This window comes from Chiloscyllium punctatum, chromosome 21, assembly GCF_047496795.1.
Source record: "Chiloscyllium punctatum isolate Juve2018m chromosome 21, sChiPun1.3, whole genome shotgun sequence".
Classification (NCBI taxonomy): Eukaryota; Metazoa; Chordata; class Chondrichthyes; order Orectolobiformes; family Hemiscylliidae; genus Chiloscyllium; species Chiloscyllium punctatum.
The window spans coordinates 11,217,136-11,289,224 of NC_092759.1; the positions used below are offsets into that span (position 1 = coordinate 11,217,136).

Consider the following 72,089-nt stretch of genomic DNA (forward strand, 5'->3'; position numbering starts at 1 on the left):
TCTCTACACTGTCCCCCCCCATCAAACACTCCCAGGACAGGGACAGCACAGGGTTAGCTACAGAGTAAAGCTCCCTCTACACTGTCCCCATCAGGAAGTGCCCCCCAGCGTTTCGGCCCCCTGACAGCAAATAACAACCGAACCCCTGTACCTCACCTCTTCACAGAGAGGATTACACTGGGCTGCGAAGCCCCTCCAGGTCGAATATCTCGCTGGCAGCTCCAGCAGCAAGTGCGGGAAACTGTCCCGCTGACTTGCCAGTTAGGTTGGATTAGATTCCCTACAGTGTGGAAACAGGCCCTTCGGCCCAACAAGTCCACACCGACCCTGCAAAGAGTGACCGACCCAGACCCATTCCCCTCCTGTTGATGTACATTTTATTCCTCAAATCTGGACGACGCATGTTTCAGTCCAATGGCAGATGTTTTATTATCGGATAGCACGTGAGAGATTCTCAATGTCCCCAAAGTAGCCGTCTGACTCTTGTGTCATAGAGTTATAGACTCATAGAGATGTACAGCACAGAAACAGACCCTTCGGTCCAACCCGTCCATACCGACCCGATATCCCAACCCAATCTAGTCCCACCTGCCAGCACCCGGCCCATATCCCTCCAAACCCTTCCTATTCATATACCCATCCAGATGCCTCTTAAATGTTGTAATTGTACCAGCCTCCATCACTTCCTCTGGCAGCTCATTCCATACACGTACCACCCTCTGTGTGAAAAAGTTGACCCTTAGGTCTCTTTCATATCTTTCCCCTCTCACCCTAAACCTATGCCCTCTAGTTCTGGACTCCCTGACCCCAGGGAAAAGATCTTGTCTATTTACCCTATCCATGCCCCTCATGATTTTATAAACCTCTATAAGGTCACCCCTCAGCCTCCGACGCTCCAGGGAAAACAGCCCCAGCCTGTTCAGCCTCTCCCTCTAGCTCAGATCCTCCAACCCTGGCAACATCCTTGTAAATCTTTTCTGAACCCTTTCACGTTTCACATCTTTCCGATAGGAAGGAGACCAGAATTGCACGCAATATTCCAACAGTGGCCTAACCAATGTCCTGTACCGACGCAACATGACCTCCCAACTCCTATACTCAATACTCTGACCAATAAAGAAACGCCAGCAGGTTATATGAGAACCAGCCTCCAGTTGTAAATCAGCAGAAAACAGAAATACGGGATTCGGCAGAGGATCAGGGTCGAGATGAGAGCGAATTGGGATTCAACCCGACAGCTGGCAGTTAGCACTGAGCACCTGCGATCTATCCTGGGAATTTCTGTCTAGAATTGGTGCCCTATTGCTTACGGGTTTTGAAGAGAAAGGTGAGGTTCAGGTCACAAAGCAGAGGAGATAAAGACTGGAGAGTATCGGTGAATGAACCTTCACACAGGTTGGTGAGGAGAATGTAATTTTGATGCAGGTAGTTGTGATCGGGAAACAGGGGAATGATAGAAACATTTGAAGGGACTAATTAGTAAGGCACTGAGCAATGATAGCAATTCAATGTGATGGCAGCTACACAGGCACCATCTGGGCAGAATCATTCCTTGACAGAGGACGAAGGTTTAAATTTATAATGTTTAGCTACTGAAGACAGAGACAGCACAATCTAGACTCTCTGCATCCCATTTCCAAACACATTCTCATCTTAAAAATATTCATCCCCGTCCTCATGGTGACCCAGAACAGAGCAGTTCATTAAAGTGCAGTTTGACATTATCTCATCTTGGTCTGTCACTCGCTGTCCCCATCAGACACTCCCAGGACAGGGACAGCACGGGGTTAGATACAGAGTAAAGCTCCTTCTACACTGTCCCCATCAAACACTCCCAGGACAGGGACAGCACGGGGTTAGATACAGAGTAAAGCTCCCTCTACACTGTCCCCATCAAACACTCCCAGGACAGGGACAGCACAAGGTTAGATACAGAGTAAAGCTCCCTCTACACTGTCCCCATCAAACACTCCCAGGACAGGGACAGCACGGGGTTAGATACAGAGTAGAGCTCCCTCTACACAGTCCCCACCAAACACTCCCAGGACAGGGACAGCACGGGGTTAGATACAGAGTAAAGCTCCCTCTACACTGTCCCCATCAAACACTCCCAGGACAGGGACAGCACGGGGTTAGATACAGAGTAGAGCTCCCTCTACACTGTCCCCACCAAACACTCCCAGGACAGGGACAGCACGGGGTTAGATTCAGAGTAAAGCTCCCTCTACACTGTCCCCCATCAAACACTCCCAGGACAGGGACAGCACGGGGTTAGATACAGAGTAAAGCTCCCTCTACACTGTCCCCATCAAACACTCCCAGGACAGGGACAGCACAGGGTTAGATACAGAGTAGAGCTCCCTCTACACAGTCCCCACCAAACACTCCCAGGACAGGGACAGCACGGGGTTAGATATAGAGTAAAGCTCCCTGTACACTGACTTTCTCTCGCATGGCCTTGGGCTGGACTGTATTTCGTGGCTACATGTGCAGTTGGAGCACGGCCTTCATCCCACACCCCCGTTTTATGGGAAGCCTTCAGGATATCTGCCATGTTCCAACTCTGGCCATGCCAGGACATCCCCGATTGCAATTCCACCATCAGCAGTCGTCAGGCCTGGAGTGGGCCACTCGGGCAATCTCTCCTTCACTACGACATTCCTGAAACCAAGCCTCACTGGGACATCCCCTCAGCCATTTCTTGCCCGTCTGTCCTGAAGGCGATCAGTTTTCCATTCCGGCGTCCCGGTCATTTCTCCTGGGAAGTGTTCCTGCTATTTTACAAATGAACGTCATTGCATCAGTTAATATGAACAGCCAGGGGTGAAGGTAAAAAGGAGAGCCCAAAGGCTAATCAGTTCCAGATCACGACATGAGCCAGGAGCTAATTTAGAAAGAGTCACCCAGATTGAAAAGGTGGATTAAAGACTACTGGGGGAGAAACAGGCCGGAATTCAGAGGACATAGGCAGCATGGTGGATCAGTGGGTAGCACTGCTGCCTCACACCAGGGAACACCATCCCAATGGACCGAAACCCCTTCCCAATCACTCCCATTGTACACCATCCCAATGGACCCAAACCAATTCCTATTCACTCCCATTGTCCACCATCCCAATGGACCCAAACCCCTTCCCATTCACTCCCATTGTACACCATCCCAATGGACCGAAACCCCTTCCCAATCACTCCCATTGTACACCATCCCAATAGACCCAAACCAATTCCTATTCACTCCCATTGTCCACCATCCCAATGGACCCAAACCCCTTCCCATTCACTCCCATTGTACACCATCCCAATGGACCCAAACCCCTTCCCGTTCACTCCCATTGTACACCATCCCAATGGACCCAAACCCCTTCCCATTCACTCCCATTGTACACCATCCCAATGGACCCAACCCCTTCCCAATCACTCCCATTGTACACCATCCCAATGGACCCAAAATCCCTTCCCAATCACTCCCATTGTCCACCATCCCATTGGACCCAACCCCTTCCCATTCACTCCCATTGTACACCATCCCAATGCACCCAAACCCCTTCCCATTCACTCCCATTGTACACCATCCCAATGGATGAAAACCCCTTCCCATTCACTCCCATTGTACACCTTCCCAATGGACCCCAACCCCTTCCCATTCACTCCCATTGTACCCCATCCCAATGGACCCAACCCCTTCCCATTCACTCCCATTGTACACCATCCCAATGCACCCAAACCAATTCCTATTCACTCCCATTGTACACCATCCCAATGGACCCAACCCCTTCCCATTCACTCCCATTGTACACCATCCCAATGCACCCAAGACTCTTCCCATTCACTCCCATTGTACACCATCCCAATGGATGAAAACCCCTTCCCATTCACTCCCATTGTACACCTTCCCAATGGACCCCAACCCCTTCCCATTCACTCCCATTGTACACCATCGCAATGGACCCAAAACTCTTCCCATTCACTCCCATTGTACACCATCCCAATGGACAAAAACCCCTTCCCATTCACTCCCATTGTACACCATCCCAATGAACGAAAACTCCTTCCCATTCACTCCCATTGTACAGCATTCCAATGAACGAAAACTCCTTCCCATTCACTCCCATTGTACATCTTCCCAATGGACCCAATCCCCTTCCCATTCACCCCCATTGTATACCATCCCAATGGATGAAAACCCCTTCCCATTCACTCCCATTGTACACCATCCCAATGGACCCAAACTCCTTCCCATTCACTCCCATTGTACATCTTCCCAATGGACCCAATCCCCTTCCCATTCACCCCCATTGTATACCATCCCAATGGATGAAAACCCCTTCCCATTCACTCCCATTGTACACCATCCCAATGGACCCAAACCCCTTCCCATTCACCCCCATTGTACACCATCCCAATGCACCCAAAACTCTTCCCATTCACTCCCATTGTACACCATCCCAATGGACCCAAACCCCTTCCCATTCACTCCCATTGTACACCATCCCAATGGACCCAAACCCCTTCCCATTCACCCCCATTGTACACCATCCCAATGCACCCAAAACTCTTCCCATTCACTCCCATTGTACACCATCCCAATGGACCCAAACCCCTTCCCATTCACTCCCATTGTACACCATCCAAATGGTTGAAAACCCCTTCCCATTCACTCCCATTGTACACCATCCCAATGGACCCAAACCCCTTCCCATTCACTCCCATTGTACACCATCCCAATGGACCCAAACCCATTCCCATTCACTCCCATTGTACACCATCCCAATGGACCCAAACCCCTTCCAATTCATTCCCATTGTACACCATCCCAATGGACCAAAACCCCTTCCCATTCACTCCCATTGTACACCATCCCAATGGACCCGAAACCCTTCCCATTCACTCCCATTGTACACCATCCCAATGCACCCAAAACTCTTCCCATTCACTCCCATTGTACACCATCCCAATGGATGAAAATCCCTTCCCATTCACTCCCATTGTACACCATCCCAATGGACCCAAACCCCTTCCCATTCACCCCCATTGTACACCATCCCAATGCACCCAAAACTCTTCCCATTCACTCCCATTGTACACCATCCCAATGGATGAAAATCCCTTCCCATTCACTCCCATTGTACACCATCCCAATGGACCCAAACCCCTTCCCATTCACCCCCATTGTACACCATCCCAATGCACCCAAAACTCTTCCCATTCACTCCCATTGTACACCATCCCAATGGATGAAAATCCCTTCCCATTCACTCCCGTTGTACACCATCCTAATGGACCCAAACCCCTTCCCATTCAATCCCATTGTATACCATCCCAATGGACCCAAACCCCTTCCCATTCACTCCCATTGCACACTACCCCAATGGACCTGAACCCCTTCCCATTCACTCCCATTGTACACCATCCCAATGGACCCAAACCCCTTCCCAATCACTCCCATTGTACACCATCCCAATGGACCCAAACCCCTTCCCATTCACTCCCATTGTACACCATCCCAATGGACCCAAACCCCTTCTCATTCACTCCCATTGTATACCATCCCAATGGACCCAAACCCCTTCCCATTCACTCCCATCATACACAATCCCAATGGACCCCAACCCCTTCCCATTCACTCCCATTGTACACCATCCCAATGGACCCAAACCCCTTCTCATTCACTCCCATTGTATACCATCCCAATGGACCCAAACCCCTTCCCATTCACTCCCATTGTACACCATCCCAATGGACCCAAACCCCTTCCCATTCATTCCCATTGCACTCCACCCCAATGGACCTGAACCCTTTCCCGTTCACTCCCCTTGTACACCATCCCAATGGACCCCAACCCCTTCCCATTCACTCCCATTGTACACCATCCCAATGGACCCAAACCCCTTCCCATTCATTCCCATTGCACTCCACCCCAATGGACCTGAACCCCTTCCCAATCACTCCCATTGTACACCATCCCAATGGACCCAAACCCCTTCCCATTCACTCCCATTGTACACCTTCCCAATGGACCCAAACCCAATCCCCATTCACTCCCATTGTACACCATCCCAATGGACCCAAACCCCTTCCCATTCATTCCCATTGTACACAATCCCAGTGGACCCAAACCCCTTCCCATTCACTCCCATTGTACATCATCCCAATGGACCCAAACCCCTTCCCATTCATTCCCATTGTACACAATCCCAGTGGACCCAAACCCCTTCCCATTCACTCTCATTGTACATCATCCCAATGGACCCAAACCCCTTCCCATTCACTCCCATTGTACATCATCCCAATGGACCCAAACCCCTTCCCATTCATTCCCATTGTACACAATCCCAGTGGACCCAAACCCCTTCCCATTCACTCCCATTGTACATCATCCCAATGGACCCAAACCCCTTCCCATTCACTCCCATTGTACATCATCTCAATGGATGAAAACCCCTTCCCATTCGCTCCCATTGTACCCCATCCCAATGGACCCGAACCCCTTCCCATTCACTCCATTGTACACCACGGGGTGGCACGGTGGATCAGTGGTTAGCACTGCTGTCTGACAGCCCCAGCAACCCGGATTCGATTCCCATCTCAGGTGACTGTATGGAGTTTGCACATTCTCCCATCTCTGTGTGGGTTCCCTTCGGGTGCTCCAGTTTCTTCCCATAATCCAAAGATGTGCAGGTTAGGGTGGATTGGCTGTGCTAACTTACCCATAGTGTTAGGTGCATCAGTCAGGGGAATGGGTTTGGGTGGGTTACTCTTCGGAGGGTCGGTGTGGACTGGCTGGGCCGAAGGACCTGTTTCCACACTGTAGAGAATCTAATCTAATCTAACCATGACATTGGCACCAGTCAATGGGGAAGGTGGGAGCTGTTCTGATGGACAGTGTAACTAGAGGTGAGAACTGGGTTTTGAACTAAGGAGTGGAGGTGTGGGTTCGGCTGCAGGGAAAAATATGGGAAAACTTGAAGGGGGTAGCCGTTTCTTTGGGGAAGGGTGCTCACCGCAGCTTATTAAAGTTTCCAGAACGAGGACAGAGAACGTGGAAAGGCTCAGGAATCTAACTTCCGGCACAGCAGATAGAACATACAACAATACAGCGCAGAACAGGCCCTTTGGCTCTCGATGGTGCGCCGACCTGTGAACTATTCTCAGCTCGTCCCCCTACACTATCCCAAAATCATCCATGTGCTTATCTAAGGATTGTTTAAATCTCCCTCATGTGGCTGAGTTGACTCCATTAGCAGGTAGGGCATTCCACACCCTTACCACTCTCTGAGTAAAGAACCTGCCTCTGACGTCTGTCTTAAATCTATCACCCCTCAATTTGTAGCTATGCCCCCTCGTACACGCTGGCATCATCATCCTTGGAAAAAGAGTCTCACTATCTACCCTATCAAATCCTCTGATCATCTTGTATGTCTCTATCAAATCCCCCCTTAGCCTCTTCTTTCCAATGAGAACAGACCCAAGTCTCTTAGCCTTTCCTCAAAACACCTTCCCTCCAGACCAGGCAACATCCTGGTCAATCTCCTCTGCACCTTTTCCAATGCTTCCACATCCTTCCCGAAATATGGGGACCAGAACTGTACACAACATTCCAAGTGCAGCCGCACCAGCGTTTTGTATAGTTGCAGCATGATATTGCCCAGCATTTCAACTCCCCCTCCCACTCTGCCGAGGACATGGAGGTCCTGGGCCTCCTTCACCACCGCTCCCTCACCACCAGACGCCTGGAGGAAGAACGCCTCATCTTCCGCCTCGGAACACTTCAACCCCAGGGCATCAATGTGGACTTCACCAGTTTCCTCATTTCCCCTTCCCCCACCTCATCCCAGTTCCAACATTCCAGCTCGGCCCTGACCTCATGACCTGTCCTACCTGTCAGTCTTCCTTCCCACCTATCCACTCCACTCTCCTCTCTGACCTATCACCTTCATCCCCTCCCTCACTCACCTATTGTACTCTATGCGACATTGTCCCCATCCCCACCCTCCTATCATTTATCTCTCCAGCCTTCAGGCTCTCTGCCTGTATTCCTGATGAAGGACTTTTGCCCGAAACGTGGTAAAAGATTTTGCTGCTCCTCGGATGCTGCCTGAACTGCTGTGCTCTTCCAGCACCACTAATCCAGAATCTAGTTTCCAGCATCTGCAGTCATTGTTTTAACCATGCTAAATTTCCCCATAGTGTTCAGGGATGTGTACGTTCGGGTGGATTAGCCATGCTAAATTACCCCATAGTGTTCAGGGATGTGTAGGTTAGGGGGGATTGGCCGTGCTAAATTACCCCATAGTGTTCAGGGATGTATAGGTTAGGGTGGATTGGCCGTGCTAAATTACCCCATAGTGTTCAGGGATGTGTAGGTTAGGGGGGATTGGCCATGCTAAATTACCCCATAGTGTTCAGGGATGTGTAGATTAGGGTGGATTGGCCATGCTAAATTGCCCCATAGTGTTCAGGGATGTGCAGGTTAGGGTGGATTGGCCATGCTAAATTACCCCATAGTGTTCAGGGATGTGTAGGTCAGGGTGGATTGGCCGTTCTAAATTACCCCATAGTGTTCAGGGATGTGTAGGTTAGGGTGGATTGGCCGTGCTAAATTACCCCATAGTGTTCAGGGATGTGTAGATTAGGGTGGATTGGCCATGCTAAATTACCCATAGTGCTCAGGGATGTGCAGGTTAGGGTGGATTGTCCGTGCTAAATTACCCCATAGTGTTCAGGGATGTGTAGGTTAGGGTGGATTGGCCGTGCTAAATTACCCATAGTGTTCAGGGATGTGCAGGTTAGGGTGGATTGGCCATGCTAAATTACCCCATAGTGTTTAGGGATGTGTACGTTCGGGTGGATTGGCCGTGCTAAATTACCCCATAGTGTTCAGGGATGTGTACGTTAGGGTGGATTGGCCATGCTAAATTGCCCCATAGTGTTCAGGGATGTGTAGATTAGGGTGGATTGGCCATGGGAAATTACCCCATAGTGTTCAGGGATGTGCAGGTTAGGGTGGATTGGCCATGCTAAATTACCCCATAGTGTTCAGGGATGTGTACGTTCGGGTGGATTGGCCGTGCTAAATTACCCCATAGTGTTCAGGAATGTGTAGGTTAGGGTGGATTGGCCATGCTAAATTACCCCATAGTGTTCAGGAATGTGTAGGTTAGGGTGGATTGGCCATGCTAAATTACCCCATAGTGTTCAGGGATGTGTAGGTTAGGGTGGATTGGCCGTACTAAATTACCCCATAGTGTTCAGGGATGTGTAGGTTAGGGTGGATTGGCCATGCTAAATGGCCCCATAGTGTTCAGGGATGTGTAGATTAGGGTGGATTGGCCATGGGAAATTACCCCATAGTGTTCAGGGATGTGCAGGTTCGGGTGGATTGGCCATGCTAAATTACCCCATAGTGTTCAGGGATGTGTACGTTCGGGTGGATTGGCCGTGCTAAATTACCCCATAGTGTTCAGGAATGTGTAGGTTAGGGTGGATTGGCCATGCTAAATTACCCCATAGTGTTCAGGAATGTGTAGGTTAGGGTGGATTGGCCATGCTAAATTACCCCATAGTGTTCAGGGATGTGTAGGTTAGGGTGGATTGGCCGTGCTAAATTACCCCATAGTGTTCAGGGATGTGTACGTTCGGGTGGATTGGCCGTGCTAAATTACCCCATAGTGTTCAGGAATGTGTAGGTTAGTGTGGATTGGCCATGCTAAATTACCCCATAGTGTTCAGGAATGTGTAGGTTAGGGTGGATTGGCCATGCTAAATTACCCCATAGTGTTCAGGGATGTGTAGGTTAGGGTGGATTGGCCGTACTAAATTACCCCATAGTGTTCAGGGATGTGTAGGTTAGGGTGGATTGGCCATGCTAAATTGCCCCATAGTGTTCAGGGATGTGTAGATTAGGGTGGATTGGCCATGGGAAATTACCCCATAGTGTTCAGGGATGTGCAGGTTAGGGTGGATTGGCCATGCTAAATTACCCCATAGTGTTCAGGGATGTGTACGTTCGGGTGGATGGCCGTGCTAAATTACCCCATAGTGTTCAGGAATGTGTAGGTTAGGGTGGATTGGCCATGCTAAATTACCCCATAGTGTTCAGGGATGTGTAGGTTAGGGTGGATTGGCCGTGCTAAATTACCCCATAGTGTTCAGGGATGTGTAGGTTAGGGTGGATTGGCCATGCTAAATTACCCCATAGTGTTCAGGGATGTGTACGTTCGGGTGGATTGGCCGTGCTAAATTACCCCATAGTGTTCAGAGATCTGTGGGTTAGGGTGGATTGGCCATGCTAAATTACCCATAGTGTTCAGGGATGTGCAGGTTAGGGTGGATTGGCCATGCTAAATTACCCCATAGTGTTCAGGGATGTGTACGTTCGGGTGGATTGGCCGTGCTAAATTGTCCCATAGTGTTCAGGGATGTGTACGTTCAGGTGGATTGGCCGTGCTAAATTACCCCATAGTGTTCAGAGATCTGTGGGTTAGGGTGGATTGGCCATGCTAAATTACCCATAGTGTTCAGGGATGTGTACGTTCGGGTGGATTGGCCGTGCTAAATTACCCCATAGTGTTCAGAGATGTGTGGATTAGGGTGGATTGGCCGTGCTAAATTACCCCATAGTGTTCAGCGATGTGTAGGTTAGGGTGGATTGGCCATGGGAAATTGCGCCATAGTGTTCAAGGATGTGTAGGTTAGTATGGATTGGCCATGTTAAATTGCCCCATAGTGTTCAGGGATGTATAGGTTAGGGTGGATTGGCCGTGCTAAATTTTCCATAGTGTTCAGGGATGTTTAGGTTAGTGTGGATTGGCCATGCTAAATTACCCCATAGTGTTCAGGGATGTGTAGGTTAGGGTGGATTGGCCGTGCTAAATTACCCCATAGTGTTCAGGGATGTGTAGGTTGGGGTGGATTGGCCGTGCTAAATTGTCCCATAGTGTTCAGGGATGTGTACATTCGGGTGGATTGGCCGTGCTAAATTGTCCCATAGTGTTCAGGGATGTGTACGTTCGGGTGGATTGGCCATGCTAAATTACCCCATAGTGTTCAGGGATGTGTACGTTCGGGTGGATTGGCCGTGCTAAATTACCCCATAGTGTTCAGGGATGTGTAGGTTAGGGTGGATTGGCCGTGCTAAATTACCCCATAGTGTTCAGGGATGTGTAGGTTAGGGTGGATTGGCCATGCTAAATTACCCCATAGTGTTCAGGGATGTGCAGGTTAGGGTGGATTGGCCATGCTAAATTACCAATAGTGTTCAGGGATGTGTACTTTCGGGTGGATTGGCCATGCTAAATTACCCCATAGTGTTCAGGGATGTGTAGGTTAGGGTGGATTGGCCGTGCTAAATTACCCCTTAGTGTTCAGGGATGTGTAGGTTAGGGTGGATTGGCCGTGCTAAATTACCCCATAGTGTTCAGGGGTGTGTAGGTTGGGGTGGATTGGCCATGCTAAATTACCCCATAGTGTTCAGGGATGTGTAGGTTAGTGTGGATTGGCCATGCTAAATTACCCCATAGTGTTCAGGGATGTGTAGGTTAGGGTGGATTGGCCATGATAAATTACCCCATAGTGTTCAGGAATGTGTACGTTCGGGTGGATTGGCCATGCTAAATTACCCCATAGTGTTCAGGGATGTGTAAATTAGTGTGGATTGGCCATGCTAAATTACCCCATAGTGTTCAGGGATGTGTAGGTTAGGGTGCATTGGCCGTGCTAAATTACCCCATAGTGTTCAGGGATGTGTACGTTCGGGTGGATTGGCCATGCTAAATTACCCCATAGTGTTCAGGGATGTGTAGGTTAGGGTGGATTGGCCATGCTAAATTACCCATAGTGTTCAGGGATGTGCAGGTTAGGGTGGATTGGCCATGCTAAATTACCCCATAGTGTTCAGGGATGTGTACGTTCGGGTGGATTGGCCGTGCTAAATTGTCCCATAGTGTTCAGGGATGTGAAGGTTAGCGTGGATTGGCCTACGCTAAAATACCCCATAGTGTTCAGGGATGTGTACGTTCAGGTGGATTGGCCGTGCTAAATTACCCCATAGTGTTCAGAGATCTGTGGGTTAGGGTGGATTGGCCATGCTAAATTACCCCATAGTGTTCAGGGATGTGTACGTTCGGGTGGATTGGCCGTGCTAAATTACCCCATAGTGTTCAGAGATGTGTGGATTAGGGTGGATTGGCCGTGCTAAATTACCCCATAGTGTTCAGCGATGTGTAGGTTAGGGTGGATTGGCCATGGGAAATTGCGCCATAGTGTTCAAGGATGTGTAGGTTAGTATGGATTGGCCATGTTAAATTGCCCCATAGTGTTCAGGGATGTATAGGTTAGGGTGGATTGGCCGTGCTAAATTTTCCATAGTGTTCAGGGATGTTTAGGTTAGTGTGGATTGGCCATGCTAAATTACCCCATAGTGTTCAGGGATGTGTAGGTTAGGGTGGATTGGCCGTGCTAAATTACCCCATAGTGTTCAGGGATGTGTAGGTTGGGGTGGATTGGCCGTGCTAAATTGTCCCATAGTGTTCAGGGATGTGTACATTCGGGTGGATTGGCCGTGCTAAATTGTCCCATAGTGTTCAGGGATGTGTACGTTCGGGTGGATTGGCCATGCTAAATTACCCCATAGTGTTCAGGGATGTGTACGTTCGGGTGGATTGGCCGTGCTAAATTACCCCATAGTGTTCAGGGATGTGTAGGTTAGGGTGGATTGGCCGTGCTAAATTACCCCATAGTGTTCAGGGATGTGTAGGTTAGGGTGGATTGGCCATGCTAAATTACCCCATAGTGTTCAGGGATGTGCAGGTTAGGGTGGATTGGCCATGCTAAATTACCAATAGTGTTCAGGGATGTGTACTTTCGGGTGGATTGGCCATGCTAAATTACCCCATAGTGTTCAGGGATGTGTAGGTTAGGGTGGATTGGCCGTGCTAAATTACCCCTTAGTGTTCAGGGATGTGTAGGTTAGGGTGGATTGGCCGTGCTAAATTACCCCATAGTGTTCAGGGGTGTGTAGGTTGGGGTGGATTGGCCATGCTAAATTACCCCATAGTGTTCAGGGATGTGTAGGTTAGTGTGGATTGGCCATGCTAAATTACCCCATAGTGTTCAGGGATGTGTAGGTTAGGGTGGATTGGCCATGATAAATTACCCCATAGTGTTCAGGAATGTGTACGTTCGGGTGGATTGGCCATGCTAAATTACCCCATAGTGTTCAGGGATGTGTAAATTAGTGTGGATTGGCCATGCTAAATTACCCCATAGTGTTCAGGGATGTGTAGGTTAGGGTGCATTGGCCGTGCTAAATTACCCCATAGTGTTCAGGGATGTGTACGTTCGGGTGGATTGGCCATGCTAAATTACCCCATAGTGTTCAGGGATGTGTAGGTTAGGGTGGATTGGCCATGCTAAATTGCCCCATAGTGTCCAGGGATGTGTCGGTTAGGGTGGATTGGCCGTACTAAATTACCCCATAGTGTTCAGGGATGTGTAGGTTAGGGTGGATTGGCCATGCTAAATTGCCCCATAGTGTTCAGGGATGTGTAGATTAGGGTGGATTGGCCATGGGAAATTACCCCATAGTGTTCAGGGATGTGCAGGTTAGGGTGGATTGGCCATGCTAAATTACCCCATATTGTTCAGGGATGTGTACGTTCGGGTGGATTGGCCGTGCTAAATTACCCCATAGTGTTCAGGGATGTGTAGGTTAGGGTGGATTGGCCGTGCTAAATTACCCCATAGTGTTCAGGGATGTGTAGGTTGGGGTGGATTGGCCATGCTAAATTACCCCATAGTGTTCAGGGATGTGTAGGTTAGTGTGGATTGGCCATGATAAATTACCCCATAGTGTTCAGGAATGTGTACGTTCGGGTGGATTGGCCATGCTAAATTACCCCATAGTGTTCAGGGATGTGTAGGTTAGGGTGGATTGGCCATGCTAAATTACCCCATAGTGTTCAGGAATGTGTACGTTCGGGTGGATTGGCCATGCTAAATTACCCCATAGTGTTCAGGGATGTGTAAATTAGTGTGGATTGGCCATGCTAAATTACCCCATAGTGTTCAGGGATGTGTAGTTTAGGGTGCATTGGCCGTGCTAAATTACCCCATAGTGTTCAGGGATGTGTACGTTCGGGTGGATTGGCCATGCTAAATTACCCCATAGTGTTCAGGGATGTGTAGGTTAGGGTGGATTGGCCATGCTAAATTGCCCCATAGTGTCCAGGGATGTGTAGGTTAGGGTGGATTGGCCGTACTAAATTACCCCATAGTGTTCAGGGATGTGTAGGTTAGGGTGGATTGGCCATGCTAAATTGCCCCATAGTGTTCAGGGATGTGTAGATTAGGGTGGATTGGCCATGGGAAATTACCCCATAGTGTTCAGGGATGTGCAGGTTAGGGTGGATTGGCCATGCTAAATTACCCCATAGTGTTCAGGGATGTGTACGTTCGGGTGGATTGGCCGTGCTAAATTACCCCATAGTGTTCAGGAATGTGTAGGTTAGGGTGGATTGGCCATGCTAAATTACCCCATAGTGTTCAGGAATGTGTAGGTTAGGGTGGATTGGCCGTGCTAAATTACCCCATAGTGTTCAGGGATGTGTAGGTTAGTGTGGATTGGCCATGCTAAATTACCCCATAGTGTTCAGGGATGTGTAGGTTAGGGTGGATTGGCCATGCTAAATTACCCCATAGTGTTCAGGGATGTGTAGGTTAGTGTGTATTGGCCATGCTAAATTACCCCATAGTGTTCAGGGATGTGTAGATTAGGGTGGATTGGCCATGCTAAATTACCCCATAGTGTTCAGGGATGTGTGGATTCGTGTGGATTGGCCATGCTAAATTACCCCATAGTGTTCAGGGATGTGTAGGTTAGGGTGGATTGGCCATGCTAAAATACCCCATAGTGTTCAGGGATGTGTAGGTTAGGGTGGATTGGCCGTGCTAAATTACCCCATAGTGTTCAGGGATGTGTACGTTCGGGTGGATTGGCCATGCTAAATTGCCCCATAGTGTTCAGGGATGTGTAGGTTAGGGTGGATTGGCCATGCTAAATTACCCCATAGTGTTCAGGGATGTGTAGGTTAGGGTGGATTGGCCATTCTAAATTGCCCCATAGTGTCCAGGGATGTGTAGGTTAGGGTGGATTGGCCATAATAAATTACCCCATAGTGTTCAGGGATGTGAAGGTGAGGGTGGATTGGCCATGCTAAATTGTCCCATAGTGTTCAGGGATGTGTAGGTGAGGGTGGATTGGCCGTGCTAAATTGCCCATAGTGTTCAGGGATGTGTAGGTTAGTGTGGATTGGACGTGCTAAATTACCCCATCGTGTTCAGGGATGTGTAGGTTAGGGTGGATTGGCCATGCTAAATTACCCCATAGTGTTCAGGGATGTGTAGGTTAGGGTGGATTGGCCATGCTAAATTACCCCATCGTGTTCAGGGATGTGTAGGTTATGGTGGATTGGCCTTGCTAAATTACCCCATAGTGTTCAGGGATGTGTACGTTCGGGTGGATTGGCCATGCTAAATTACCCCATAGTGTTCAGGGATGTGTAGGTTAGGGTGGATTGGCCATGCTAAATTACCCCATAGTGTTCAGGGATGTGTAGGTTAGGGTGGATTGGCCATGCTAAATTACCTTTGAGGAGCCAGGAGGTCCAGTTCCACCACAGAACACACCAGTGAGCCTCCTTCTTTAGAGACCTCAATTTCCCTTCCCACGCATCTCGTCCATTTCCTGCACCTCCGCCCTCAGACCCCACCCCTCTAACTACAACAAGGACAGAACGCCCCTGGTGCTCACCTTTCACCCTACCAACCTTTGCATAAACCAAATCACCGCCGACATTTCCGCCACCTCCAAACAGACCACACTACCAGGGATATATTTCCCTCCCCGCCCTTTACCGCCTTCCACAAAGTCCGTTCCCTCCGTGACTACCTGGTCAGGTCCACGCCCCCAAATAACCCACCCTCCAATCCTGGCACCTTTTCCTGCCACTGCAGGAATTGCAAAACCTGTGCCCACACCTCCTCCCTCACCTCTATCCAAGGCCCTAAAGGAGCCTTCCACATCCATCAAAGTTTCACCTGCACATCCACTAATATCATTTATTGTATCCGTTGCTCCCGATGCGGTCTCCTCTACATTGGGGAGACTGGACGCCTCCTAGCAGAGCGCTTTAGGGAACATCTCCGGGACACCCGCACCAATCAACCAAACCGCCCCGTGGCCCAACATTTCAACTCCCCCTCCCACTCTGCCGAGGACATGGAGGTCCTGGGCCTCCTTCACCGCCGCTCCCTCACCACCAGACGCCTGGAGGAAGAACGCCTCATCTTCCAACTCGGAACACTTTAACCCCAGGGCATCAATGTGGACTTCAACAGTTTCCTCATTTCCCCTTCCCCCACCTCACCCCAGTTCCAAACTTCCAGCTCAGCACTGTTCCCATGACTTGTCCAGACTTGTCCGACCTTCCTATCTCCTTTTCCACCTATCCACTCCACCCTTTCCTCCCTGACCTATCACCTTCATCCCCTCCCCCACTCACCTATTGTACTCTATGCTACTTTCTCCCCACCCCCACCCTCCTATCAATTATCTCTCCACCCTTCAGGCTCTCTGCCTGTATTCCTGATGAAGGGCTTTTGCCCGAAATGTCGATTTTCCTGCTCCTCGGATGCTGCCTGACCTGCTGTGCTTTCCCAGCACCACTCTACTCCATGCTCATAAGGAAAGGGTAATGTCTGCTTCCTCCATGATGCAGGCAGCTTGTGGTTTGCTAATATTCTCCTCACGGGGAGGTGAACCATCTTGGAGGTGTTATTTCCCCCTCAACCATCAACCTTTCTAACGTGTCTGTTTCAAGCAATGGGGTGGGGGTGGATTGGAAATGCTCTGGTTTCCTGGAAGTCCAGATCAGGGCTGGGTGGAGGGGTCACGCGAGAGGAGATTGCCTGTTCGACCCCACACACACACTATTGTCAATCGACCAGGCCGAGGAAGGTTCCCCATAACATCAAGTGACTCACTGGTTCCAGTGTTGGAGACATCTATGATGGGCCTAGATAAAAGGTTGATAGTAAAATGACCAAAAATCCAATAAAGAACAAAGAAAATTTCGGCCCTCCAAGCCTGAGCCGATCCAAGTCCACTGTCTAAACCTATCGCCCAATTCCTAAGGATCTGTATCCCTCTGCTCCCCACCTACTCATGCATCGGTCCAGACGCATCTTAAATAAATCTACTTTGCCTGCTCTACCACCTCTGCTGGCACAGACACCTACCACCCTCTGTTTGAAGCACTTGCCACGTTTATCCCCCTTAAACTTTTCACCTCTCACCTTGAACATGTGACCTCTCGTTATTGAATCCTTCACCCTGGGAAAAACCTTATCTCTAGCCACCCTGTCTCTACCCTTCATGATTTTGTAAACCTCAATCAGGTCCCCCCCTCAATCTCCTTTTTTCTAATGAAAACAAACCTAACCTACTCAACCTCTCTTCATAGCTAGCCCCTTCCATACCAGGCAACGTCCTCGTAAACCTTCTCTGCCCCCTCTCCAAAGCGCCCACATCCTTTTGGTAATCACAGACAGGTCAAACCACTTTGAGTCGTAGAGATGTACAGCACAGACTGGTCGGCGCAACATCGAAGGCCGAAGGGCCTGTACTGCACTGTAATGTTCTATGTTCTATGAACCTGGGATCCTGGTGCTGTGAGGCAGCAGTGCTGACCACTGAGCTACCGTACCGCCCAATAATACTGCTCGACCATCACTTTGCCTGCTCTTTGTGTCCATCGTTCTTTGTATTCATTGCATTATGGAGTGGGGAATACAGGAAGTGTGACAATCCCTTACTTGTCAAATGGCAGGCTTCAAAGAGCCATGATGAGAGCAGTCCTTCCTCAACAGGGTCAGGACAGACCAGGGTATTTGCACAGCCTACCCCCCACAACTGAACCTCACTATAAACCCCTAATACATTTCACAGAATTGCTATGGTGCAACTGGAGGTCATTCGGTGCATTGTACCCGCACTGGCTGTTCAAGCGAGCAGTATTCCCTCATGGAGGGAGAAAGTGAGGACTGCAGATGCTGGAGGTCAGAGTCAAAAGGTTGTGGTGCTGGAAAAGCACAGCAGGTCAGGCAGCATCCGAGGAGCAGGAGAGTCGACGTTTCTGGCTGGAGCCCTTCATCAGGAATGCCTCCAGTCCTTTCCCCATATCCCTGCACACCAACTAATCCTCCGATGCCCTCTCGAATGCCTCAGTTGAACCTGCCTCCATCACATTTCCAGGCACTACTCGGTGTACGAAGAGATTTTCCTCACTTCATTTGCACATCTCTTTAAATCTACGCCCCTCTAATTCTTTCACAAACGAGAACAGCTTCTCCCAATCTCCGTTATCCAGCCCACTCGTGACCCTCTCAGCCTTCGTCTTGCCAAGAAGAACAGCCCCAACCTCTTCACTGAAGTTTCTTATTCCTGTGAATCGCTTCTCCATTCTCTCCAATGCATTCACACCCTTCCTATAAGGTGGCACATGTAGCTGTACAAAACACTCCAGCTGAGGTGTAACAAGTTTGTTCAACAGCACCGCCTTGCTCTTGTACTATATATGCCCCTATTAATAAAGCTGAGGATACTATACACTTTATTAACTCCACCCTCCATTGACCATCTCACCACCTTTCATGGTTTGAGCACATATACACCCAGGTCCCTCTGCTCCTACACCACTTTAGAATTGCACCTCCTGTTTTATATTTTAATGTTTCTCAGCCCTTGCTGCATTGAATGTCATCGACCACCTATCCACCCACGCCATCAACTTGCCCTTCCTTGTGAAGTTTTATGTTGTGACCCTCACAGATTACAATTCTTCCAAACTTAGTGTCATCTGCAAACTTGGAAATGCACACCAAGATCCAGATCATTCATGTATATCAGGACAAACAACAGATTCCAATACTGAACCATAGGGAACTCCACTACAATGCATTCACCCCTTGCAGCGAGACACAAACTACACTGCACATTACTAAGGAGTACTCGCCACCTCTCACCCCCCCGACCAGAAACGTGTCAATTGTGGAGGCGATTACTTGGCTCCCGGAATTTACATCCACAAAATAATGGTAACTTTTTTAAAGTGAATTTTAAAATGTACTCCAGCCAGTTTAATTGCTGTTCTTAATATTTGATTCCTGGAGCCTCCAGTCCAATTTGTACGACAACCCCTTTTTGAAAAGTGCGAGGTGATTCACTTTGGAAGGAGGAACAGGAATGCAGAGTTCAGGGCGAATGGTAAGATTCTTGGTAGTGTGGATGAGCAGAGAGATCTCGGTGTCCATGTACATACATCCCTGAAAGCTGCCACCCAGGTTGATAGGGTTGTTAAGGAGGCATACAGTGTGTTAGCTTTTATTGGGAGAGGGATCGAGTTTCGGAATCATGAGATCATGCTGCAGCTGTACAAAACTCTGGTGCGGCCCCACTTGGAGTATTGCATGCAGTTCTGGTCACCACATTATAGGAAGGATGTGGAAGCTTTGGAAAGGGTTCAGAGGAGATTTACTGGGATGTTGCCTGGTTCGGAGGAAAGGCTGAGGGACTTGAAGCAGTTTTCGTTAGAGAGAAGAAGGTTGAGCGGTGACTCAATAGGGACATATAAGATAATCAGAGGGTTAGATAGGGTGGACACTGAGAGCATTTTTCCCTGGATGGTGATGGCTAGCACGAGGGGACATAGCTTTAAATTGAGGGGTGATAGATATAGCACAGATGTCAGAGGTAGGTTCTTTACTCAGTAGTAGGGGCGTGGAAAACACTGCCTGCAACAGTAGTAGACTGTAGTGGGTTTTAAACCAATGTCCCCTGTACATTGGTCTGGCCTCTGGGCACACTTTCACGACAAGGACTCTCTATGAGGTCTGAATGGAAAGGAGAGCAATTTATTGAATTTACTTAAGGCGGAGTCTGACTGACTCTCGCTCGATGAGGGAGCAGCAAGGAAGTGGAATTGAGGCCATAACCAGACTAGTTAGTTAGTAAGACAAACTGGGACAGGACTTACACAGATAATGATAGGGTTGTGGAACAGAGAGACCTAGGGGTGCAGACATATAGTTCCTTGAAAGTGGTATCACAGGTAGAAAGTTTGGTGGAGGTGGTATTTGGCACACTTGCCTTCACTGGTCAGAGCTTCAGGATCAGGAGTTCAAAGAGATGACGATCCAACCTGTCCATGCCGACCAGATATCCCAACCCAGAGTTAGTACTTAACATCACAGCTCTAAAAGACATTGGTAAAGCCACACTTGGAGCACTGCATACAATTCTGGTCACCCTGCTGTAGGAAGGTTGTTACTAAAATGGAAAGGATGTAAAGAAAAATTACAAGGATATTACTGGGACTAGAGCGTTTGAGTTATAAGAAGCTGGAACCTTTTTTCACGGGAGCATAGAAGGCTGAGGGGTGACCTTAGAGGTTTATAAATCACGAGGGGCATAAATAAGGTGAATAACCAAGGTTCTTTTCAGTAGGGGAAAGGGAGATTTCAAAACTTAAAGGTTAAAAGTGCAAGATTTAAAAGGGACCCAAGGACCCACATTTTCACACAGAGGGGGTGTATATATGGAACATGCTGCCAGAGCAAGTAGTAGAGTAAGATTACAACATTTATGACATTTGGGAAGATATTCTGAAAGGAGTGAAAAGGAGGGGACACAAAGAGTAGGGGAGAAATGTTTTATGGAGTGACTTGCACAGCTTGAGGCCCAGGCAGTTGATGAGAGGCCACAATTGGAAGAGCACAGAGACCCTCAGAGGGCTGAGATAGGGAAAGGTGTAGGGGTTGAAGGTGGTTACAAAGAGGTGAGTGTTGGGGCTGGATGTGGCTAGATTTGGGATGGTCGGATCAACTATGTGGGGGGGGGAGGGGAGGAATTACTGAGATACAGGAATGCAAGGACTGGGGGAGGGCAGAGAGATAAAGAATCATGGTGTGTGACAAGGCTTTTAGAGATAAGGAGGTTGTAAATGCTACAGGAGGTTACACAGAGAGTTGTAGAGAATTAGAATTGAATTTGAATCCCTTCGGCCCAACAAGTCCACACCGACTTCCGAAGAGTATCCCAAACAAACCCATTCCTCATTACTCTATATTTACCCCAGTTAATGCACCTAACCTACACATCGTTTGGATGGTGGGAAGAAACTGGAGCACCCAGCGGAAACCCACATGATGTGACTGGCTTCTCCAGCAGGTGAGACCCTACCCACGGCTGGATAAAGCCTCGATACGGAAACTGAATGCTAATTTAAAGGGCCAAAAGCAGCAGAACATTCCTGCCTTGGATTTAATCAGGGCAGAGGTTGGCAAGGCATTAAAATGCACCTTGCAGCTAAGGCAACAATCTCTTGTTTGCTTCAGGAGAGTCTGATCCATATCTTCTTCAATGATAATGGTTAACAAATAATCTGCAACTTGGGCTTATTGTTCATGGTCTATTGAAGAGTGAAAATATAATTGGTTCCTGACAAGGCTTTAGAGATGCAAAGTTGTAGATGCTAGAGGAAATTACAGAGGAGAGTTGTAGAGGCTGGACATTACTGATGTAGGAAGGGGTACAGCGTTCTGAGCTTCCCAGATTTTGGAAGTTAAACCGGTTAGATAGAACTGATGACATCCAAGAACCATACAACTTCGACATTAGTCACCACGACAGCTTGCAATAGCAGTTCAAAGGAGGACTTAATCCCCAGCAAGACAAACAACAGTTGTACTTGGAAGTACTGAGTGTGTTCATTTTGAGGCCCCAATTTGAGGTATACAAAGACTAGATGTCCCATTCACAAATGTTACTGTTACTTCTTTCTGGTTGTCAAGCCTCCCAGCAGGTATTCCACTGCTTCCTCATTGACCAAATCAAACAGTAAAATGAGCTTTAATCTGCTGTTTTAATACTTGATGCAAAATTGACTGAAAGTCTCACTTTGCCTCCAGAGAGGAGGTTGGATCTCTAGCTTGCAAAGTGGGATGTGATTTGGGCTTAATATTTAAAACCTTTTGTAGGATGCATGTTTCCTATCCTCAAGTGCATTCTTAAGTTTTGTTTGTATTGTGGCTTTGAGTCAACACTTCCCATCTGAATGCAGGACTTGTGTAGTTTGGATCCAGGCAGGTGTTGATCTCTAGTCCTCCCTTGCTGAAGAATCCCTCCCAACCACTCCCCATTACCGTGGCTTCCCCTCTGGTTAGACATTGTAACTGATAAAATCAGGCCCATGACATACTGAAGGCCAGGAAACACACATACAAGCACAAAATACACAGGCTTAATGAAGGAATCAATGAACCTTGCTCCATTTATATGAGAATAAATTAAAAATAAATAATTGGAATGACTGTATAAGTTTGTCACATATAATTTTTGTTTTGCAACCACAATCATTAAAATTCTACTCAAAAGTTCATCGGCTACGATTTTTTTTCTTGTTGAGGTTTTATATGATACAGCTCGACAGACTTTTTAAAATTCTTGTAATTTAGTTCAGATAGGGTTGCTTAGCAACAGAACCAAGACCAAACCTGTTGGCCAACTAAAGTATTTTTCTCTGGGTGAACAATGTAAAAGATCTATTCACAGGCTGGAGAAGGCCAAGGCGAGGGGTGCTCCAGGTACAGGAATCTTACTTTCTTCCCACTTGACACCAGATTTGTAGCCCCCCTCCCCCCACCAGATGGAGATGGAAGGTAATGATATAGTTCAGATAAAATGCCATCCATTCCCCTTCGGTCACATTTATTCATCTGTCATGATTGAGTAGATCTAGATGACTACCACTGTATTTACGCCCCCACTGGATTTTCTCATTCTCTTCGCCCTCAATCCCAACTACCTCCTCCCCACCACCAATTAGTTTCCCATCTTTTCCCCATGAATCCCAAGCATTAGCCAACTGCTTGTGGCAGGGAAGTACCAACAGCTAGAGTTGATAAACACCACAATTCATAATCCATAGATTTACCAACTAGACTCAATAGGGAACACAATTAATGATTCCTGATGACTTCCAAACACAGGATTCAAGTTTGGATTATTAAAAAGTGAGAGGTGTTGGCAGGAGAACTCCAACCCCTAATGAGGAAAGAGTTGATGTGGACGTAAAGTGATCAGAAGAATGCTCTGTTCGTTGCCAGAGACCCTGGCTCTCGATAAGTATTCACATGTAAATACATTTTGTATATACAGATATATATATATATTTAAATAATGCAATTGTCTTTGGTTGGTGCAGGCGTGAGATATTGGAAAATTGGAACCTGTTATAAAAGAGATCTCAACCTCTCCCTATTACCTAATACTAGCGAGTTACCCATCATTTTGTTATCACATCTCACTGATATCGTCTCCCCCAGGCCAGGGTTCTTATCGACATTTCAAATACTGATAATTAACCTTCATAACTAGACCTGAAGATTGTGTCGTCCTGGTCTGAGAGAGAAACAGAGAGAAGGGGAGGGAGGAGACACTTAAGTCGTCTCAAGAATTTTAGAGGGACAGGAGAGCTGTGAAACGCAAGGTTTGAACCCCGAAAGGCCAAGCTCAATGGGGGCTTAAGGAACCAGCTTGGCAACACTATAGAGTTAGAGCTGAAAATGTGTTGCTGGAAAAGCGCAGCAGGTCAGGCAGCATCCAAGGAGCAGGAGAATCGATGTTTCTGGCATGGTTCATGCCCGAAATGTCGATCCTCCTGCTCCTTGGATGCTGCCTGACCTGCTGCGCTTTTCCAGCAACACATTTTCAGCTCTGATCTCCAGCATCTGCAGTCCTCACTTTCTCCAACAATGCAGAGTTAGCCACTACCTTCAATGCTGCAGAATACAGGCATCACTGAAAGGCCAACACTTCATGCTCTAAATCCTATACACAATTGAGAAGGTTCCCTGATTGAATGGCACTTTAGATGTTAAGTGTCAGTCAAATTGTTATGGCTCTGGAGTCACACTTCAGCTAGACTGGGTAAAGGCAGATTTCCCTGCAGGTGAAGGAGATTAACAGACATTCAGATTTTTTTGGACAATCTGGTAGTTTCATGGTCACTGAGCCTTAGCTAGTTATGCTGGATATTTATTTAATTAATAAAATTTAAATCACCCCCATCTAGTAGCCATGTCAGGATTAGAACATCTGTCTGCCAAACATTTGTACCTACTATAACCGCTCTGCTAGTTTCCACTGTCCCACCAGGAATTAACCTGTGGGGTTACAGTTGGCCTGCAAGAGGAGATAACCAGTTTAAAGAACAACCATTGGAAATTAATGCACTGCTCATTCTGGATCTCAAGAGGGAGGTATACAAGGCAAGTATGGACCAGCACCAGCAAATGTGAGAGATTTAGGATTAGGGCTGTAGCAGAATAAGCCTGTGGGTTTGCTGTTGCTAATGAATGCATAGATGACCAGATGGGACTAGTTGCACCATCTCATGTAGAATAGCTGGCATAGATAAAGACAGGTTGAATAAGTGCACTAGTTCAGGGCAGGAAGTAATGATTTGAAGCACTCACCCAACTAAGGTAGGACCTACAGAAACGGGGAGCTCAAAAATTCACTGTAATTTAATAAAATGTCCAGTCAAATGTCAGATGGAATTCATCAACCAGGGCTTGGGGTAAACACAGCAGTAAATTACTGGGCAATGAATAAGTTGGTTGATTCTGTTTTATTTGAAAAGTCACAGATCAGCAGCGTAGTGATGTCCTAATGTACTAGAGGCGATGAAGCGAGGGCAAAATTCACTCAGCCTGGGACCAGCCCAGTTCATGTCTCATATCATGAGACACGCCCAAGATAGGTGGGCTTTTTAAATCTGGGGTCATGCTTCTCCAGCACCTTGATGTACATTTATTCATCATCTGATAGGACATTAGTTGTATTAACTCCTTGATGGGATGTGGATGTTGCTGGGCATTGCCAGCATTCGTTGCCCTTCCCTAACTGCCTTGTTCAGCCAGTTCAGAGGGCATCGAGAGCCAACCTCATTGCGGTGGAGTTACATATAGGCCTGACCAGGTAAGGACAGCAGATTTCCCTCTCTAAAGGGCAGTTAGTGAACCAAATGGATTTTAGAGCAGTTGGCAATCACGGTTATGGTCATTAATTAAATGGAGAGAAGCGTGCAGGTACATAATTGGACAGACTGAAAAAGAGACAGATACAAAGAGTGATGGGCAGAGATAGATAGGTGCACATAGACGACCAGAGTCAAAAAAACTCAAAGGTGTAAGCTTCATACAGTCAGACAACAACTCTCAGGAAGACAGAAACAACCACGTATTGACACAGACAGCTGCATACGTAGACAGGGGGTATAAAAAAAAGGAGATTCTAATGGTAAGACAGATAAATACGTGGCAGATTAGACAGACCCTTGACAGGCCTACAGCAAGAAACATGACATTTACACCAAAGAAGCTTTGACCAATCCCTGAACCTGGGCTACGAGGTAGGATGGATTCCCAAATGTCCTGGCCACAGTGCATCAGTGTCAATCTTGCCTTGGCTAAAGCAGCTCACACACACACAACAGTGGAGCAAGTGATCAGGGTTCACAGCATAGTATAACAGACTGGATACCCAGGTGGATTTTATTCATTATTGCCTTGATTACCAAGGCCAAATGTTTCACAACTCTGTCCCCCATGACAGCAAAAGCTGCCTTGCTGCCTGAGGACAAGAATACATGCTTCCTCGCAGAATTTGTGAATACTCCCATCAAACACTCCCAAGACATGAATAGCACAGAGTTAGTTGAAGATTCCTTTTTTTTTTTGAAAGCTTCTTTGATAGTATCCTCAAACATTGCCAGGACAAGTACAGGATGGGTTAAATAGAATAAAATTTCCTCTATACTTAAACTAAAACTCCCTCTACACTGTCCCACTCCCAGGACATTGTCTACCGTGGCATTATTTCTCCACTTCATCTTCCAAAACCTTTTCTTTCCCTGAGGGAGGTAAATTTTTGGATAGAACATTCTCTATCAGTGACTGTTTCCCATGATCAGCAGTACTACACTGGCTGAAGCCGTTATTGATTGGAGGAAGTCACTCTTCTTTCTTTTTCTCTCTCATTCCCTGACTAGGTGGTGGCATCCCATGGCTACCCCTCGTCCTGTTGGCACCATAACATCTGATCTTACCCCCTTGTATTCACTGCTCTCACTCTATTATTTGGAGCCCACTTCTCATGCACACCTCACACTTGATACCACTTCAGCTGCCAAACTTGCCCAAGTCAGTGACAGGCCTGGAGTCACTACAGACACTGGGGTAATATGGGATGCAGGGGTAAGGGTTTGGACCATTCTGGATTTTCAATTGGCAGGGTGGGGGAGGAAGGAGATAGGGATGGTGAGATCATTGGAGTGTTTTTTTCCTGTATGGGTTGGGCCAGAGTCAGCGACATGTTGTCCCTAACAGAGGGACTGGCCTTGCTATCTTCTGTAGCTCTCCAGTTCTTCGGTCATCAATGAACAACCTTGCGCTTATTGTTTGACCCAGTAGCAAAAACGTGTCAAACACTGAGCACCAGCGAAGGCCGATCTTCATCCTTGATGGGTGACCACAAGCTGGCTGTTCAATGGACATGCTTTCCACCATTTGCTTGCACTGTTTTGTCCATCATTGATTGGTTAGTTCAGCGTGACATGATGCAGAGATCATTTGTCAGGCCTCTGTTAGCCTGGGCTTTATATTTGCTGACTGATGAATGTTTTCTGAAGGCTCATTCTGTTTCAGAGTATAGGGAACAATGAAGGGCTCAATGGAGGGAACAGGGGCAAGGAAGTTAGAATTGATGAAGCAAGGGGTGGGAGTGATTGAATTTTGGGGGTGGGTTTGTCGGCAGGGGGTTTCCCCAAGCGTTTTACAATCAGGGCTACTTCAGGTCCCGTGCGGAGACCTGATGTCCTACAAGCCCAAAGATTGAGTCTCTGAAGTTCAAAGGTCGCAAGCGAACAGGCTTGCCCTTTGCTCCTGGGTTTGGGGTGGGGGTAAGGGCAGAAGGAAGAAACTGGCACTGTCAAATGGCCGTGTCCCAGAGGACAGTGTGTTGTCGTTGGCACGGAGGCGTCCCAGTTTTCCGAGAATCCGAGCCTTTCTTCCAGCTTGGGAGGATAGGCATACTGTCCTGTTTGCATAGACTCCTTTCCGGCCTTCGTCGTGCTTTGATCTCCTTACACAGGCACCGTTTATGCTCGATTACCTCCAGGAGCTTCCCATCCTTCTCGCGTAGCGCCTGCTGCTGAAGACCCTGGCAAAGTAGAAAGGAACATGTCAAAGCTTTTCATTATAACTCCGTTCAAAACTCAACTGACAGAACAAAATATTTAAAACAAAAGTTGTTTTAAGCACCAATTCGCCTCTCTCTGGAACACTGCTTCCTTAAAACTTTCTGGAACGAACTGCCCTGTGTAACACTCAGGCCACACACAATCATCTCAGTTACTAAGGTGAATAGCTATCGTAAAGGGCCAACACACTACACTTAAACAGCATCATTACAGTAAGGAAATATTGTTCAGTTTAGCTCGGGGGCCTATTTCTCAGGGGGAGGTATCGGCCTTTGAGAGGGAGCAGTGCAGATTCACCAGAATTATGCGGGAATTCAAAGAATTAAACTGAGGGGTTAGGTTGCACAGATTCTGCTTGTATCCCCAGTTTAGATTATTAAGGAATGATTGTGAAGGATTGGAGATGATTAAAATTTTTTTAAAAGGCTTGAAGAAGAGAAACTATTTATTCAAGTTTGGTGTCAGCAGAACCTCAAAGCCTCAGTTGAGGCTGGTGAAGTGGGGGTCAGTTGTAGATTGATCTATTGCTTTTAGGCACAAGGGATTCAGGATTATGGGACCAAGGCAGGGAGTCAATTCCAAATGAGAAAGCACAAGCTTCTTCAGACAATTAGCAAGAATGAAAGACTTGCATTTATTTTACAATCACAAGACATCTCAAAACCCAATGCGCTCCTTTCAATGTAATGCAGTAAAAAGGGACAACCAATGTAGGTACAGCGAGAACCAAACCAATTTGAGCATGATCAGCAGATAAATACCTTACTTAATTTTAACCACTTAAACTGGCATTTATTTCCAACATCACATGCCCCTCAGGAGCTGCTTTCTCAAACCGCTACAACTCTTGGGGCATTCGGCCAGCCAAATTAGCTGGTATGGGGGGAGGTCCAAGATAGTGACAGAAGGAATATTGATATATTTCCAAGTCAGGATGGTGTGTGGCTTGGACAGAAACATGCAGGTGATGGTGGCTCCATGTATTGCCACCCTTGCCCTTCGCGATGGTAGAGGTCATGGGTTGGAAAGTGTCTGTTGAAGGAGCCTTGGTGAGTTCTTGCTTGTAGATGGTACATAATGCAGCTGAGCACTGGTGGTGAAGGGGGTGGATATTTGTGGATCTGTTGCCAATCACGTGGGCTGCTTTGTCCAGGATGGTGTCAAACTTCCCAAGTGTTGTTGCAGCTGCACTCATCCAGGCAAGCAGAGAGTACCGGACATAGGTTTGCTCACTGAGGTGGAAGGTTCATTTTCAGACGTTTTGTCACCATACTAGTTAACATCCTCAGAGAGCCTCCAGACAAAGCACTGCTGATGTTTCCTGCTTTCTATTTATATGTTTGCATTTCTTTGGTGTGGTGATGGCATTTCCTGTTTTTTTTCTCAGAGGGTGGTAAGTGGGATCCAAGTCAATGTATTTGTTGATAAGAGTTCCGGTTGGAATGCCATGCTTCTAGGAATTCTTGTGTGTGTCTTTGTTTGGCTTGTTCTAGGATGGATGTGTGATCCCAGTTGAAGTGGTGTCCTTCCTTATCTGTATGTAAGGATATTAGTGAGAGGGGGTCATGTTGTTTTGTAGCTAGTTGATGTTCATGTATCCCGTTGGCTATCCTGGTGGCTAGTTTTCTGACTGTTTGCCCAATGTAGTGTTGGTTATAGTCCTTGCAATGTATTTCGTAAATGACATTAGTTTTGCTTGTTATCTGTATGGGGTCTTCCACGTTGATTAGCTGCTGGTTTGGTGTGTTGGGTTTGTGGGCTACCATGATGCCAAGTAGTCGGAGTAGTCTGGCAGTCATTTCAGTTGTCTTTGATGTAGGGGAGAGTATCTAGGGTTTCTGCACTCCTTTTGTTTGCTGCTGAGAAAAATCGGCGGACTGTGGTCATTAGGTACCCATTGTTTTTGAACACACCGTATGGGTGATTTTTCTCTGCTCTGTGCTGCAGTTTGTGGTGGTTGCTCGTTTAAATAGTGTGCTAATGCAGCTTTGTTTGTGAATGTTAGGATGATTGGAATACTCTGCTAGCGAGAAGCAATGTACTGACTTGGACCTTATGGATGATCTTCGAGGAGAAAGTGAGGACTGCAGATGCTGGAGATCAGAGTTGAAAATGTGTTGCTGGAAAAGCGCAGCAGGTCAGGCAACATCCAAGGAACAGGAGAATCGACGTTTTGGGCATCAGCCCTTCTTCAGAAATGAGGAAAGTGTGTCCAGCAGGCTAGGATAAAAAGGTAGGGAGGAGGGACTTGGGGGAGGGGCGTTGGGAATGCGATAGGTGGAGGGAGGTCAAGGTGAGGGTGATAGGCCGGAGTGGGGTGGGGGCGCTGAGGTCAGGGAGAAGATTGCAGGTTAGGAAGGTGATGCTAAGTTCGAGGGATTTGACTGAGACAAGGTGGGGGGAGGGGAAATGAGGAAACTGGAGAAATCTGAGTTCATCCCTTGTGGTTGGAGGGTTCCCAGGTGGAAGATGAGGTGCTCTTCCTCCAACCGTCGTGTTGCCATGGTCTGGCGATGGAGGAGTCCAAGGACCTGCATGTCCTTGGTGGAGTGGGAGGGGGAGTTGAAGTGTTGAGCCATGGGGTGGTTGGGTTGGTTGGTTGGTCTGGGTGTCCCAGAGGTGTTCTCTGAAACGTTCTGCAAGTAGGCGGCCTGTCTCCCCAATATAGAGGAGGCCACATCGGGTGTAGCGGATGCAATAGATGATGTGTGTGGAGGTGCAGGTGAATTTGTGGTGGATATGGAAGTGTCCCTTGGGGCCTTGGAGGGAGGTAAGGGGGGAGGTGTGGGCGCAAGTTTTGCATTTCTTGCGGTTGCAGGGGAAGGTGCATTTCAGAGAACACCTCTGGGACACCCGGACCAACCAACCCAACCACCCCGTAGCCCAACACTTCAACTCCCCCTCCCACTCCACCAAGGACATGCAGGTCCTTGGACTCCTCCATCGCCAGACCATGGCAACACGACGGTTGGAGGAAGAGCACCTCATCTTCCGCCTGGGAACCCTCCAACCACAAGGGATGAACTCAGATTTCTCCAGTTTCCTCATTTCCCCTCCCCCCACCTTGTCTCAGTCAAATCCCTTGAACTCAGCACCGCCTTCCTAACCTGCAATCTTCTTCCTGACCTCTCCACCCCCACCCCACTCTGGCCTATCACCCTCACCTTGACCTCCCTCCACCTATCGCATTCCCAACGCCCCTCCCCCAAGTCCCTCCTCCCTACCTTTTATCTTAGCCTGCTGGACACACTATCCTCATTCCTGAAGAAGGGCTGATGCCCGAAACGTCGATTCTCCTGTTCCTTGGATGCTGCCTGACCTGCTGTGCTTTTCCAGCAACACATTTTCAGCCCTTATGGATGATGAACAGGCTATCAGGAGGCAAGTTACTCGCTGATTCCCAGCCTCTGACCTTTTGCAGCCATTTTATTCATATGGCTGATCCAGTTCAATTTCTGGCCCATGGTAACTCCCAGTATGTTGACAGTGGGATGATTCAATGATGGTAATGCCAAAGAACCTAACCAACATTCATTCTTGTTGGAGGTAGTCATTGACAGGCATTTGTGCAGAGTGGATATTACTTGCCTCCCCAAAGAGAAGGCCTAACAATGCAGTCTGCCTTCAGTTATACATTAGGCTTATCAGTGTGGACGTCGTATTTCAATTTATAGGACTTTATACAGAATAAATCACTTTTAGGGCTGGTATTCTTCAGTTCCTGAAGGCAGTTGGAGAAGGTCACAAGGTCACATTTGGGCGGTTGCTTTACCTGAAACAGTACATGGGTAGTGTCTCCCACTAATCATCCTTCTCTAACCAAAAAAAGGTTCTGTAGAACGGTTGGGAAGGTGACAAGTGTTTACTTTCATGTTTCATATTTTCAGCAGTCTCTTTGGGAATTTAGAATAGTGGAAATGGAGATTAGGGCAGTTGAGTGTTCTTCCTGCAGTATGTGGGAGATAAGGGTCACCAGCAGTGTCCCTGCTGACTTCAACTGTGGGATATGCACCAATGCCAGCTCCGCGAGAACAGTGTTAGGGAACTGGAGATGGACGAACTGCAGATCATTCGGGAGGTGGAGGGGATTACAGGGAGGTAGTTACTCCACAGCCACTTGAAGAAGGTAGATGGGTTATACTGAGGGGTAGGAAAGGCGGTGCAAGGGTCTCCTGTGGTGGTTCCCCTCCACAAGTACACCATTTTGGATACTGTTGGGGGCGGGGGGTGACAAGCAATGGGTTACAGGTCACTGGGGCAGAGTCTGTCCCTGTTACTCAAAGGGGAAGGGGGAAAGAGGGAAGAGGAGCAGAGCTCTAGTCATTGGGGATTCCATAGCTAGGGGACAGATAGGAGGTTCTATGGGAATGAGCGAGACTCATGGTTGGTGTGATGCCTCCCAGGGGCCAGGATTTGTGATGTCTCTGATTAGGGATAGTCAACACGGTTTTGTGAAGGATAGGTAGTGTCTCACTAACCTTAGTGAGTTCTTTTGAGAAGGTGACAAAGCAGGTGGATGTAGGTAAAGCGGATGATGTGTATATGGATATCAGTAAGGCGTCTGATAAGGTTCCACACCATAGGCTACTGCGCAATATACAAAGTTTTGGGGGTGAAGGTGATTTCATGGTTTAGATCAGAAATTGGCTAGCTGAAAGACGACAGAGGGTGGTGGTTGACAGGATACGTCCATCGTGGAACTCACTTCCTCTGGCAGATCATTCCATACACATACCACCCTGTGCGTGAAAAAGTTGTCTCTTAGGTCCCTTTTATATCTTTCCCCTCTCACCCTAAACCTATACCCTCTAGTTCTGGACTCCCTGACCCCAGGGAAAAGACTTTGTCTATTTACCCTATCCATGATCCTAATGATTTTGTAAACCTCTATAAAGTCACCCCTCAGCCTCTGATGCTCCAGAGAAAACAGCCCCAGCCTGTTCAGCCTCTCCCTCTAGCTCAGATCCTCCAACCCTGGCAACATCCTTGTAAATCTTTTCTGAACCCTTTCAAGCTTCACAACATCTTTCCGATCGGAAGGAGACCAGAATTGCACGCAATATTCCAACAGTGGCCTAACCCATGTCCTGTACAGCCGCAACATGACCTCCCAACTCCTGTACTCAATACTCTGACCAATAAAGGAAAGCATACCAAACGCCTTCTTCACTATCCTATCTACCTGCGACTCTACTTTCAAGGAGCTATGAACCTGCACTTCAAGGTCTCTTTGTTCAGCAACACTCCCTAGGACCTTACCACTAAGTGTATAAGTCCTGCTAAGATTTGTTTTCCCAAAATGCAGCACTTCACATTTATGTGAATTAAACTCCAACTGCCACTTCTCATCCCATTGGCCCATATCCTGTTGTAATCTGAGGCAACCCTCTTTGCTGTCCACTACACCTCCAATTTTGGTGTCATCTGCAAACTTACTAACTGTACCTCTTATGCTCGCATCCAAATCATTTATGTAAATGACAAAAAGTAGTGAACACAGCACCGATCCTTGTGGCACTCCACTGGTCACAGGCCTCCAGTCTGAAAAACAACCCTCCACCACCACCCTCTGTCTTCTACCTTTCAGCCAGTTCCGTATACAAATGGCTAGTTCCCCCTGTATTCCATGAGATCTAACCTTGCTAATCAGTCTCCCATGGGGAACCTTGTCGAACACCTTACTGAAGTCCGTAAAGAGCCTTTTACTTCAGATGAAGGCTAACACAAGGGGACTTAGCTTTAAATTGAGGGTCGATAGATTTAGGACAGATCTCGGGGGTAGTTTCTTTACTCAGTAGTAGGGGCGTGGAATGCACTGACTGCAACAGGAGTAGACTCGCCGATGTTAAGGACATTTAAATGGGCATTGGACATACATATGGATAATAATGGAATTAGATTACTTTACTTTACTTACTTACAGTGTGGAAACAGGCCCTTCGGCCCAACAAGTCCACACCGCCCCGCCGAAGCGTAACCCACCCATACCCCTAACCCTACATCTATATCTACCCCTTACCTAACACTACGGGCAATTTAGCATGGCCAATTCACCTGATCTGCACATCTTTGGACTGTGGGAGGAAACCAGAGCACCCGGAGGAAACCCACGCAGACACGGGGAGAATGTGCAAACTCCACACAGTCAGTCGCCTGAGGCGGGAAATGAACCCGGGTCTCTGGCGCTGTGAGGCAGCAGTGCTAACCACTGTGCCACCGTGCCGCCCACGTAGGTTAGATCGGTATCACATTAATTTCACAGGTCGGCGCAATACGGAGGGGTGAAGGGCCTGTACTGCGCTGTAATGTTCTAACCATCTGGTGAAACCCTAACTTCTCATTCATTTCATGTGCTGTTTGTCATTCTGCCTCACCACAGTGACTATTCTTCAGAAACAGTACGTTGACCTTTCAGAGTCATCATCTCTCCCTCTGATAACTATTATCTTTCTCTTACTTGTCCCAAAAGGCTAGATTGATTGTTCACCCTTTAATTTATCTCTGGGTCGCTATCTCAATTTCTTTCTTACCTCTTTGTTGTTCACACTCCCTGTCTCACATGTGTTTCATGCTCTCTCTCATGTGCATCTGTTTCACCTAATTTTCATGCACTGCATTTTTTTCCCTCTCTGTCTCTCTCACTTCACGTTTGTCTCTACTTCTCTCTCTTGCTGGTCAGTCCCACTTTTACTGCTGGGGAGTCAATCATCATTCCTACCTGGCTCGGGGAGTCTCGGGATTGACTGCACTGTCGCTGCAGATGAGCAAGAGGGTAACGTACACCTGAGGTGGAGGCTGAACGACCAAGGCGATGGCTGAGTGCGGAGTCTAGAAAGGAAGAAAGAGGGAGAGGGGGTCAAGCAGAGATTTGAAAAAGGAGCATCGTGGAAAACTCAACACTTCATCAGTAACTTGCATGAATTAGGCAAACCCCACCTGACCAAAGTGAATATGGAGCCCATATCCTGATTAAATCATGTATCTGATATATTTTCAGATGTGACCATGACTGGCAAGATCATAGTTTATTGTTCATACAATACACAGTAGCTGGATGTAGGCTTGCTCGCTGAGCTGGAAGGTTTCAGATGTTTTGTCACCATTCCAAGGAAACCCAAACATGTAAATAGAAAGCAGCAAACATAGCAGTGCTTCATCCAGAGGCTCACTGAAGAGGTTACCTAGTATGGTGATGAAATGTCTGAAAGTGAACCTTGCAGCTCTGCGAACAAACCTACATCCAGAACCTCAACCTGAGCTACAAATCTTCTCAAAACGTGCTGACACAGTAGCTGTCCTACCGTGATGATCTAACAGCTTACATTGCCTGGCAGCTCTGAGAGAGTAAATGAGACATTACGAAGCAAAATTTGACAAGAGGCCACAAGAGATATTAAGGATGACCAGAGTGAAAGGAAAAGAGCATGTGTTTTGATTTTATTTGGGGGGTGGGGTTGGAGAGGTGAGGGGGGGAGACAGTGCGTGGTGGTTGGGGGGGGCGCAGTGGAGAAAATAAGGAAGAGCACATGCTAGAGGGACTGGAGAGGTGAGGCTGTGCACAGGGAGAGTGTGGACAGAAAAATGTATATGGGGGAGGAGAAGAGGGCAGGAGGGAACAGCACTTGATGGGGGTGGGGGGGGTGTAGTAGACAAGAGCATTTGTGAGTAGGAAAAAAAAAGAAAAGAGGAAGGGGAAAACAGGAAGGATGAGATGGTAGGAGAGGGGAGGACACGCATGAGACAGCAAATGGAACAAGGTATAACCTCATGGAGAAGTACTGCAGCATACCCATGAATCCCCCCTATTCAGCAATGGAGATGCTGAATGGCCACTTTTCTAATAAAAATGCACTTTGATTTATTATCATTCTGAATTAAGGGTTATTTTAGGCATTACAGTCCTGGTTGGAGACTAATTTCAGGGGTGACATGTTTCCATAGAACTCTATAATAGGGAAACAAATGGAGACATAGGAGTGACTGAAAACAGATGGAGGTTGTACAGACAGAATGGGCATTCAAATTAATAAGGCTCTTAATTCAAGTTTTACCCATCCTTCACAGAGGGGAGACTATAATGTCCCACATGTTACACAGTGAGACTGTCTGGGTATATGTATGGCAGATTAACAACTAAATGTATCTTCCAGGACGGATAAAGACCAACAAAACATGGGTGGGAGTGGATGGGAATGGCGACTGTCAGTCAGGCCATTCTTTATAAAAGGTTGGCCAAGCACTAGCCAATCACGTTGAGCCAGCCAACCTACCTACACTCCGTTGGCAAGTCATCGGGCAGGGTTGGGGCAGCCCTGATCGTGAGGGCCCCTTGATTGTACAGCCTTCTGCTCCCTGAGTTTTCAGTGGTATTGCCGAAGCATTCTCCTCCTTATCCATGGATTCGTTGGTTCCACTCCTGCCAGGGGCACCTCCTGGTGGTGAAATGGAGGCACTGTCAGTTCTTTCAACAAGCAACAGGTGCGACAAACCTAACTTGAAGTTATGAAATGCCTTTGACACAGTTATGGGGAAAAAGGAGAGTGGGGCTAATTGGTCTCTTTGCATGCTGTCACATTCTAGCTGGGCTAATGGAGACTCACTCTGGCTGTGGGAGGATTGGCCTCATACTGGCAGAGGGAGGGGCTCGGGAGGGAAGATCTCAAACCCACTCTGGGGTGAGCCTTTGAAGAAAGCACCATCCCACAGGAGTCTTCCTGGTAAATAGCTCTGGCTCCAATACTGCAATGTCAGATTAACACCTATATCCCAAGATCAGTCTGGCTGCCTGCCAATACTCTGGGAAGGGTTAGACTGGGACATGCCATTTGGAAGACAGGAACAAGTTTTACAATGTTGAATTTAACTGAAAACCGATCAGTCAATCAATATTGTGGTTTTGTCTAGGTAGCTCAAAGTCAGTATCCAATTGAAGCATAGCCATAGGGGTGGGGCTGAGAGATTGCTCAACAATCTGATGCTACCCCATTCTTTTACCTGATCACACTAATACATGGAGGGATACACATGCAGATAGACAGAAAAACCTAAAGAATAACACCGAAAGGAGGACCCTGTCCAAATGATCCCTTTACTCGCAGATTGTCGACCCATGACCTCCTCCCAGCAACTAACAAAGTCATATCACGACATTGACTGATCGAGTGGCCACAATTTGGCCAATGACAGATTCCTAGTCATCCCTTAGAATCAAATCAGAAGACACTGACTCAACCTGTCCCCAGAGGGCTAAGATAAGGAGGGGTGGACATACAGTTGTTTGTCAACTTAGACTTGAATTCTATTTAGATAGTATTCCTCCTGCACATCAGAACAAACGCAATAACGCCAAATGTCAAATTATGGCAACAATTTGGGTAGAAAAATGTGTTGTTGGAAAAGTGCAGCAGGTCAGGCAGCATCCAAGGAGCAGGAGAACCGACGTTTCAGGCATTCTTCAGGAATCGGTGGGAGGATTGGAAAGAGAAGTTGTTCAGAGTGAGGACCAGTTCAGTCAGTTGAAGGAGGGTGTCAGTGGAAGGGTACTGGTTGGCTCGGCGGGAAAGGAAGAAGCGGAGGGCTTTGAGGCCTTAGTGATGGGGGATGGAGGTGATTAGGGATTGGATGTCTATGGTGACGATTAGGCGTTGGGGCCAGGGAAGCGAAAAATCATGGAGGAGGTGGAGGGCGTGGGTGGTGTCCCAAACATAGGTGGGGAGTTCTTGGACTAAGAGGGACAGGACCGTGTCGAGGTATGCAGAGATGAGTTCGGTGGGGAAGGAGCAGGCTGAGACAATGGGTCAGCCGAGGCAGTCAGGTTTGTGGATTTTGGGCAGGAGGTAGAAACGGTGTGGGGTTGTGGGACTAGGAGGTTGGAGGCGGTGGATGGGAGATCCCCTGAGGTGATGAGGTTTTGGATGGTCTGGGAGATGATGGTTTGGTGGTGGGAGGTGGGGTCATGGTCAAGGGGCAGTAGGAGGTGTCCGCGAGCTGGCGTTTAGCCTCAGCAGTGTAAAGGTCGGTGCGCCAAACTACCACCATGCCTCCCTTGTCTGCCGGTTTGATAGTGAAGTTGGGGTTGGAGCGGAGGGCTGCACATTCCAAGGGTGAGAGGTTGGAGTGGGTGAGAGGGGTAGACAGGTTGAGATGGTTAATGTCGTGGCAGCAGTTGGCTATGAAGAGATTGAGGGCGGGTAAAAAGCCAACACGGGATGTCCAGGTGGATGGAGTGTGTTGGAGGTGGGAGAAGGGGTCGTCAGAGGTTGGGCGAGAATCCTGGTTGAAGAAGTAGGCGTGGAGGCGAAGGCAGCGGAAGAATTGTTCGATGTCTCCGCGTGTTGAACTTGTTAATCTGAGCTCATAGGGGGATGAAGTTGAGGCCTCTGCTGAGGACTGATCTTTCATCCTCAGAGGGGGATGTCTGGAGGGATGGTGAAAATACGGCAGGGCTGGGAGCTAGGACCTGGTGTGGGGCTGGAGACGCATAGAACATAGAAGAATACAGCGCAGTACAGGCCCTTCGGCCCTCGATGTTGCGCTGATCCAAGCCCACCTAACCTACACTAACCCACTATCCTCCATATACCTATCCAATGCCCGCTTAAATACCCATAAAGAGGGAGAGTCCACCACTGCTACTGGCAGGGCATTCCATGAACTTACGACTCGCTGAGTGAAGAACCTACCCCTAACATCAGTCCTATATCTACCCCCCCTTAATTTAAAGCTATGCCCCCTTGTAATAGCTGACTCCATACGTGGAAAAAGGTTCTCACTGTCAACCCTATCTAACCCCCTAATCATCTTGTACACCTCTATCAAGTCACCCCTAAACCTTCTTTTCTCCAATGAAAACAACCCCAAGTGCCTCAGCCTTTCCTCATAGGATCTTCCTACCATACCAGGCAACATCCTGGTAAACTTCCTCTGCACCCGTTCCAGTGCCTCCACATCCTTCCTATAGTATGGCGACCAAAACTGCACACAATATTCCAGATGCGGCCGCACCAGAGTCTTATACAACTGCAGCATGTGGCGTGGTTGTTGTGCAGGTGAGTGACGTCACTGGGGGGCAGAAGTAGATGCAGCGACGGCAGAAATGGTGTTGTTCCCAGTGGCTGTGGACCCTGGGGAGGCCGCGAATCTGTCAGCAATGGTCTTCCTGGCGATCATGGAGGCGGTTGTCTGGGAGGCAATCGCGGAGGCTGCATGGTCGGTGGGGGCGGAAGTGACACCACGGTTCGCGGCGGCAGTTGCTGTAGCTGCCGCGTTGGTAATGGCGCCCGAGCGGTTCAGGAGGCCAATGGAAGATACTGGAACGGTCGAGGAATCCGGAGTGTGGGGGTAAGCACATGAAAGTTTTTGGTACTTACTGTCTTTAATTTCCAATATGGCTAGGAGGAACTGTTTGTTTGGTGTATGGATTCTTCTGTGGATGAACAGTAGAGGTCCTTTACAGGCCTGTGAGAGTGTTGCCCTGAACTGGGGTAGTGCTGACTGCAGGGAATGTAGGTAGCGGCGCATGACTGCAAGAGTGGAGCGGAGGATCCGGAGGGAGGTCTGTTGTTGGAGGCTACGGATTTGTCGTAGGTACTGGTTGGGTCCAAATTCTGTTGGTCCGAACATAGTCCGGAGTCCATGTAGAATCAGTTGGTTCCGTAGACAGATGCTGAGGAAGGAGATGTGGCTGTGGTAGCGAGTCTGTTCGAGGACGTGGCTGAAGAGTTTCTGGGCAGAGGAGATGACCTTGGGGTGCAGTGAGAAAGGGACTCACTGAAATCCTTGTAGAGGGAGGAAGAGAGCTTCTTCAAGGAAGGCATCCTTGCAAGAGGATTTGCAGTAGGTTAAAATCAACTAGGAGAAAGTGAGGACTGCAGATGCTAGAGATCAGAGCTGAAAAATGTGTTGCTGGAAAAGTGCTGCAGGTCAGGCAGCATCCAAGAAGCAGGAAAATCGATGTTTCGGGCATAAGCCCTTCTTCAGGTAGCCTGGTGGCTTGGGGGTTAGCACTGCCGCCTCTCAGCACCAGGGACTAAGGTTTGGGTGGGTGGATCTTGCACATTGTTTCCAGTTTCCTCCAGTCCAAAGATGTGCAGGTTAGGTGGATTGGCCATGCTAAATTGCCCATGATGTGCAGAGATGCACAGGTTAGATAGGATTAGCCTTGGTTAATGCATAGTTACAGGGATAGGGTAGGGGGAGGGGATGCTCTTCAGAGAATTGGTGTGGACTCAATGGACTGAATGGCCTGTTTCCACACTGTTAGAATTCTAGGACCTCAATTTGAGAGACAAGGCAAAAAAGATAAGACCATAACATACAGAAGGTAAAAACAGGGACTGCAGATGCTGGAAAAGTACAGGTCAGGCAGCATCCAAGGAGCAGGAAAATCGACGTTTCAGGCAAAAGCCCTTCATCAGGAATAGAGGCAGGGTGCCTGCTGAGTAGAGAGATAAATGAGAGGGGGGTGGGGAGAAAGTAGCATAGAGTAAATGACCTGGGGTTGCAGTGAGAGAGACACTCACTCAGATTCTTGTAGAGAGGAGGAAAACGTCTTCAAGACAAGTATTTGTTTTTAACGCTACTGCAAATCCTCTTGCAAGGATGCCTGCCTTGAAAAGGTTTTCCTCCTCTCTCTACAAGAATCTGAGTGAATGTCTCTCTCACTGCAACCCCCAGGTCATCTACTCTATGCTACTTTCTCCCCACCCCCCTCTCATTTATCTCTCCACTCTGCAGGCACCCTGCCTCTATTCCTGATGAAGGGCTTTTGCCCGAAACATTGATTTTCCTGCAATAACATAGCAGAATAGAGACCATCCAGTCTGCTTCGCCATGTGATAAGGGTTGACATGTTTCTCAACCTCATGTGCTTGCATTCTCACCGTAACCTTTGATCTTCTTACTGATCAGAAAGTCAATCTTAAGAACAATCAATGACTTGGCCTCCATGGCCTCTTGCAGCAAAGAGTTCCACAGATTAGCCACCTTTTGATGCAGGAATGCCTCACCTCAGTTCGAAAGGTTGCCCCTGCACCCTGAGGCCGCGCCCCAAATTCTAGTCTCTCTTTCTATTGGAAAGATCTTCTCTCAGTGTTCCGTAACTTTCAATCATTTCACCACTCATCCTAAATTCCATATTTTCATTGGTGCTCCACGCCGCTCTGACTAACTACTCAAAATACCCAGTAAATTAACTGAGTTACAGCAGAAGGATGAAAACTTAAAACAATGGTATCAAAAGACATGCACAGAAAAAGAATCTGAATGTATCCCTGAATGTTACTATCTTAAAAATGACGCCTTAATGAGGAAATGGAGAGCATCACATATTCAGGCAGATGAGAAATGGGCAGAAGTTCATCAAATCTTATTGCCAGTAGGGTATAGAAAGGAGGTGTTATGAGTGGTGCATGAGCTAGCATTTGGGGGTCATTTAGGAGTGAGGAAAACACAGGCTAGAATACAAAGCCATTTGTATTGGCCTGGACTGCACAAGGATGTAGTTGAATTTTGCCAGACACGTCATACATGACAGGTAATTGGAAAACCATAGACTGTAATAAAACCCACACCTTTAATAGCTGGGCGGCTCAGTGGTTAGCACTGCTGCCTCACAGCGCCAGGGACCCAGGTTCAATTCCAGCTTCGGGCAACTGACTGTGTGGAGTTTGCACATTCTCCCAGTGTCTGTGTGGGTTTCCTCCGGGTGCTCCAGTTTCCTCCCACAGTCCAAAGATGTGAATTGACCATGCTGAATTGCCCGTAGTGTTAGGTGGAATAGTCAAGGATAAATATAGGGGAGGGAGTCGGGTGGGTTACTCTTTGGAGGGTCAGTGTGGACTTGGGCTGAAGGGCCTGTTTCCACACTGTAGTGAATCTAATCTATAGAGTACAGACCCATTGCTCCTCATATGACATGTCCTTTATTCCTGAGATCATTGCTGTAAACCTCCTCTGGACACCCAAGGCCAGTGCATCTTTCCTTAGGTATGGGGACCAAAACTGCTCCCAATATTTCAAGTGCTGTCTGACCAGAGCATTGTATTGCTGGGGCTACATATCAGCTCTTGTATCCTAGCCTTCTTGAAATGAATGTCAACTTTGCATTTGTCTTTGTAACTACCAACTGAACCTACATGTTAACCTTCAGGGAGTCCTTGTTCAGGATTCTCAAGCCCCTTTGTGCTTCAAATTTCTGAAGGCTTTCACGGTTTAGAAAACAACCCTCACCTCTACACTCCCTATCAAAACGTATAATCTCAGACTTTGCCACACTGCATTCCATCTACCACTTCTTTGTCCCTCCACTTATCTAAGTCTTCTGCAAACTTTGCGAAATGCCTTCAGTCCCTTCATAAAAGATTGCTAAAGTATAACATGAATACTTGTTGTCCTAACACTGATCCCTGCAGAACTCCACTAGTCACTGGCTGCTATTTTGAAAACAAAACAGATTATACTCACTCTCTCCCTTCTGCCAGTCAGCAATCCTCTATCGAGGGACTGTTTCATAACCAAGACAAACTGCGCAATGCCAAGTATATTAGCCAGATAACCCAGTGACTAGCTGATCAAATCTGACCCACAGATCACACTGTTGCCCAGCAGCTCCCACATACTACTGCTGCAACACATGAAATGGAATAGAGCTGACTGGATAGGCAATGAATTAATTTGGGTATTAAAGTGGCAAGTATAATGTCTAACTGTAATAATGTCTCCTGATTTAAGCCAATTGGCTCAACAAAAGAAGTGGATGAAACACCCACCAATCAGGTGTTTTCTTGTCATGTCATATTAGTTCTCATCAGAAGGAACAAGTTGAAAGACCACTCTTTGCCATCGTTCTATGGCTCACTGTTACTGCCCTTCCCACAGGTCTACTCTTCTCCTTATGAAACAGTTAATTCTGCTCTATTTCCTGCTCCTTACAAAACTACTATCCCTCTTCTCATCCACTCCTTATACTTGTACCGCTTCAGAAGCACAGATTCCTCTTTTCTGTTGCTGACTTGCTGCACACACACAGTCTGTCAGAGTCCAGACTGTACTCAATCAACCCAGGGTGGCAAATCCCAAAACAAAATTCTACATTTGGACAGCATTTGCTGAACAATCCCAAGCACGCTTTCAACAGCATTAACCATCAATTTAAGAGAAACAGTTGAGCACTCTCAGCCACACATTTACACTCACTAGGGGAGATGCACACTCAGATGCCAGGCCCCATTCTCTATATTGGAAAGAATAGATGAGAGCCCTATACCCCTTTAGAATTAATCATGAATTTTGGGAACAGTTTCTTCATGGCAATGCTTCAACCAATAAATCAAGTTGCCAAATAACCCCCTTTTTCTCCAGTCAACTAAATTCTAAAGAAATATTTCTGTACTCAAAACATTAACTTTCCCTTCACAGATGCTTCCAAACCTGTTGAGTTTCTTGAACAAGTTGTTTTTTGTTTAAGATTTCCAGCCTTTGCAGTTTTTTTTTATTTCAGTATAAACAGCTGTGATTGTTTGAAATTTGGCATTCTTGTGTTCGTCCTGATAAGTGCAAGATAGAAAACTTTGACAACATGTCTCTCTCTTCAGCAGTGTAAAGGAATAGTGTTCCAGAATGTCTCAGATCATTGGAATCATAGTTGTTGACATAGTGGGGAAAGAATTCAGTCTCAAAATCCTCCATTGTACATTACCTTAACGCATTCAATGGTCACTTTAAATAGAAAGGCAGTAAAACTAGATCATCTGTCCCATCAGGCTCGGATGCAACACTACACCCTCAGTCACCAGTGCAGATGTTAGATTGGCTTTCTTAAGGGTGAATTATTAAAAATAACTGGCCTGGATGGAGGGCCCAGTCGCGCATTCAAATCCGGTGTGGACCAGCTGGCAAGAGCACTCTCAGACATCTGCAACCCTCCCGTACTACAATCTAAAGTCCCCACCTGCTTCAAGATGACCACAATCCAGTAGTGCAAAAGAAAAAAACATGCAGCATCGTCCAGTGGCTCTGACATCCATAATTATGAAGATTGGTCACAGCTCACATCAACTCCAGCCTCCCAGACTACCTTGACCCCTTGCAATTTGCCTGCCACATTACAGGTCCTCGACAGACCCCCACCTCCCTGACCCTTTACCCAGCCCTGCAATATCTCGACATGGATACCTAATTATTTACCAAACCTCTGCAATCAACACCATAATTCCAAATAAATTCATCTCCCAAGTCTGGGACATAGGCCTCCGCCTACACAGACCAGTGCATCACTCCTCCTATCCAATGACTTCATCTATACATCCAGTTGCATCAGGAAAGCGAGCAACATAATCAAACACCCCTCCTAACCCAGTTATACTCTCTTCCACCCGCTTTCATCTAACAGAACATAAACATACAAACAGATTCAAGAATAGCTTCTTCCCTGCGTTTAGCAGACTTTTGAACGGACCTCTAATGTTAATTCCGTTCTGCACCTCCTTGGCAACATCGTATCCTATACTGTGTTCTGTTACCCTGATGCACTTGCATAGAACAATCTGCCTGTAAAGCACATAAACACTTTTCACTGTACCATCAGCACTCGTGACATTAATATATCTAATAAAATCAATCCAATCAACCTTTGGAGCATGCCACTCAACCCCCAGAGATCTGTCTGCACTCCTTTCCCAGGTCAGCTTACCTTCTGGGTCCTGTGCCTTCCTGCTGCAAGGCAGATTTCGCTGCCAACCGTGCCCGGAACTAGCCTCCCCAGGGGAGCTCCGTGCCTCTGGGTTGGTGACTGAACGTGGACAGCAGATGTTGGTGAAGGCTGGGGCTCTGTCTTGTCCTTGGGTCTTCACCGTTGCATGGTAGACAGCGGGGCAGACCCTCTGGGCTGAGCCAGGTTTGAGACTCTCATAGGCCGGAGGGCGTTTGCAAGCCAGTGGGAGGTAAGGCCACACTAGGGAGCCTGGGCCAGGCAGGCTAGGGTGCTCCAGTAGCCCATGCACTACTGGCATCTTATAGAGGCTGGACAGAGGCCGGGAAGGGGTGCTGGCTGTACTAATGGAGCAGAACACATTTTGTACACTTGAGAGTTCTTTGTCCACCTTCTGGTCACCAGAGGCCTGGGTGACCAGTGAGTGAGTGGTGACTTTCACAGAGGAGCAGATGACACTGAGTGACGGGGGCTTGTCCCTCTCAGCCTTCTGATAAAGATGGGTCTGACGGCCTGCTAATGCTGACTGGGCCAAAGCCTTCATGGTATGGGATGTGGGCAGCTCCTTCTCAGGACGGTGCTGACCAGATGCCTGTGGGGGAAGGGGCGTTGAGTGGCTTCTTGCCCTCCCTGAGGGCACCATGACACCCTGATGCAGGCCATCCTCCTTCTGCACTCTGGGAATCGGCTGCCCAGCAGACTGGGCATCTCCTGGGGTGGGGGCTGAGTCGCCATGTTGCAGGACAGGGAGCTTGGAGCCAGGCTGGCTGGCGACAGTGAGGGCAAGGGAAGTCTTGTAGGCCTTCTGGGAGGCGGACTGAGGGAAGGCCAAGAGAGGCGGACGATGCAGGAGAAGGTTTGGAAAAGGGGGAGGAATGTCATGGGGTGAGCCTCTGGAGTCAGCCTGGTAAGGAGCCTTGGGACCCCCTAGGCTCAAACCCCTGCTTGTACTGGATTTCGGGAAGACAAACTTGCTCCACTTTGCTTCCCGTGTGGCATCTTCGGGTAGAGGGTACTTCATTTCCTCGTAAATGGCCTCACTGTGGTCTGAATCTTCATCAGCTGCACTCTGCTCTTTGAAAACATCTCCGACCATCTCAATGTAGACTGGCTCCTCCTCACCCTCCTCCTCCTCGCCTGCCACCTCTTCCTCCGAGCCGCAGGGAGGCTCAGCGGGTGGAGTGTACCTGGGCCCAGATGTCACAGGGAGGGATGTCCTGCCAGCAGAGGCTTCATCGAAGGACACGGAGAGCTGGGTGTTGGGGCTCCGCTTCGGCTTCAGGGGTGGGATCCTTCGCCCGCTGTCTCCTGCCTCGAGGCCTGGCCTCTGCGTCACTGGAAGGAGAAGAGAGAGACAGGTGATTGCTGCTTCCTGGGCACAGACCATGGCTGCCATGTTGAGGAAACACTTACCAATCTCTAGTGCCTCTCTCCACCCTTTATCCTCCCCTGAGCACCTTTCAACCAAAATTAGTTATTCCGAAGTGTTGCTAGGAAACATGACAAAATCCCACAAACTTCAATGGCAAGGTCATCTTGGTTTTTAATGTGGCGGCAGCTGAGGAATGAACATTACCCACAGAGCACTGGTGTGAACTCCACTCTCATACTCTTCCTACAACATTGGGCATGGGATCTGCAGTTATTAATTGTGGTGTGTCTGATTAGCTGAGTCTGTTTACTAATACTGCTCACTGTATTTGATTAGTTAAGCCTAGTGTGGACCCAGAGAACAGTAAACAATGCTGTAAGGAGGGCTGGAAGCTAGAAGCATGAAGACTCAATTTGAAAGCACTGTGAACAAAGTTCTGACACACCTGGCTGGTACATGGTCCAATATTGCTCACCTTTCTCGCCCTTTGATCCGAGTCCTTCGTCCCCGCTGCTGCTCCTGCCCTCAGGGCACAGGCTGAGTTTGGTGCTGGGATGGCGCCTGGGCTTGCTTGGAGGTTTTCTGGTACAGGAGTGTTCGCCGTTCTCCACACTGCCCACTGAGTGAAGTGACAGAGAGCGGGTGGTCATTCCACTGGCACATGGGTGTGGCCCATGCTCCTGGGAGGCTGGCATGGTCATGAAACCCATTCGGAAGTGCTTGCGGAAGGAGGCGAGATCCCGCACCCTTCCCAGTCCCCCATCCTTGCAGACACTTGGTCGGGAAGAGGAGAAAAGGAGGAAGGGAGTGGGGGATGGGGCAAAGGAAAGAGAGACACAGACAGACCGGGAGGAGGGGGTGGAGGTAGCAAGGAAAGAGGGACATGGAGAGAAAGGGAAGAGATGGAAACAATGACGGAGGAGAAAGAGAAAGGAAAGACAGAGTAGGAAGGAGGTTAGGAGCAAGAAAATAGAGAAATGAAAGGAGAGAAAGACAGGGAAGGAAGCGGAAAGAGGGAGAGGGGAAAGACATTGAGAATCATAAGTAGGTTAAACAAAGGAAAGCAAAGCTTTTTCCTGAACTGTTTACAGAACAGGAGTCAGTGAAGATCATCAAGCACAGGGGCTAAGGTACTTGGTAGGATGAAGGTTACTGTTCTGCATGAGTTGAAGTTTGCAAAGCAGTAAAGCCAGGAGAATGTTGGATTAATGCAAGCCAGATAGCACAAACAACAACATGCTTATGACTAGATACTCTGCTTTGTTAAGTGCAGTTTGTTGAGGAATGAATATTGACTAAGCTATAAAGGAGATTGTGGGCCTTTTATTCAACTAGGAGACCTGATTGGACGCAACATTACACTCTGAAAAATGGTGCCTTTGACAGTGCAGTAACTCCTCAGTCCTGATTCTGTAGCGTTAGCCTATATAGGTCTCAAAACCCCATAAAAAGGAGTGCTCTAAATTGTGCATCCACAACTCAAGGTTGGAATTGTATATGTCAAAGTACAGTGGCCTGAGGCTAATCTCACTGTTAGTGCAATGGTCAAGACCTGAGTTTTTGACTGGTTGGAGGTCATCTGAAGTGGAGTTCTTTGGAGAGGTGAAATGTCCTTCGAAATCATAAAGAAACAGACCCTAGTTTGCTCAAAATGCGTATAAACCTATTGGAACTATCAAGACAGTTGTTAACAGAACTGCTAGGAAATTGTCAAATTAAAGGCATTTGAATCTCTTACCATTTAGAAATTTGCAAATACTGTCTGCAATGTTTAAACAAAATACTCAGCACTATTTTGTTCTACCTGCTAACATACGCCTGATGACTACCACTACTCAATCAGTGCCGCATGACTGATTTTACAAGCTTTTGTGATTACAATGTAGTATCCACAAGTTCACTCTTCATTGGTAACTCCAGGCTACCACCTCTGAGGTGAAGAGGGTGATTGAGGAGTACTGCAATGGATGAATTTATATGGATTTTACCAAAGCTTTCAACAAGTCCCTCATGGTCAGTTCACCCGGAAGATTAAGATGCATGGGATCCACAGTCACTTGGCCATTTCGGATCAGATTTGGCTTGTTCACAGAAGTGCGTGCGTAGTGGGGGAAAGGGTGTTCTTCTGGCTGGAGGGCTGTGACTAGTAGTGTTCTGCTCCATACTGGGACCTCTTGTTTGTGATCTATACAAATCACTTGGATGAAAATGTAGATGGATGGGTTAGTAAGTTTGTCAATAGCACAAATATCAGGGGAGCTGTGGATAGCGTAGAAGGTTCTCAAAGGATACAGCAGGATATAGATCAGTTTCAGACATGGGAGGAGAAATGACAGATGGAGTTTAATTTTGGCAAGTGTAAGGTGCTGCACTTTGGGAGATCAAATGTTAAAGGAAAATATACAGTTGATGGCAGGATGCTGAACTTCATTGACAGAGGGATCTTGAGGTCCTAGTCCACTGTTCCCTGAAAGTAGGTAGGGTGGTACAGAAGTCATATGACATGCTTTCTTTGTTGGTCACGGCATGCAGTACACAAGTGAGGAAAGTGATGATGCAGCTTTATAAAACTTTGATTAGGCCGCACTTGAGTACTGTGTTCAAATCTGGTTGCCAGGAAGGATGTGGAGGCTTTGCTGAGGATACAGAAGAGGTTTACCAGGATGCTGCCTGGATTAGACAGTATGAGCCATGAGGAGAGGCTAGACAAACTAGAGTTGTTTTCTCTGGAGGAGACCTCATAGAAGTTTATAAAACTATGGGAGGTGTAGATAGGACGGACAATCAAAATCTCCCTCTCCCTATGAGGTGAACTGTATAATTATAGAAGGTATGCATGCAAGGCAAGAGAAGTTCAAAGGAGTTGTGAGGAACAAGTTTTGATTGCCCAAAGTGCAACAGCTTACACTTGCCAGAATTAAACTCCATCTGCCATTTCTCCTCCCATGTCTGCATTGGGTTAATTAATGATCTTTTGGATAGGCACATGAAAAAGCAAGGAATAGAGGGATATGGACCATGGGCTCACAGAAGAGATTTGGCATCACATTCAGAACAGAATCGTGGGCCAAAGGCCTGTTCCTGTACTGTACTGTCCTATGTTCTCCCTAAGTGCTTGTTTTATGGGAGTTTTTTTAAAAATCAAAGGTAGACTTTCTTTTGTATTGCCAAGTTCATCAAGAGACTTTGAATTAAATTCTTATGTCAATATGTGTCCTGTGGTCTGCCTACATTGGTTCTGAGTTGATAAGGATGACAGAAGGGAAAAACATGACGACTGGGGACAAGGGTTAGCATGACTTAGCACTCAATAAAACACCATTAATTAGTATAATACAGTCTATGTCTTCCCACATGTTAACCCTCAGATCATAAAACATAATTCCTGTTGATTCAGATGTCTTGAAGTCTTTAACAACATAGCTAGCCAGATTGCTGTAAGACCCTGACTTGCAGTCTGAATTCTGTGCTTAAGCCTATATGGGGTAAATATACATAATAGCAAGCAGACTACTATTACCACCCCACTAAAGGGAAGTGGGTATCATTTTACCAGAACATCTCATTGTAGTGGCCCTTAACCATCTTAAAGGTAGCATAGCATATAGTTATAGCATGGAACCAGACCCTTTAGTCCAACTCCTCCATGCCAACCAAGCTTCCAAAATAAATTAGTCCCACTTGCCTGCATTTGCCCCATATCCTTCTAAACATTTCCTATTCATATACTTCTCCATATGCATTTTAAAAGGGGTAACTGTGCCTGTATCTATGCTTTCCTCCATTCATTTCACATACGAATCACCTTCTGCGAGTAAACATTGCCCCTCCTCTTTTTAAATCTCTCCTCTTATTTTAAAGATATGCCTTTGAATTCACTTATTCTGGGGAAAAGGCTTGGTTATTCACCTTATTTATCCCTCTTATGATTTTATAAACTTTTATAAAAGTCAGCCTCAACCTCCTATGCTCTAGTGAAGAAAATTCCAGCCTTTCCTTTTAACTCAAACCTTCTAGTCTTAGTAACATTGTTGTAAATCTTTTCTGCACCCTTCCAATTTGACAATCTCTTTCATATCACAGGCCAACTGGAATTGTACAAAGCACTCCAAAAGTGGCCTCACCAACATCCTGTAAAATCGCAACGTGAACTCCTATGCTGAATGGTCTGAACAATGAAGGCAAGTTTACCAAACACCTTATTTACCACCTCTGTCCGGGATCAATGTAATAATAAAACAGGCAAAGGGGCTATAAAAGGGGCATGGGTAGCAGAAAAGGGGCATGGTGGGCAAAGGTTGGCATGGACAGTAATGAGGGGGAATGCATTGTGGATAGAGCAGTTTTTGGTATTATCATCGCTTTGACCAAGTATTGGCACAACGGTCTTTTGCCCAGCAACCCTCTGCATATCAGACAGCCATCCTCATGTCTACGGATGGTGGCCATGACTCCCATTTTTACTGATCCAGACATGAAATTCAAGCCACAATATCTGCTCCTTTCCACTTTTTATTTTAAAAAAGCTAAGACAAAAGTACAATTCGGGCAAAATCAACGTTCCACCCCACCCCTCCAAGTTTTCATTCTACCATTACCCAGCCTACACGGCCTCAGCCACTCCTGAAGCCTGATGCAGGAACAGTGGCTAGGATGGAAACAGTGAGATGAGGCGATGAGATAAATGAGTATAAACAAGCTTGACTTAACTATCAAAGATTTGTGGTAGTCAAAGTATGGCCCAAGACCTAGCAGTCGTGCCTGACGATCTAAGTTTCTGGGAATGGAAAGGGCAAGTTTTTTTGGGGGTAAAGAGAAGAAGGACCAGATGGTAGAAGGAAGGTGAGGAAGAGGACAAACAAACATACAAAGCCAGGGCAAGGGACAGATGTTTATGAAAAAAATGGGTGAGGAAGGAAAAATAGAATGGCAGAAGGAAGACGAGCATTGGCCAACGGAATACCTTTTGAAATATGGGCATTGTTGCCATGCCAGTGAACCTTGGTACAGCAAGATCCCACAAACTGCAATGACAGAGCATGATCAGGTGATCTACCTTTGATGATATAGTCAGGTTAGGGAACTTAAACAGGTGGTGACAAGAGTTGGAGATTGCGCTCGAAGAATCTCAGCTATGGAGTAGAAAGACAGCAAGACGGAAATGGTTAAGTGACTGATAGAGAGACAAAGGTAGAGAACTAGAAAGTAGGAGAGAGCTAGAGAAAGTGATATACAGAGAGATTGAGGTCAAAAGATGGACAGAATGATAGAAAGGGTCACAAAAGAAATCAGAGGCATAGAGAGAGATGCAGACAGATTAAGATTTGTGAACATGGAAGAATGAATGAAAATATGGTCCCTGTCTGAAACACACCAATTGCTGTCCAGAGGCAGTGAAATCACAATAAGTGGTTACAAAGCCCAAAACATGCGTGGCATCCTTCTGAGGTCAATACTAGCCCCTGTGGAGCATAGCTCGGGAATGAACACAGTTACTCCAAGCTGGCAAATGGAGCCAGACTACAGTTTACATACAACCTCTTTTGGATGACTTACTTTTTCTTTGATTCATCTTCACGATGTTTCCATTCCATCTTGGTTTTTCGGTATAGGAGATTCATCTCGTCTCGGAGACACCTTGGCACCTTGCCTGTGTCACAGCTTTGTTTTGTCAGTGATGTATATACTTTGAACCCCTTGTCTTCAATGAACTGGAGGAAGCTGGTGATGGCTGCATCCTGCAGGCCACTTGACATCTTCTAGAGCTGAACCAATGGGAGGAAAGCAGTCTGCAGCAGGCCCTGCCAGTCAGGAAGTATTTTAGAATTAGTACAAAGTAAAACTTTGTCTCCACTGTTCCCAAATACCCCCAGGACAGAAACAGAGCAAAGCAAAACACTCTCTACACTTTCAAAGTCGAAAGTCAACTTCTGTTGAGAATCAGTTGCTACAGCGTGGAAGCAGGCCATTTGGCCCATTTAGTGCACACCTCCCTTCTGAAGAGTGCTGCAGTGACAGAAACACACACTTGGAGTCATCGAGATGTACAGCACGGAAACAGACCCTTCGGTCCAACCCGTCCATGCTGACCAAATTTTCCAAACCAATCTAGTCCCACCTGCCAGCACCCAGCCCATATCCCTCCAAACCCTTCCTATTCATATACGCATCCAAATGCCTCTTAAATGCTGCAATTGTACCAGCCTCCACCACTTCCTCTGGCAGCTCATATCATACATGTATCACCCTGTGTAAAAAACGTTGCCCCGTAGATCTCGTTGACCAGACCAAACTTTCTCAAATATATTATGATAGCCTAGACTCCAACTTTTACTTGTTTTAAGGCATTCTGGATGCCATTCGATTGTTTGAACTACCGTCCTTGAAGTAAAACGCACTTTAATCTTACAGTTCAAACAAAAATAAAGAAAAATTAGAATAGCTTAACTCTATTGGAAAACTTAGAAGAATAATAATTATTTAAACACTAAATATCAACTGCTCCAACTTACAAGATGGCAGCGCCTGCAAGATAGGCAGCGTTCAGCCTCCTCTGCCTGTCTTTCTTTACCGTTTTTGGCTTTTACCTCCATCTTCCTCCTGTTGGCAGTGGAGGGGGTGAGAGTGCAGAAGCAAAGGTGGCCAACACAGGACTTTTGGTGAGGTGGTGCCTGGCCTGGTGGCGGAGGCAGGGACCCGAAGCGACAGCAGCATGGTATGCCTGGAGCAGAACTCCAGGCCTTGGTGAGGTGGAGTTCTGAGCAAAGCCAAGAGCTCTTGGTTGTGGCGAGCCCGGAGCAGGGGCTCCAGGAATTGGTGAGGTTATGGTGACAGTAGAGCCAGACTCTCCTGCTTGCGGTGAGCCTGAAGTAGCGACTCCTGGTTATCAGCGTGGCGATGACATCACGGAGTATGCATTATGCTGATAGCTGGCGAGGCAGCGGCAGTGGACCCAGGTGTAACTGGTTGCAGGTCCAGCCTAGGACCTGGTATTGGCAGCCCTTCAGAGGGCTGGGCCTAGCAATGAAGAGATGGTGCCTGAAGAGTGACGACTTTGACACCGGTGGGTCCGCCACGGGTATCATTAATTGACCAGCTCAGACTTGGGGACTCATGGCGGAGGAACAAAGCCTTATTTCTTTAATCTTGAAGTATTTGAATGGCACTGGATTGTGGTATCAGTTGAAACTATTCACTGTATTTTACCATGCAGCTCATTGTAGAGTATAAGTGACAATAAATCATTCCTATAGTAAAATTGCAAAAACATCCATAGAAAAGGCAAATTCAGTAAAACTTCTGGTCACACATGTAATTCTCCAGTCCAGGAGGTACAAATATCAAGAGATGGACACAGACAGAGAGGCAGTGAACAAAAACTCAAGCGTTTTGCTGTAGCAGGGACAAATGTCCTACGATTCCAACTAAAACACCCCCAGGATCTTAGAAGCTATTTACTTTATTGTCTTGGAACAGCCCGTTTAGCATCTCTGCCCAAACCCCTCTTCATAAAAAAATCCACGATAAAATACACTATTTAAAGCCATATATCAACACACACAGACACAGTGTCAGCCCTGTTACACAGACATACAGATACCCAATGCTGTGTCATTCAGTTCTGTAACACATGGACAGTTATGCTGGGTCACTCATCCCGGTCATGTTAAATACACACACACACACACACAAAACCCCCTTCCCACTGAGTCAGCACCAGGAGACAGTCCCCTATCAAGTGTATACTGATTCAACTACATCCTGTCAGACAGTCCTGTTTCAGACAGCGCCACTACTGAGTCATTCAGTCCTATGAGAGAGAAACATACACACACAGAGCACTATGATACTCTCAGAACAAAGAGCAGTACAGCACTGTAACCTCGCCAATTCCTGGATTCCCTGCTCCGGGCTCACCCCAACCAAGAACGGTATATTGGCCTACCATGTCGGCACCAACCATGATACTATTTTAAATTAATTCCCTCTGCCTGCACACAGCCTAAATTCCAGTATTCTCAGCCCGTTCACTTGCCTGTACAAATGCATCTTAAACTTGGCTACTATAGCTGCTTCAACCTCCTGACCTGCAGCACATTCCAAGCACCTGCTATCGTCGCACATCTCCTTTAAACATTTCCCCTCTCTCATTAAACCTCTGCCCTCTAGTAATTCCATCCTGGGAAAAGAGACCCCGACTGCCATAATTTAATATACATCTATCAGGACCCCACTCAGCCTCCACCACTTTAGCCAAAATAATCTAAGTGTGTTCAATCTGTCCTTAAAGCCTATGCACTCCAAAACTGGGCATCCTGGTAAACCTCTTCTTTACCCAGTGAGTCCAGATTGATACATAGTGACAGACAGACAAACCCAGTCAGTGCTGAGATCCTCAGTCTTCTGTTGCTTGCACACAGACTCAGTGCTGGCACTCTAGTTCACTGTTGCTCACACGTGCACATAGTCACAGCTGGATGACTCAGTCCTGTTACACACACACGCACAGCGCATTGAGACGAGGGACTGTTACACACCTGCACATTGTCCCTGCAGCGAGTCTTTGATGGGAAACTCAGCCCTATTATCCTAGAGTCACTGATCTCACAGCATCCACACCCACAGGATCATTAGCTGCCATTTCTATCACCTTCAGATGGATGCCACCAGACACCTATTACTCTCCCCTTCCTGGTTAGCCTTCCGCAAGGACCTTTCCCTCTGGGATATCCCGGTGCACTCCTCCTTTACTCCAAACATGCCTCTCTGCAGCCCCATGGCATTTTCCCCTGCAACCGCAGGTGTAACATCAGCCTGTTTATTATGTCCTTCTTCAATGTCCAAGGGCCCAAATGAACATTGCAGGTGAAGCATCCAGACAGACAGACAGACCCACATGCACACATATTTTGTGGGGTGAGTTTGTACTTGCAGGGTTACATTGCACTTTGCTCAAAAACTGCATGAATTCATATAAAACTCCGTTATCTCATTTTTTAGATTAGAATCAATCTAAACATCATGGCATAGACAGAGAACACAGGAGGCTAACATCTTCAACATATTGTCTAGCTATCAACATTGTTAACAACTAACCTGAGAATGCAACTTTTTAAAAAAAAGGTTTTGAGATTTACACATGAAAGAAGTGAAACGGTCATGGTATTCTAAAAGACGAAAGGCTTAACAGACAATCAATTTTTCAATGCATAATTTCAGTTACATCGCACTGTAAATTTTTGCTATAAATTCTGTGTTAGGATTGAGCCTCCACTACTACCTGAAGGAGCGACGCTCCGAAAGCTAGTGCTTCCAATTAAACCTGTTGGACTATAACCTGGTGTTGTGAGATTTTTAACTTTGTACACCCCAGTCTAACACCGGCATCTCCAAATCAGAGGACCCCAGTTGCTTCAAACAGATCACCATCATTCCAATACCAAAGAAAGCACATGCAACGTGCCTTAATGACTTCCACCCAGGGGCTCTGATCTCCATCATCATGAAGTGCTTCGAGAGGCTGGTCATGGCCCACATCAATTCTAGCCTCCCAGCCTGCCTTGATCACTTGCATTTTTGCCTGCTAACACAACAGGTTCACAGTAGACCCCATTTCCCCAGCCCTGCACTCACCCCAGAACACATGGGTGACGAGGACATCTACTTCAGACTCAGACACATCGACTACAGCTCTGTCATCAACACCGTAATCTCCTCCAGACTAATCTCAAAACTTCAAGACCTAGGTTTCAACTCCACCCTCTGAAACTGGATCATTAGCTTCCTGACCCACAGGCCACAATCAGCGAAGATAGGCAACTGCACCTTCTCCACGATAAACCTCAACCTGGAGCCCCCCCCTCTCCCCAAACAAGGACTAGTTCTCAGCTCCCCCCACTGCATGCTCACCACTCTGTAGCCTAATTCCCAACCAATGCCATCTACAGGTTTGCTGGTGGTGCCACCATCACAGGACGGATATTAAAGAATGATGAGTCAGAATACAGATTGCGGGGGCGGGGGGGCTTGGTGTTGTGGTGTAAGGATAACAACCTTTCAACGTCAGCAAAACCAAAGAACTGATTATTGACTTCAGGAATGAAGCACAAGGACATGCCCCCATATACATCAAGCGAGCGGGGATCGAGACAGTTGGGAACCCTTAAGTTCCTACGAGCGACAATAACCGATCTGTCCTGGACTTCCCACGTAGATACAACAGTCAAGGCAGCATAACAATACCTCTTCTTCCTCAGGCAGTTCAGTGCAGAAACCTTGAAGTTGAGAGAGCGTGCGCACGAGACCGAACGAGGGGGTCACGGGGAGGGGGGGGGGGGGGGGGGGGAGGGGGAAAGAGGAGTGGAGAAGAGAGAACGATGGGGTCACAGGGAGGGGGAGAGAGAGAACGAGGGGGTCACGGGGAGGGGGAGGAAAGAGAGCAAGCGAAAGGAAGTGGGGGAACAGGGAGGAGAGTGGGCGAAAGGGGGGGGGGGGGGGGGAAAGAGAGAAGAGAGTGGCCGAAAGAGGGGGGCGAGGAGGAGAGCGGGCGAAGGGGTGGGGGAAAGAGAGCGTGCGAAGTGGGGGGAGAAGAGAGCGGGCGAAAGGGGCGAGAGAAGAGACCGAGCGAAGGGGGGGAGGGGGGAGGATGGGGGGGAAACGGGGCAGAGAGCGGGCGAAAGGGGGGAGGGGGGAGGGAGGGCGAAGAGAGCGGGCAAAAGGGGGGGAATGGGGGGGGGGGGAGAGAGGGGAAGGCGAAGAGAGCGGGCGAAAAGGGGGGGGGGGGGGGAGGGCGAAGAGAGCGGGCGAAGAGAGCGGGCAAAGGGGGGGGGAGGGGAAGGCGAAGAGAGCGGGCGAAAGGGGGGGGGGGGGGGAGGGCGAAGAGAGCGGGCGAAGGGGGGGGGGGGGGGGGGAGGGCGAAGAGAGCGGGCGAAAGCGGGGGATGGCCAGGAGAGCGGGCGATAGGGGGGGGGAGGGAGGGCGAAGAGAGCGGGCGAAGGGGGGGGGGGGGGAAAGGGCGAAGAGAGCGGGCGAAGGGGGGGGGGAGAGAGGGCGAAGAGAGCGGGCGAAAGGGGGGGGGGAAAGGGCGAAGAGAGCGGGCGAAGGGGGGGGGGGAGGGCGAAGAGAGCGGGTGAAGGGGGGGGGGGGGGAGGGCGAAGAGAGCGGGCGAAAGGGGGGGGGGGGAGGGCGAAGAGAGCGGGCGAAAGGGGGGGGGGAGGGCGAAGAGAGCGGGCGAAAGGGGGGGGCGAAGAGAGCGGGCGAAAGGGGGGGGGAGGGGGAGGGCGAAGAGAGCGGGCAAAGGGGGGGGAGGGCAAAGAGAGCGGGCGAAGGGGGGGCGTGGGGGAGGGCGAAGAGAGCGGGCGAGGGGGGGGGCGAAGAGAGCGGGTGAAGGGGGGGCGAAGAGAGCGGGCGAAAGGGGGGTGCGAAGAGAGCGGGCGAAAGGGGGGGCGTGGGGGAGGGCGAAGAGAGCGGGCGAAAGGGGGGGCGTGGGGGAGGGCGAAGAGAGCGGGCGAGGGGGGGGCGAAGAGAGCGGGCGAAAGGGGGGGGGAAAAGGGCGAAGAGAGCGGGCGAAGGGGGGGGGAGGGCGAAGAGAGCGGGCGAAAGGGGGGGGGGAGAGGGCGAAGAGAGCGGGCGAAAGGGGGGGGGGGGAGGGCGAAGAGAGCGGGCGAAAGGGGGGGGCGAAGAGAGCGGGCGAAAGGGGGGGGGGGAGGGCGAAGAGAGCGGGCAAAGGGGGGGGGAGGGGGAGGGCGAAGAGAGCGGGCAAAGGGGGGGGAGGGCGAAGAGAGCGGGCGAAGGGGGGGGCGAAGAGAGCGGGCGAAGGGGGGGGGCGAAGAGAGCGGGCGAAGGGGGGGGCGAAGAGAGCGGGCGAAGGGGGGGGCGAAGAGAGCGGGCGAAGGGGGGGGCGAAGAGAGCGGGCGAAGGGGGGGCGAAGAGAGCGGGCGAAGGGGGGGGGGAGAAGGGGGGGGAGAAGAGAGCGGGCGAAGGGGGGGGGGGGAGAAGAGAGCGGGCGAAGGGGGGGGGGGGGAGGGGAAGAGGTCAGGGACAGAGAGTGAAGTGGGGGGGGGAATGGATGGAGAGGGAGAGAGAGAAGGGGGATCGGGGGGGGGGGGTGTGTGGGGTAGAGTGCGAAAGGGGGAGGTCGGGGACAGAGAGTGAAGGGGGGGGGGGGGGAGAAGTGAAAGGGGGGGGATGGGGAATGAAGACAGCGCGAAAGAGGGGAAGCGAGTAAAGGGGGGGGGGGGAGAACGGGGAGGAGAAGATTAAAGGGAGGGCTCGGGGGGAGAGAGAGAGGGGCTCGGGCTCGGGCTCCCCCCGCGGGGAGCGGGGTCCGGCCCCGGCGGTTACCTGATGCTCGGGGCCTGGGCCGGTATCCGCGGCCTCTCCTTCCTCCCGGTCCGCCTCCCTCTCTCTCCGTGTGTCCGTGTGTGTGTGTGTCCCGGCGGCGTGGGCCGTGGGCGGTGGGCGAGGCCTGTCCCTGAGGCCTGTTTGTCCCGGGCCCCCTCAGCCCGGCGGCTGGGGAGAGGGGCCGCGGGCTGTCAACATCCGCCCTCAGACCGGCCCCTCCCCGGGCACCGGGCCCCGGGCCCCCCGGTGGGTCAGTCCCGCCACTCGGTAAAAGTCCCGGATTGAAGCTCGGCTCCTCACTGAGGGGGGGGGGGGGGGGGGGGGGCACAGGGAGCGCGGGAAATGGGGGGGGGGGGGGCGGCCGTTAACGGCTCCTCATGGATGGGGGAGGGGGCGGGGGCGGGCTGTTAATGGCCGCTCACTGAGGGAGGGGGAGGGGAAACGCGGGAAGATGTCTCAGCCCCGCCTCCTCACTGGGGGCGCGGGAAATGGGCGGGCGGCCGTTAACGGCCCCTCATTGGGGGGGGGGCGCGGCCGTTAACGGCCCCTCACGGGGGGGGGGGGCGGCCGTTAACGGCCCCTCATTGGGGGGGCGCGGCCGTTAACGGCTCATCCCGCTCCTCACTTCACTTTTGTTTTTCCTTTTTTTCTGAAAACAATCATCCTTCTGTTTGACCGAATGTCGTTTCCCGTTCAATAAAGAATCACATTTCTTTATTTCGTCTTATCTTTCATTAACCCCCCCCCCCCCATCACTCGTTTATAACTTTATTTTTGTCTTTTTTATATATTGCTTTGGCACTTTTGGTACTTTCTTGATCAGTTTTTTGCATTTTTCACATTTTGCTTTCTCTCTTATTTGCTTTCACTGCGTCTGTTTTGTGCTTCCTTTTATTCTTTTGTGATTCTTTTTAATTTTATTTATCCTGTTTTCTCAACTCTTGTTTATCTTCTCTTTTTTGTAATTTATTGTTTTGTTGTCCTTTTCTTTGGCTTTTCTTTCCTTATGTTTTTCTCTCTTTGAAAGAATCCTTCATTTTGTTTTGTCCCCTTCTATTTTTTCCCTTTTTTTTTCTTCTTGTCAGTTTGACTTGCCTGTAAAGGAGGCTGTTGTTAGTTCCCCCCCTCCCAGGGTGGCTGTTTTATTCTTCCTCCTTTAATCACAGTTAAATAAATATGAAAATATATTTGGCTGAGGGAGAAGGTTGGGTGGTTTGGCTTCAGTGGATGATCAGAGTCAAGAATGTCGTGGTGGAAAAGCACAGCCGATCAGGCACCATCCGAGGATCTTTCCCGGAGAGTTGACGTTTCGGGCAAGAGCCCTTCATCATTCCTGACTTGCCCGAAATGTCGACTCTTCTGGTCCTCGGATGCTGGCTGACCGGCTGAGCTTTCCCATCACCACACTCTCAACTCTGATCTCCAGCATCTGCAGTCCTCACTTTCATCCAGTGGATGATCTCCAGGTGCTGATTTTCCTTTGGGATGCAGACTGTTGACACTCTGGTGGTAGCCTCCACGCTTTCCTCAGATCCCTTTCATGGCCTCCACTCATTTTGCCAGGGTGGAGGTCCCTAACCTCTTTCAACAACTATTCCTCCACTGCTACCCTCCGCAGAGGAGATGGAGGCATCCTGCATACCTCCATGTAGATGGTGGGAGGGTGCAGTGGGTGGCATGGGAAAGGATAGAATCTGAGGAGGTATAAGGGCTTACGGTGGGGAGGGGGTGGCATGGGAAAGAATCCCTGCAGTGTGGAAGCTGGTCATTTGGCCCAGTAAGTCCATACCAACGAGGACTGATTAGGGATAGTTAACATGGCTTTGTGCGTGGGAAATCATGTCTCACAAACTTGATTCAGTTTTTTGAAGAAGTAACAAAGAGCATTGATGAGGGCAGAGCAGTAGATGTGATCTATATGGACTTCAGTAAGGCGTTCGACAAGGTTCCCCATGGGAGACTGATTAGCAAGGTTAGATCTTATGGAATACAGGGGGAAACTAGCCATTTGGATACAGAACTGACTTAAAGGTGGAAGACAGAGGGTGGTGGTGGAAGGTTGTTTTTCAAACTGGAGGCCTGTGACCAGTAGAGTGCCACAAGGATCGGTGCTAGGCCCTCTACTTTTTGTCATTTACATAAATGATTTGGATGTGAGCATAAGAGGTACAGTTAGTAAGTTTGCAGATGACACCAAAATTGGAGGTGTAGTGGACAGCGAAGAGGGTTACCTCAGATTACAACAGGATCTGCACCAGATGGGCCAATGGGCTGAGAAATGGCAGATGGAGTTTAATTCAGATAAATGCGAGGTGCTGCACTTTAGGAAAGCAAATCTTAGCAGGACTTGTACACTTCATGGTAAGGTCCTAGGGAGTGTTGCTGAACAAAGAGACCTTGGAGTGCAGGTTCATAGCCTCTTGAAAATGGAGTCACAGGTAGATAGGATAGTGAAGAAGGCATTTGGTATGCTTTCCTTTATTGGTCAGGGTATAGGAGTTAGGAGGTCATGTTGCAGCTGTACAGGACATTGGTGAGGCCAGTGTTGGAATATTGCGTGCAATTCTTATCTCCTTCTGATCAGAAAGATGTTATGAAACTTGAAAGGGTTCAGGAAAGATTTACAAGGATGTTGCCAGGGTTGGAGGATTTGAGCTATAGGGAGAGGCTGAAATAGGCTGGGGCTGTTTTCCTTGGAGCGTCAGAGGCTGAGGGGTGACCTTATAGAGGTTTACAAAATTATGAGGGGCATAGATAGGGTAAATCGGCAAATTCTTTTCCCTGGGGTCGGGGAGTCCAGAACTAGAAGGCATAGGTTTAGGGTGAGAGGGGAAAGATATAAAAGAGACCGAAGGGGCAATGTTTTCACGCAGAGAGTGGTACGTGTATGGAATGAGCTGCCAGAGGAAGTGGTGGAGGCTGGTACAATTGCAACACTTAAGAGGCATTTGGATGGGTATATGAATATGAAGGATTTGGAGGGACATGGGCCAGATGCTGGCAGGTGGGACTAGATTGGGTTGGGATATCTGGTCAGCATGGACGGGTTGGACCGAAGGGTCTGTTTCCATGCTGTACATCTCTATGACTATGACTCTATAACTTCCGAAGAGCATCCCACCCAGACTCATCCCTGTATTTCCCATGGCTAACCTACCTAGCCTGCACATTATGGGCAATTTAGCATTGCCAATCCGCCCTAACCTACACATCCCTGAACACTATGGACGCTTTAGCACGGCCAATCCAGCCTAACCTACACATCCCTGAACACTGTGGACGCTTTAGCACGGCCAATCCACCTAACCTACACATCCCTGAACACTATGGGACAATTTAGCACGGCCAATCCACCCTAACCTACACATCCCTGAACACTATGGGGTAATTTAGCATGGCCAATCCACCCTAACCTGCACGTCTTTGGACTGTGGGAGGAAACCGGATCACCTGGAGAAAACCCACGCAGACACGGGGAATATGCAAACTCCACACAGTCGCCTGAGCATGGAATCAAACCTGGGTCCCAGGCGCTCTGAGCCACTGAAATCTGGGGAGGTATGGAGGTCTGGGGTGGAGGTTGCCTTGGGGAGAAGGGGTTGAGGCTCTGGGGTTTGGGTTGAGAGGGGAGGATCAGAGCTGAAGTGGGGCTGGTGATGGGGGGGGGGGGGGGGGGGGGTTTGGGAGGCTAGGTCAGTGAGGTTCAGGGCTGGCGGGCGATGGGCAAGGGAAGGGAGAGTGAGGTGACACCTGGGAAGGGAATGGAAGTGGGTAGGGGCTTAGTAATGGGGTGTGGAGGCTGGGGGCCGGGGGAAACGTGGTGATGGTGGACGCCACGAAGGCTGTGTTGATTCTGCGGATGTGTCTGCAAAGGAGGAGGGTGGGGGCATGAATGAGCAGTGGGAAGGAGTGTGCGTGGGAGTTCAGAGATATTGCAGGTTCAGCCTATGTGTTCCCAGCCCCCTCTCCACAGTATTGACAGGAGCCGCAGCTCAGAGCCCTGTCTTTTGTTAATGGGTTGTGGAGAAGGGGTGCTGGGTTGGGGGGGTGTGCTAGCCGGTCAGAGGAGAAAGGAGTCGCCATGGAAATTTCGAAAGGAGTGCAGAGTCAGGAGGGTAGAGCTCAAAGCTGAATCCAGTCAGTCATTCCCACACAGATAATGAAAGGCTGATAAAGTAAGACTCCCATTGACGTGAAAGCAGAGGAGGGCGAGGGGATATAAATGTTGCTGTGAAACACCGCCTCCCCTGCCCCCACCTCCCCAGTGAATATTGAAAGCGTCAATTGGCAGGATTAAAAAGGAGGTAGAGGCATTGAGAGATTTAAGCGGGAGTTCTACATGCAGCTCCTGTGCTGAGACTGATGCTGATGCTGCATAAAAACAAGACAGGGGCCTGCCACTCAAAAAGGCAGCAACCCAGAACCCCCCCCACCACTCCTGCTCTCAGGATGTATACAGTTATCATGATCCAGTCTGAGGGTGCGGGTATCCTTCAGCGACCTTGCCCCTCTTTGTGGCCATTAAACCTTCAGAAGCGTGTGTGTTTGTGAGAGTGTGTGTGAGATTATGTATGCGTATGTGTGTTTGTCTGTTCATGTAAGTGAGTGTATGTGCTAGTGTCTGTGTGTTTTTGTATATATGAGAACATTTGTGTGTGAGAGAGGGAGTGTGTTTGTGTTTGAGGGTGTGTGTGTGTGTGTGTATGTGTGTGTGTGTGTCAGGGTGTACGTGTGTGTGCTCCTATATATCTCAGTGTGTCAAAGCGTGTATGTTTGTGTCTGTAAACCAATCAACTCTTCTGTTACGGAGGAAAAGGAGGAGACCATTCAGCATCTCTCAAGCTTGTTATCGGAGCAGGCCATTCAGCCCCTCAAGTCTGTTACAGAGGAACAACATTGGGTGTAGTATATTGACAAGGATAGACAGGAAATGGTGTTGGAATAAATGAGTCTTTTGCCGAGTGACAGGCAATGACTAATGGGGAACTGTAAAGTGCACTCCTCGGATCTGAGCTGTTCACAATATATATTAGTTAGACAAGGGAACTAAATGTAATATTTCAAAGTTTGCAGATGACACAGAGCTAGGTGGGAGGGTGAACTGTGAGGAGGATGCAGAGATGCATCAGTGTGATTTGGACAAGTTGAGTGAGTGGGCAAATGCGTGGCAGGCGAAGTATAATGTGGATAAGTATGAGGTCATCCACATTGGTAGCAAAAATAGGAAGGGAAGGCAGGTTATTATCTGAATGGCAATAGATTGGGAAAGGGGGAGACCTGGGTCTCCTTGTACATCAGTCACTGAAAATAAAGGTGCAAATGCAGCAGGCAGTGAAGAAGCAAATGGCTTAGTAAGAAGATTCGAATACAAGAGTGAGATATCTTTCTGCAGTTGTACAGATCCTTGGTGAGAGCACATTTGGGAATATTGGGTGCAGTTTTGGCTTTCTGACCTGAGGAAAGATGTTCCGGTTGTGGAGGGAGTGTAATGAAGGCTTAAGATTGAATTCTTTGGTGGCAGGACTGATTCATGAAGACTCTGGATTAGTGGTGCTGGAAGAGCACAGCAGTTCAGGCAAAAGCTTTTGCCCGAAACGTCGATTTCGAAGCTCCTTGGATGCTGCCTGAACTGCTGTGCTCTTCCAGCACCACTAATCCAGAATCTGGTTTCCAGCATCTGCAGTCATTGTTTTTACCTGATTCATGAAGACAATGACCCAATGAGGACTATATTCAATCGCGTTTAGAAGAAGGGAATAGAGGGATGCAGATCAAATGTGAGTGAGAGGAATTAGAGAGTTTTGAGAAGATTTGTAGTTCAGGTTGAGGTTCTGGATGTAGGTTTGCTCGCTGAGCTGGAAGGTTCATTTTCAGACGTTTCGTCACCATACTAGTAACATCTTCAGTGGGCCTCCGGACGAAAGCTCTGTCTGGAGTCTCACTGATGATGTTACCTAGTATGGTGACGAAATGTCTGAAAATGAACCTTCCAGCTCAGCGAGCAAACCTACATCCAGGATGGGATTAATTTAGTATGGCATCAAGTGGGCCAAGGGCAGTCATGGTGGGTCAAGTGGTCTATACCTCTGATGTACTGTGTTATGTTCTATATTTAGTAAAGGGGGGGGTGGGGCATCTCCTTAGAAACCTATAGAATTCTAACAACTGGACAGCGTAAACACGGGAAGAATTTGCCTAATGACTGAGAAGGTCAGAACCCAGGGTCACCGTATAAGGATAGGTCATTCAGGTGAGGAGCTGAGGAGAGATGTCTTCACCCAGACAGCCGTGAGCCTATCGAAGTATCTGTCACAGAAAGTGATTGAGACCAACTCAATCCGTGATTCGGTGAAAATATTGAACATTTTCAAAGAGAATTTGACATATTTCCCTGGGTTCAAGAGATCAAAGGGTATGGGACGAAATGGGAACAAGGTACTGAGCTGGAAGATCCGCCATGAATGGTGGAGCAGTCTTGAAGGTTTGAGTGACTTGCTATTACTATTTCTATGTAACGGTAGGAAACCATTCAATTCTTTTTGAACCTTTTGTATATGAACAAGGGGAGGACAATCAGCTCCCCTTCATCCTGTTCCATGGGTACAGGAAATGGTCATCTAGCCCCAGGAGCCTATTGCAGAAGAACAGGAAGGGACCAATCATATAACTCTTGGGTGTCCTTCACCTATCAATCAGATCGAGACTAACCTGTATCCAGACTCCTTGCAGAGTAGAAGTCAATCCATCTGAAAACTAAAAAGACTCACTGAGCTTGCTTTGAGATAATTCTGTACGTTGATCACTATTTATATTAAGAAGCGATTCTTACTTGTAAGGTGGTGTTCCTTTGACCTCTCTATTAGATACTCAGTAACATCACGGGAGTGCATTTCATTCGGGACGCAAGGAGACATACTGGAAAACATTGATAATTCCTTGCACCACACCAGAGGTAAGTGTGCCAGATCATGAAGAGAAGCCATTGTACGTGATTCTCTAGTTCTGATTGGATTAGAAAACTATAGGATCAGGTGAGAGCAGCTCCAACAAAGAGGAGGATGGTATAGCCACTGTATACAGATAGCAGACAGAAACAGTTTCCCTTCATTTACCTTAAAAAACAATTTGTATTAAGTTACTATGGTTGCTGATACCAGCACATACCCATTGTCATAGAGTCATAGAGATGTACAGCACGGAAACAGACCCTTCGGTCCAACCTGTCCATGTCAACCAGACATCCCAACCCAATCTAGTCCCACCTGCCAGCACCCGGTCCAAACCCCTCCAAACCCTTCCTATTCATATACCCATCCAAATGCCTCTTAAATTTTGCAATTGTACCAGCCTCCACCACATCCTCTGGCAGCTCATTCCATACATATACCACCCTCTGTGTGAAAAAGTTGCCCCTAAGGTCTCTTTTATATCTTTCCCCTCTCACCCTAAGCCTATGCCTTCTAGTTCTGGACTCCCCCACTTCAGGGAAAAAAACTTTGTCTATTTATCCTATCCATGCCCCTCATGATTTTATAAACCTCTATAAGGTCACCCTTCAGCCTCCGACACTCCAGGGAAAACAGTCCCAGCCTATTCAGCCTCTCCCTATAGCTCAAATCCTCCAACCCTGGCAACATGCTTGTAAATCTTTCCTGAACCCTTTCAAGTTTCACAAAATCTGTCCGATAGGATGGAGATCAGAATTGCACGCAATATTCCAAAAGTGGCCTAACCAATATCCTGTACAGCCGCAACATGACCTCCCAACTCCTGTACTCAATACTCTGACCAATAAAGGAAAGCATACCAAACGCCTTCTTCACTATCCTATCTACCTAAGAACCTGTATTCCAAAATCTCTGTTCAGTAACACCCCCTAGGACCTTACCATTAAGTGTATAAGTCCTGTTAAGATTTGCTTTCCTAAAATGCAGCACCTCACATTTATCTAAATTAAACTCCATCTGCCACTTCTCAGCCCATTGGCCCTTCTGGTCAAGATCCTGTTGTAATCTGATGAAACCTTCTTCGCTGTCCATTACACCTCCAATTTTGGTGTCATCAGCAAATTTACTTACTATACCTCTTATGCTCACATCCAAATCATTTATATAAATGATGAAAAGTGGTGGACTCAGCACCGATCCTTGTGGCACTCCACTGGTCACAGGCCTCCAGTCTGAAAAACAACCCTCCACCACCACCCTCTGTCTTCTACCTTTGAGCCAGTTCTGCATCCAAATAGCTTGTTCTCCCTATATTCCATGAGATCTAACCTTGGTAACTAGTCTCCCATGGGGAACCTTGTCGAACGCCTTACTGAAGTCTATATAGATCACATCTACTGCTCTGCCCTCATCAATCCTCTTTGTTACTTCTTCAAAAAACTCAATCAAGTTTGTGAGACATGATTTCCCATGCACAAAGCCATGTTGACTATCCCTAATCAGTCCTTGCCTTTCCAAATACATGTACATCCTGTCCCTCAGGATTCCCTCCAACAACTTGCCCACCACCGAGGTCAGGCTCACCAGTCTATAGTTCCCTGGCTTGTCTTTACCACCCTTCTTAAACAGTGGCACCACGTTTGCCAACCTCCAGTCTTCCGGCACCTCACCTGTGACTATCGATGATACAAATATCTCAGCCAGAGGCCCAGCAATCACTTCCCTAGCTTCCCACAGAGTTCTCGGGTACACCTGATCAGGTCCTGGGGATTTATCCACTTTTATGCAAGTCAAGACACCCAGCACTTCCTCCTCTGTAATGTGGACATTTTGCAAGATGTCACCATCTATTTCTCTACAGTCTATATCTTCCATATCCTTTTCCACAGTAAATACTGATACAAAGTACTTGTTTAGTATCTGCCCCATCTCTTGCAGCTCCACACAAAGGCTGCCTTGCTGATCTTTGGGGGGTTCTATTCTCTCCCTAGTTACCCTTTTATCCTTAATGTATCTGTAAAAACCCTTTGGATTCTCCTTAATTCTATTTGCCAAAGCTATCTCATGTCCCCTTTTTGCCCTCCTGATTTCCCTCTTAAGTATACTCCTACTTCCTTTATACTCTTCTAAGGATTCACTCGATCTATCCTGTCTATACTTGAAATATGCTTCCTTCCTTTTCTTAACCAAACACTCAATTTCTTTATTCAACCAGCATTCCCTCTACCTACCAGCCTTCCCTTTCACCCTGACAGGAATATACTTTCTCTGGATTCTTGTTATCTCATTTCTGAAGGCTTCCCATTTTCCAGCCATCCCTTTACCTGTGAACATCTGTCTCCAATCAGCTTTTGGAAGTTCTTGCCTAATACCGTCAAAATTGGCCTTTCTCCAATTGGTTGTGAACTGCTCAAGTTTCCGAATGCAAATTTAAATGGGTTTGGAGAAGGCAACAGTGTACCTCTTCATAAGTACTGACCCTTCAACAGTGCAGGGCTCCCTCAGTACTAACCCTTTGACAATATAGCATACCCTCAGTACTGACCCCATGATTGTGAAGCCTTCTCTCAGTACTGACCCTCTGACAGTGCGACATTCCCTCAGTACAAACCCTGTGACACTGCGTTATATCATCAGTACTGAACCTCTAGTGGTGCAGCACACCCTCAGCACTGAACCTTCAGTAGTGCAGCACTCCCTCAGCACTGACCCTCCGACAGTGCGGCACTCCCTCAGCACTGACCCTCTGACAGTGCGGCACTCCCTCAGCACTGACCCTCTGACAGTGTGGCACTCCCTCAGCACTGTTCCTCCGACAGTGCAGTACCTCCTCAGTACTGACCCTCTGACAGTGCGAAACTCCCTCAGCACTGACCCTCTGACAGTGCGGTACTCCCTCAGCACTGACCCTCTGACAGTGCGAAACTCCCTCAGCACTGACCCTCTGACAGTGCGAAACTCCCTCAGCACTGACCCTCCGACAGTGCGGTACTCCCTCAGCACTGACCCTCTGACAGTGCGGTACTCCCTCAGCACTGACCCTCTGACAGTGCGAAACTCCCTCAGCACTGACCCTCCGACAGTGCGGCACTCCCTCAGCACTGACCCTCTGACAGTGCGGCACTCCCTCAGCACTGACCCTCTGACAGTGTGGCACCCCCTCAGCACTGATCCTCCGACAGTGCAGTACCTCCTCAGTACTGACCCTCTGACAGTGCGAAACTCCCTCAGCACTGACCCTCTGACAGTGCGGCACTCCCTCAGCACTGACCCTCTGACAGTGCGGCACTCCCTCAGCACTGACCCTCTGACAGTGCGGTACTCCCTCAGTACTGACCCTCTGACAGTGCGGCACTCCCTCAGCACGGACCCTCTGACAGTGTGGCACTCGCTCAGTAATGACCCTCTGACAGTGCGGTACTTCCTCAGTAATGACCCTCTGACAGTGCGGCACTCCCTCAGCACTGACCCTCTGACAGTGTGACACTCCGTCAGCACTGACCCTCTGACAGTGCGGCACTCCCTCAGCACTGACCCTCTGACAGTGCGGCACTCCCTCAGCACCGACCCTCTGACAGTGCGACACTCCCTCAGTACTGACCCTCTGACAGTGCCTACTCCCTCAGCACTGACCCTCTGACAGTGCGGCACTCCCTCAGCACTGACCCTCTGACAGTGCGGTACTCCCTCAGTACTGACCCTCTAACAGTGCGGCACTCCCTCAGTACTGAGTGTAAAAGTGATTGTCAACATCATAAGTTGTCAGTACCTTCTTTCTTTCACCACACAGAATGTACTCTGTAAGCATGTCCCTCACACATTATCACATCTCAGCCAGTGGACCTCACAAGCAGTCACAAGGTAGAAGTCTCCACAACTTCTGTTTGTGAGGTGAAGCATTGAGGTGCATAAATAATATGGGCCTATTATGCTGTTGGTGAAAAAGGGGGAGAATTATATTCAATATATGCAAAGCCATGAATTATGGAACTGATAAAATGGGATTATATTATTTGCTGGTTCAATTCTTATGTGCCAGTATTTGCCATGGCTTTTTTTAAACACAGGATGAAATCTGTGGTCCTGTACCCTGTATTTTTGACACCCAGTTGTTGAACTTGTCCCAGATTCCTGTATCTGATTCTCGGACTTGCCTGCAGCTGGCTCATCCTTCTCAGAAGGAATTGGGAGCTAGGCGTATGTGGGTTTTTAATGAATGCTGGGGTAGGACGTTTTTGACAGGAACATAGGTAAAAATAGCGGATTTCTAAATATGCGGGGGAGGGCTGACAGAGAGCTGTGCGTGTGTGAGAAAGTGAACAGATCTCCAGTGTGATTTTCAGTGTGACGTCTTAACACGCTTCAATCCTCTGAGCCTGCGTATATGTTTATGAGTTTGTGAGAGTATACGTCTGCATGTAACTACAAGGGGGACTGTGCATAAATATCTGTGTGTGTGTGTATGTTTCTCTCTAACCCATGTATGTATATCTGCATGAATGTGTCTTTGCATGTATCTGTGAATCAACATTAATGTCCTTTATCAAACACGTGCTGCATTGGATTCTACGCCGAACAAAGCTATATCCACTATCCCATCAAGCGCTCCAGTTCAAGTACAGCATAGGGGCAGATAATGAGCAAATCTCCTAGTACTCTTTTAAACTGAAAATAAACTGACAGTAAAGTTCCAGCCACTCTTCTAACTTGAAAATAAAGCTCCCTCTACACTGCTTCCATCAAACACTCCCAGGACAGGGCCAGCATGGGGTTGGATACAGAGTAAAGATTCGTCTACTCTCTTAAACTGAAGCTAAAGCTCTTTCAGCACTGCCTCATTAAACACTCCCAGAACAGTGTTAGATGCAGGATAGTATTTCCTGCATTCTTTTAAACTAGGAATGAAGCTCCCCTCTATTGAACCAAAAGTAAAGCATTTCCTAATCTTTTAAACTGAAAATAATGCTGTTTTCACACACTCCAACATTTATAGGACATCAGCAGCATTGAGTTAGATACAAAGTAAAGCCCTCTCTGCTTTAGATTAGATTAGATTAGATTACTTACAGTGTGGAAACAGGCCCTTTGGCTCAACAAGTCCACACCGCCCCGCCGAAGCGCAACCCACCCATACCCCTACATCTACCCCTTACCTAACACTACGGGCAATTTAGCATGGCCAATTCACCTGACCTGCACATCTTTGGACTGTGGGAGGAAACCGGAGCACCCGGAGGAAACACAAAGTAATCTGAAGGGAAAGCTCTCGCGACACTGTCTAATCAAGCAGTCCAGGACAGGTACAGCATAGGAAGGGATGCTTAAGAGCATTGCTTTCAGTTTAAAAGATGAGAAAACTTTACTTTTGGATACTAACCCCATTGTTCCATCTACCCATTTCATTTGAAAGTAGAAATGCTTTTAGTCTTTTAAACTGGAATTAAAGTTCCCTTGAAACTGTCCCCAGTAAACACCGACATTGTGGGGACAGCCCGGGGTTGGATAGAGAGTAAAGCTCTCTCTAAACTATTCTCAGCAACTGGGACAGGGGCAGCACAGTGTTAAATACTGAATAAAGCTCCCCCTACATGTTATACTGGAAGTAAATGTAAAGCTCCCTCTATAATGTCTCCATCAAACACTTCCAGGACAGAGGCAGCATGGGGTTAGATACAGCATAGAGCTGTGACTCGTCTTTTCAGCGACATTTGAGCTCTCTCAACACTCTATTTCAAACCGAAAGTAAAACCCCCTCAACACTGTCTCCATCAAGCACTCCAAGAACAGGTACAATAGAGGTAATATTTCCTCTTGTGACGACGCTGCACTTTTGACAAGGTCATTCTGTCCTTGGTTATATTCGAGAGGAGTCGTAAATGCAGAGGTTCCGATGTGCCTGGTTTGTATGGGTTTTAGGGACAACTTAATTATAGCTGACAGATACTGCCTCAGGCTTTCAAGTTTTCAAAAAAAAACACTTGTGCAATGAAAGGGGAGTTCTCCCAACTCATCTTTACTCTTGTTTGATTTGGTTTTGGCAAGCTGTTTTGTTTGCAGACACTGATCATGTTTTAGCGGGGAACCCAGGGAAATCTGCTGGGCCCAAAGAAACATCTCGATGCAGACCCCTTCTCTCTCTCTCTGGTATCTCTCCTGTAAGGAACCTGTGTTCGATGTTATCTTTTTTGCCAATGAGGCGTTTATGGGGATGTTGCAACTACTTAGAACAGCATCATTAAGTTTTGGTATCGTCAGTTGGGTTTTCAGATAAGTTATGTTGTTCTATATTCTGTTCTTTTCATTCGTGTTAAATTCTATTTTATTTTAAAACTGAGTGGTTGGTCCAGCTCTGTCATTCCTAGAATATCTGCATTACACCTACTTCAAACAGCTTAGGGTCTGGGCTACCTTCTTGAAATACTTTGAGGTCGTCTGGCCTGGCCCATAACACGCTACTCTTTTAAACTGAGTATAAAGCTCTCTCCACTCTTTTGAACCACGAGTAAGCTCTTTCTAATCTTTTAAGCTGAAACTAATGCCCTTTTTACACTGTCTGCATTAAATATATGCAGCACTTTGAGATCAGGGAGTTTGGTAAAGAGTAAAGTGCTCTCCATTAAACTAGAAGTAAAGTTCTCTCAACACTGTCCCCATCAAATACTGTCAGGTGCACCACTAGGCTTTAAGTAAAAAGCACTTTATTCTTACAACACAGTTAAAATACAAAAAAAAGAATTGGCATAACATTACTCCATTTGTGAGGATGCTGTCACTTTAAAAATATTTTTTTTTGGATTAGATTACTTACAGTGTGGAAACAGGCCCTTCGGCCCAGCAAGTCCACACCGGCCCTCTGAGGCGCAACCCACCCAGACCCCTAACCTAACACTACGGGCAATTTAGCATGGCCAATTCACCTGACCTGCACACCTTTGGACTGTGGGAGGAAACCGGAGCACCCGGAGGAAACCCACGCAGACACGGGGAGGACGTGCAAACTCCACACACACAGTCGCCTGAGGCGGGAATTGAACCCGGGTCTCTGGCGCTGTGAGGCAGCAGTGCTAACCACTCTGCCACCGTGCTGCCCACTATTATTTTGTCCTTGGTTTTTTTTGAAGAGAGGTTGTAAAGGCAGAGGTGCCAAAGGTTTAACCATGGAAGGGGAGTGGCCATTTCTACCAGTTCAGGGATTTTCTAGTCTGTTTTAGCTGGAGCAGTCACAAGATGGGAGAGCCCAGGGAAGCTGCAAGCTTCAGAGAAGGATTCCTCTGACTCTTCTCTGAAATCTCTCGCTGGATGTTGCTTCTTCCTGCTTCTAAAAAGCTGTTTGAATATACCTTC

General features: G+C 48.1%; 1 protein-coding gene across 3 annotated transcripts; it reads right to left on the minus strand.

Moving 5' to 3' along the window:
• Window positions 1-25,612: 25,612 nt before the first annotated feature.
• Window positions 25,613-58,105, minus strand: LOC140492574 (neuronal tyrosine-phosphorylated phosphoinositide-3-kinase adapter 1-like). Of its 3 annotated transcripts, XM_072591547.1 has the most exons (7): window positions 57,799-58,105; window positions 51,013-51,257; window positions 45,932-46,230; window positions 44,067-45,419; window positions 35,647-35,808; window positions 34,095-34,204; window positions 25,613-27,336 (listed from the first exon to the last, which is right to left on the minus strand). In XM_072591547.1, the coding sequence occupies exons 2-7, from the start codon at window positions 51,210-51,212 to the stop codon at window positions 27,106-27,108; spliced, it is 2,355 nt and encodes a 784-aa protein (XP_072447648.1). In that variant the 5' UTR covers window positions 51,213-51,257; window positions 57,799-58,105; the 3' UTR covers window positions 25,613-27,105. The 3 variants fall into 3 exon arrangements, with proteins under 3 accessions (XP_072447648.1, XP_072447649.1, XP_072447650.1); XM_072591548.1 differs by lacking the exon at window positions 57,799-58,105 and having other exon boundaries at window positions 45,932-46,075; window positions 51,013-51,182; XM_072591549.1 differs by lacking the exons at window positions 45,932-46,230; window positions 57,799-58,105 and having other exon boundaries at window positions 51,013-51,182.
• Between the last annotated feature and the right edge of the window lie 13,984 nt (window positions 58,106-72,089).

Coding starts and splice junctions, on each gene's coding strand:
- LOC140492574 (XM_072591547.1), bottom strand. CDS start 51,212: ATGTCAAGTGGCCTGCAGGATGCAGCCATCACCAGCTTCCTCCAGTTC. Junction 46,231..51,012: donor GAAGATGAATCAAAGAAAAA/GTAAGTCATCCA, acceptor TTCCCGACCAAG/TGTCTGCAAGGATGGGGGAC. Junction 35,809..44,066: donor GAAGGCACAGGACCCAGAAG/GTAAGCTGACCT, acceptor TTTCACCACCAG/GAGGTGCCCCTGGCAGGAGT.